This window comes from Cebidichthys violaceus, unplaced genomic scaffold (assembly GCF_023349555.1).
Source record: "Cebidichthys violaceus isolate CVI_PGR_0920_01 unplaced genomic scaffold, fCebVio1.0.p SCAF_22, whole genome shotgun sequence".
NCBI classification, from domain to species: Eukaryota; Metazoa; Chordata; class Actinopteri; order Perciformes; family Stichaeidae; genus Cebidichthys; species Cebidichthys violaceus.
This window is the reverse complement of record NW_027176395.1, coordinates 1,228,848-1,300,936: the sequence shown is the minus strand read 5'-3', so window position 1 is coordinate 1,300,936 and position 72,089 is coordinate 1,228,848. Positions and strand designations below refer to the sequence as shown.

Below are 72,089 nucleotides of genomic sequence, written 5' to 3'. Positions count from 1 at the left end.
GAAGGTACTTTTGGAAGCCAATTGTGTGCGTTTCACTCTACTTGTACATAGATTGGATGGAGACATGTGAAGCGAGCCACACAATATAATGTTGAGCACGGCTCTAGTAATCTAATAAGGTCCATCCATCTATCCACCATCCATATCTACCTACCCAAACAAACAAAGGACTTTCACCCAGGAGGCCTCTGTTCGTGTCTCGTGTGAAACCAAAACGTTACGTTACAACCTTGTAATTTTTATGCTTTTTCTCACCATAACCAAGTAGTTGTGATGCCTAAACCAATCATTTCACAGCATTAACCACACGCTATTGTGCGTTTCTGCAACCTTGATACGAGGCTGATGAGAAACGTATCCCGTACCCGGCCAACATTGTTTTTTCTGGCGACCGGGTCGTCCTGCAGCACGGTGGACACTGTCTATAATTACTACCTCAAAGGATGACTTCCTCAGCCGTCCTAGGACCAAAATACATAATAGATATCTCACCTGAGCCGCACAAAGCACAATAGAAATCCGTCCGGCGCTACCAGCTTCAGTACGACACAATACAGCATGTGCGGCCCCTGCTCATGCTAATTATTCAGTATTATTCTGGTTAAGCTGTCAGACCTTTACATGAACCTTTGATACTGTGGGATTGAGTTTCCCTCTTGTCAAAAAAAAAAATAAAAAGCTAATAGAATATTCCCGTCTGCTCCGAGTCGTCTTCTCCATAAAATATATGAAAGGGTTCTGCTGCCGGCTCCCTCGGTGACTGAGGCTTCCTCTAATAGCCTACAGGGGAAATAAATGAGGATTCCCGTGGCAGCAGTGATCGCGGGCTCCGCTCGCTCGCTGTGCCGTTTTATTGACATCCAAATCTACCTACGACCCATAATTTAATTATGAGCTTAGCAAGGTTATTCAGAGCCAAGACATTTATATGCATTGATCCGAGCCAGGCCGCCTGTGCATGCAAATGAAATATCTGTTGGAAAAATATTCTCAGCATTTATTTTACTTTCTTCTTTTTCTATTTGCTTTGTGGATTAAATGTATTATTCACTGAAAAGGTCCTTTATTTGGCCCCGAGACGAGAATTAGCGAGACGCTCGAGTAACCGGGTTATAGAAGTGAACGCCTGTCGACTGTAGCTGCTGTCTCCTGCGCTGTCAGCGTGTGATGGATGAGCTGAGAGGGAGATTAAACGCTCCTCAGTGTGCAGTGACAGGTGAGTCCGGCGGCTCTGTACTCCAGCGATTCCTATCCGTCTCCAGACGGCACGAGGCCCCTCTGTCAGGAGCAAAAGGGACTACAAAGACCCTTCAGGTCTCCATTGTTCTCCGCAATCAATAAGGAGCCACAGCGTCGGAGTAGCACCGCGAGCACTGTTCAATTAAAAACGGTGGGAAAATATAGTGTATCATGTTGGAGTGTATGTTACAGTGATGTGGTTCTACGTGGTGGTGGTGCAGCGGTAGATTGCCATCGTTTCTCCGTCGTGGTTCGTTGGTTTTATTCCCTCAAAGACCTGCAGTGATATTGTGATGATAGAGTATTTTGGGGGGGAAGTTTCACATACTCTCCCTTCCTCTTGTTTTCCTACGTTCTTGTCCATCAAAAGCCGAGCGGAATGAACTCAAAGTCTCTCCTTCATTGAGACATCAGTCAGAGGCGTCACCGTGTTTAGTGTGTTCGAAGGCCGCAGCTTGTTGTCGTTGCCTCGTGTTTTAAAGTGATTACGGTGCATGGACGTTTTCTGGAGCGCTATCCCTTTTTTTCTCTCCTTCTTAACATGACAAAGAAAGCAAAACCACACAATGGAATTTCGGGGTTTTTTTTGTTCATTCAATATCAGAGGCGTGCAGCTCATCTATGGCGTAAACATATCATTACATGCTAAACAGAGGCCGCAGGCACAGCTGTGGCAATATACAGGATATGCATATATACATTTATGCATATATGCATACAGCTATAACTCACACCTGCTGGGATGAGTTCATGGAAAATAGAACCAACAATATTTCAGTTTAACAACACAACTGGTGGGAGGATAACAACTTCCTGACTGTCACCAGTATTGTCTACGTATCCCTGAGCGAGCCACGACGGCTGACTCTAAATTTGAACGCCCCAATAATAAACGACTACCTGACCCACATCGTCTTCTATTGCTGTTGTGCCTTCAGAGATCCATAAAGGAACCATAAGGAACCTGCTAAACACGAGGAAGTAAAGTGACGAGTGTTGTGTCGCCTGAAGGGGTCGAATCATTTAAGATGCTCATATGGATATCATGTCAATACTCAATTTATATGAACAGATTTAGAATTATTTTATAGCCTATAATTCAAAAAATCGATACAATTGAGTATCGAGATAGAGTGTATAAAACACGGTATCGATATTTAATCAATAGTTAAAAGATATATAGTCTCTCTCTCTCTCTCTCATATATATATAAATATATATATTCATTTTCTTAATTTGTTAAGTTAAAGAATCCTGCGAGCGCTTTATTTTTACTGATATAATGCAAATGTTAATTCCTTTGCTCAGATCTGACAGAAAGTAGTGCTGTGATGTGGGACGTAACAGGGAATGTGATCAATGCAAAGATAGATTTCACTGCTCTGGTTGGAGTTCATAAATGACATATGCATTTGTTATATTATGACAGTCTTCATTGGATTTTTAAATAAATCTCAATATATATCGCCCCGTATTGAATCGTAGCCCCTGTATCACGATACGTATCATAGCGCCAGATTCTAGCCGCCGATACAAAGCACTAATAATTTAAACTCAGGATTGCTTCAAAGTAATGAAATACACAATCAATTAGTGAAAAACATCAGCTAAGATAGCAGCAGACTAATTGCACTTGACTCTCACCACAGGGCTGGAAGTTCTAAACAGGAGATAATTGGTGAAAGTGGTCAAGTTCTCCTTAAATCCCACTTAAGAAGGAAGCTCTTCGCTCCAGTGGTTCTCGCACGAGGCCCGACGTTGGAAAGGTTTTAAGCCGACTCGTTCCACTTTGGTGGTGAAGTTGTGTCTTCCCTTCACAGCTGCGTGTTGAGCTACAGCAGACTGCCCCATTTCTTTCTCAACAGCCGCCTCTCCTGTTGAAAGAAGCCGCTCGCTGTGGTTTATAGTATAATCACATGCTCTGCTATGTACATCGTGTGATTATAGTATCGCATGCAGCCGTACAGCTACCCTGTGTTTTCTGACATCGCGCCAAAGAAGGGCCGAATAGAATCCCAGAACTCTCCCTCGCTGTGGTTCCGAGCTTAGCTTCTCTACGGCGGAGCTGCAGTGGTGCGTGTGCTTTTATAGACTGCGTCTTTGTGGGCATTTAGAAGGAGAAGCAGAATTAAAGCACATATTTCTGTCTTTTTTTTTTTTTTTCCTCTCTCGCAGAAAACAGAGCCTGCGACTGATTACTATAATTACATAGTAGATCCATGCATCCATCCCTCTGTTTATCCCATTCAGGGTCACAGAGGGCCGAAGCCAGAAAGTACAAACATACATTCAGTGTGTAATTATGGTACAGTGCAGTCAGAAAGTGGTGGGACAGCGATATGTTTTCTTTTTGTACTCCAACTCACTGGATTTCAACAAAGAGGACTGAGATTAAAGCACTTTGTGTCAGCTTTAATGTAAGTGTGTCAGCATCTATAATGGGTGAACGGCGTGTGACACAAAGCTCTTTTCATACGCGAGATATAGAGCAGTGTCTTATGTTTGACTTTTTGTCTTTACCATCTGTAGTCGATTGTTTTTGTCCTTTTATAGTGTGTCTTTATGTGTTCAGCCTACTTGCACCATCAGGCAGTGTAGAAGGTATCTCATCATTTCACTCCATCTATGTATGATTGTGTTTATAACAAAGACATTTGATATTTTTACACTGAGCTCAGCCAGCCAACTAAACAGGCCTCACACACACACACACACACACACACACACACACATCCTCCACCAGCAGCACCACCTCTGTCTCTGGACCGGCTTGTTTGGGCCGGGTCGGGTCAAAGGAGCTCGGCAGGGAGGACGGCCGGCTCTGGCGGCTGCTGTCCCTCTCCAAGACAACTGTTGACGGGCCAGAGGAGCCCAACTGGGCCGCGGCCCGGGCGCGCTCAATAGTTCCCATTGACGAGGCACTTCCTGTCGGCAGCAGCGCACAGAGGAATGAGCAGAGAAGAAGAAGACGATGCAAGAAAAGGGGAGGAAGAGAAGATGGAGGGCGGAAGGAGAGCGGAGAGAGGGGGGGGGGGAGGATGTCAGCAAGGACAAAAGGAGGGCTGGAGGACAGAAGAGATGAAGAAGGAGAAGAGGAGTTAGGATCTATGAGGAGGACATGGACAAGAGAGGAGATGAGGATAGAAGAGGAGAGGAACTTGGTAGGATTTGAAAAAGAGGAGAGGTGAAGAGACAAAAAAAGGGGTGAGAGATGGAGACATGTCAGCTCCCCAAAGTTAAAACAATTCATCCTGACGGGAACACGAATGATCTGAACTCTTTGCAAGTCATTCAATAGCAGTCAGGATATTTCATTCAAAACCACAAATGTGAACCCCACAAGAGGACAAGTCAGAGGACCCCCAGAGTCATGAAGACACATCACCTGTTAATGAGCCAGAGTCAATTAGGATTCATCCTCTGGGAACCCTGAATGTCTGCACACACTTGTATAGAGATCCATAGAATAGCTGTTGGACCAAAGTGGTGCACAGACGATCACACCACTGGGCTTCAAATCACAAGAAGAGGAAGGAAAGAGGAAAGAGGACAAGAAAGGCTGAGCTGACAAAAGTGAAGATTGACAAGTAGGAGATGAAAGCAGACAGAAGGAAAGGACATGAGGAGAAGAAAAGGAAGCAATTTGAATGAATAAGATGAAGAGCGGTTGTGTGGATTCAATGTAACAGTGTAGACCACAGTGTAACACGGTGCCCAAAGGTTTCTTCTTCTCCCCCTCTTTCTCGTCACCTTCTCCACTTTCTTCTTCTTCTTCTTCTTCTTCTGCTTCTGTTTCTTCTTTTTCTTCTTTCATCTGTGAACAATTATCACATCTGGAACAATCTTCCTTCGCTGCCCGTATCAACAAACATCCACCACCTGCTCGACCTTTCATGTGACCAGAGAGCGCCGGGTCACCGCCGCCTCTCCATCTGGAACCTGGACTGGTTCACTTTAACCGATGCAGAAAAACATTTGGCGGTAATGAGAAAACATCTACAAACAAATTAAAAGTTTGTGTTCCTGGTTTCTGATGAAACGGAAGAGTTAACACCAAATGTTGAGTAGCTGTGTTTCTGTGTTTTATCCTACAAAACGTGTTTCCATTGGCAAATTCTTATTATTTGAAGAAAATAACTTTTCTTTTTTTTGTCTGGAATCCTGGCTATACAAACACTAAAGCATACTTTAAATCACATGATAAGGATTACAAACGCTGGCAGCTGGTAGAAAGTTATCAGGCTACAGACTACATTAGTCAAGTCAGACAAAAACATTTCTGGAGGCACACGTTTTGGCACAAAACCAGCGGGGATGAGGTTACAAAAACTGCAATTTGAGTTTATCTGCAGTTTGCAGACAGCCATTAAAACAAACCCAAACCCACAAGGATGAGATTAAATTCAAGGTTCAAGACGTGATTTGAAAGCATCTGAATAGCAAATCGCTGAGCGCTTCTAACCGTGTCTCTTCTTCTGTGGTGGTTTTTCTGTGTTTAAAAGTGAGCTTTGTAGGAAATGTGCAAACTAAAGACAGAACCATAGATAGACAGACAACGTAGACATGTCCAGACAACCAAATGGCGTAAGAATGACAGCCGTGAATCATTTAGATTTTTGCTTTTTGTGTCATTTTACGCCATGTAATTTGTACTGATTGCAAACATATACATTGTGAAAGTTGTGAGAGTTTGTAAACGGATGTTCTGATAACGTTCGGTTGATTTCCTTCAGTTCATGAGGACTTTTCTCCGTTTTTAGATTCTTCAACCTTAGAGGCAAAAAAAAAAAAGAAACGTGTTTTGGAGTATTTGACACAGAAACATTTCTGAGGGTGAAGTATCTGAAGAATTCCTTTAAAGCCCATCTGCCGTCCACAATGACGCACTGCGGGACATCACATGTGGCATACGAGCAATGTGTATTTTAGGCAGATGTATAAAACGTACAAAGTAGTTTGCAAATTGTTTGGCAGGTCTCCTGCTCCTGCACACACACACACACACACACACACACCTGCCTCTCATCAGCTGATCCTCCCTTTGACCTGCTCAGCTGTTCCTCGTTGGCTCATGGGGCTGAATGCATAAAGGCAGCTCTTTCCTCAGAGCTCTTCTTGCGTTGCCTGTTATGCATCTGCCCGTCTGCTGTTTAGCCCGAATGAGTTTAGACGCTTTTACTGTAGCTGCTATGTCAAATTTAGCCGCCGAGTTCTCTTTTGCTTTGAGTATTGAAGTGAAGGCCGGCCTCGCTGCCGAAAGGAAAAGCAGTGTGACAAAGCTGGAAGGTCTAAAAGTGGCGTTAAAGTGTCACCTGCCCGTCTTAGCTGGCGTGTGACGCTCAAGGCACAGAAACCACAGCAATCAGCACTTAGGAGACAAAAATAAAGCCATAAATAAAACACACAAAAAGCTGTTCAACTAGTGCTTAATGGTTCTACACAGCTGCATTCAATCAGTTTTTGAGCAAGGTCTTTTTTTCAAAATGGTGTCACTTCAAGCGAAAATGTGGCTTGAAGTTCAAATTAAAAACAGTGAAACTATGACTTAAGTTTTGTCAAAACCTTCTTTAAAGTCCATGTTTTTCTGCACATAATGATGACGGCTTGTTAAATGATGAATTGTGTGCCGAGGAGTCGCAGCCCGAGTGTTCAAGCTCCAGCGTTTAATCGCTCGCAGGGTGAAATGAAGAGGGGGTTTTTCTCTGGGTGCCTGCTCTCAGTGAAAGACCCGCTCCATATCTTCCCCACTGTTTAGACTGAATTGCTTTTCAGAATAAATTCCATGCCTGATTTCTTATGGCTGTTAGCGCCTTGCTGTTCATCTCTTATGAAAGGAGGGAGAGAGAGAAGAGAGAGAGAGAGAGAGAGAGAGACTCTGGTTCCAACCCTAGTTAGCAGCAGCGCTAAAACTGTCCGCGCCACAGCAGCCGACGCAGCTCCTTCCCTCTCGTCGTGGTAAAGCGATACCCATCCTCGAGGTCATAAAACCTCTTTGCTAAGCAGATCACCAGGTTAGTGTTTTTGGAGTGTGTGTGTGTGTGTGTGTGTGTGTGTGTGTGTGAGTGTGAGTGTGAGAGAGAGAGAGCGAGAGAGAGAGAGAGAGAGAATCAGAATATAGGGAAGTGGAGGAGAGATGTAAGAGGAGCTGTTTCCTAGCAACGGGCAGGCCTGACAGGTGCATTGTGGGGATGGGATGTTGAGTTCATCCAGTTGTTTTTCTTTTTTTTTTTCTTTTTCTTTTCCCGCCCTTAAATGTTTTGCTTCCTCTGGTGCTCACCAGTTGTGAAGGCACCTGCTGTTCTTAAATGCAGGTCTGTGACTCCCGCTCACACACACATCAAATGTACTTTAAAAGGAACACTTACTAATCAAAGTTTTACTAGATTATTTGTCGATACATTTGGTTTTGTTGCTGTATGCTGTCACACTCGTGGCTCTGCTGATGAGGTCTCACTGGAGAGCATTTATGCTTTTGTTCGTTTGCAGTTTCTTCGTGAACGTCACAATAGTTGTGCAAAATTAAATAAGCATTGATGAGAAAAGGAAGGTCTCCGTTTCGTGACCGTTGCCCTCCTCAAAGCCTCAAATGTTGACTCAACCGTGTTGAATTAACCCCTCGGGTAGTCAATCAATAATGAAGGCTGTTTCCTTCCAGCAGCGTCACGAATCGGGGAAGTGACGGCTAAGACGCCATTAAGTAGCGAGAGGCCTCCGTTTCCTCCTGTCCACAATACGAGTCAACCCCGGAGTTTTCAAAACTAACACGCAGTCGGTAGCGTTTTCAAACTTCTTCGTTTTTTGGGGGGTTAAAACTCTGCAGTGGTGTCGACGCTGGCTGTAAACGTAGAAAAACAAAGGCGTTGGAAAATGGAAAAGTATAGTGTGGATGTAGACAGTAGTTACACATAAACTTTGTTGTTTAAAACTTGGTATACCATTTAATTTCCTTTTTTTTATTATGATAAATATAGCACCTTCACTTCTAAAACTGCATTTTGTTGTTGTAGCCAACAGTTGCCTGTTTACACATCTAGATGCTGAGCAATATTCATTTTCACTTATGTTTCTGAATATAGCTTTAATATTCCCTCTCCTTCTGCCTCTTGTTTGGTCTCCACCAACTCGGGAGGGAAATATCTGGCTCTTTAGCAGCGAAACGCTTCACCGTGTTCTCCAGCTAACTGCTAACTTCATCCGCCTGCTGTCTGCTTCTGGGAAGTTCAGTCAGAGTCTGAAAACAACACTGGGATGTGAAGTTGCAGGCCGTTAAAAAACCCAAAAGCTGAAAGATTCTAACTAATCTGATTACAATGATCTATGCGGCAAAGTGTTTATGTTGCGTTTGCGCCAAGGACACAGCAGGCAGAACAATAATAGAAAAAGAAGAATATGAAATGATGCAGATGCTTTCCTCAAAACTTCAGGACAGGAGTTTAAACGTGACGGAGAGAGAAAGACCTTATTTGGGATTAAATATCCTGCGATCACCGGAAAGTTATGAATGATCACCAACTCAATGAAGACGCTAATAATGTCACTGCGTCTGGTCATCAGAGTTGATCTTTGCAAATCATTTTTTCAACGAGGTTCATTTGCATAGAAAGGGTCTGCATTCAAATACTTGCAAATGGCACAAGAGCACCGAGACCATATTGACTTGGCCGCGGAGCTCTCGTTTGCATTTCGCCCTTTTGCAGGTTTCTTTTGAGAATTACACGGTTTCTTTATTCCTATTTGTGCAGGTTTAGCCCCAGAAGCTGCACAATCCTTTTCATGAATTTGCCTTGTGAGTATGCTTGCACTGTAGCTCCACTTCTTTCATGGAAGTATGAATATTTGTATTTATATGGTGTGAAAAGAAGTACTCTGATCCTGGTAAAAAGCAATATCAACATGTGTACTGTGAGTGCACACATAATATACTAATAGGTCAGAAGTTCTTTTTCTAAAAGGCCTTTTTGTTATATTAGTCGCTGCATCATCTACTAAAAGCTCTCTCTGAATGAATGGTGGTATCGGGAAACGTATGGTTTCACATCGGCCGGAACCATATCTCATATCCATAACTCAGTTCTCCATCATTCACCTTTTTGATGACATTCTCACCTTCATAGTTCCTGCTTACTCTGCACACTGAGGCGCGTCCAAAGGAGGACTGCCTCCGATCAGCGGGTTTCATTCAACCGCTCACAGGCACCAAATCCCCCCCCCCCCCCCCCCCCCCTTCTATCCTCCTTCCTTATCAGCAAAGTGCTCAAATCAAACCAGCAGGACAGCTGTAACACTGTGATATGTCCTGTGTGATTAACACAATTGTGCTTTTTAACAATGAAATCAACCACTATGGGCAGAATTGAAGAGCCTCCCTCTGGTTGGAGTAACGGGATGATGGAGTCTTAATCACCCCGAACTTCTCAATCCCACCCACGGACGTGGAGGAGAGTTTTTTTTTTTGGGGGGGGGGGGGTTGTTGGCGGGGCAGACGGGCATTAGGAGGGAGAGGTGGAGGGCTTCACAGGTGGATAGGTGGGAGGGAGGCGGATTAAAAAACGCAGGAGAGGAGAAAGAGGAAAAAAAAAAAAGCCTGGAGGTCAACTCGGCTGCCAAGACGCTGCCTTTCATGCTCGCTCGGCCTCCCTTTCATCTGCCGCTCCTGCCTGAGGATGAGGAGGGTGAGGAAGAGGGGGGGGGGGGGGGGGAGTGACACAATGCATGCAGGGAGAGAAAGGCAGGGTGCTCTTCAATCAGTGTTCATCTTTCTGATATAGAAATGCATTTTTGTTTTTTATCTTCTGATTAACATTCATTACACATTGCATCACTTTTTTTTGTTGTTTTTTTTGGCAGCAGACAGAAAGTGTCAAAGTGTATTTTTTGTGAGACTGAGTCGGTTCCCTCACACAGACTGAAACTGACCCCGGCATCACCCTGAGAACCCAGAAACAGGCTCCTTTCATTACAGCCGTACAGTAGCTGCTGGCGCTGTTGTACGCATTTCTGCTGTGATGTCAAGGCTTTAGTGAGTGGTTGAAGGGTTGAAGGAGGAGGGGGGGGGGGACAAGGGGCACAGCTGGGCAGCTGTTGGGGAGAGCCAAGGGTCCCTCAGGTCCTTCTTTAAGTAGGCCTTTTCATACAACACCCACTCCAAGCACTCCAAGAAACAAAGAGGGGAGACGAGCGCGCCGTAAACAAAGGTCGACGCGTCGAAGCCGATACGCTTGTTTCAGGGACAGCAGACGTAAACTGCAGCTCCCTCTGTTGTGGAAAAAGTGAGCCGTCGGTCTCTTCTGTTACACGATTATTTCGTGCTGTCAACACTGTTGGTCAAGTGGCTTTCTGTGCAATGTGTATACGAAAGTGGATGGGAAGGGAGGGTGGTGCGCTCAACGGGACAGTTTTTTTGTTCGAAAGTTCAGTTTGATGCTTTGAGACCAACGTTTTTTGTTTTTTTTTGACAATCAACCGCTCAACAAAATGTTCTGTAAGGCAGAGACTTTGGGCTTTAAGGTCTGAAGCCCCACTAATGACCCCTAACGGCTTCTACGTTCATTACGTCCCACAATATGGAGACGTTGACAGAATAGAGAGGAGGGTGGAGGTTGATAAAACGCCATCCGGTCGTCAGAATAAGAAGAGGTTACCCCATCAGATCATTAACATTCATGACAACTGGATTTATCTGAATACTGAAGTACCAACCTCATCGAAGCGTTTCAATCCAGGGTGGTTCCATCCAGCATTCGTAACCACACCTATGAAAAATAATGTCGTTCCTAGATATCCTACAAGTTATTGTTGTATGTTAATGACCGTTAAAGCAAACAGGACGGCGGGAGAGACGACGTCAGCGTTGATGTTTTGTCACGTAACATGCTTCCTGTAGTAATGTGGTTATTTGAAGCCTGACATGGATCTTTTTCCCCAAACATAACTAAGTAGTTTTATTGCCTAAACCTAACTGAGCTTCCTGTGAAGACGGAAGTTTATTTTGAAAAGGCCGCATGCATGTAATGTAAATAGGATACGTTGTTCAATCCCTGGTTTACGATGTGAATAAGCAACAATCTTAAGCTAAAAAAATACTGTTGTTACAAAAGTGAAATATGTAGCTGATCTGCCTCTTCTAGAAAGTGAAAGTATTTGATTAGATGTGGTGGACGGATGCATATCCATCAAGCTGGCTAACAGCTGTGATCACAGTCCTATTGTTATGTGAATCCATTGCGATGAAGATGTATGTGTGACGTCATGTTGAAACGCGACTTTATTCGAACCGCTGTGACCCGGGTCAGAACCAGGCGGCAACCTCCGGTTCTGAAAAGTGAAGCCAAAAAAAGCCGTGCCTTCTCTCTGCTGACCAGCAGGGGGCGACTCCTCTGAGGTCTATGGGAAAAAAATGTACCCACTTGATTTATGATGCGATGACATCACACACACGGAAATTGCTTTTTGGGGCTCTGGGGAAGTTTTACAAATATATATATATATATATATATATATATATATATATATATATATATATATATATATATATATATATATATATATATATATTTCTTTTTTTTTTTTTTTTTTTTTAAATGCATCTTGAAAAGAGAAATAATTGACCTTCTTTGCAGCTGAACGTGTTCTGTCTGTCTCTATTAAAATGTAGTCTAGGGGGGGGAATGTTTTTTGGGCCACAGGAGGATTTTCTTTTGCTGCAATTTCCACAAATGGCAACTGGGACAAATTAGCAGCGAGGCTGAGTGACTGCCTCCATGGAAATGAGTTGTTGTTGTTGTTGTTGTTGGTCTGGTCGGGCCATGACAAACAAAACCAAATACAAATGGAGAAATCGTTTGTGGAATAACCACAATTGTTTCAACGTTGGCTGATGCCTGTTCATCTGGGACCCATTCGTTATAGTCAGAAGCTGAATACTTTTACGGCGGCACAAGGTTCAGCGGTTACATGCCGAGTCAAAGGTTCAGCGATCAGCAGTCGGCCTCGGAACATTATAGATATAGATATTCATGTCACGGTCCAGAGTGAGCTGCTGTCAGGGAGACTGGAATGAAAGAATAAAAAAAATAAAAAAAACACAACAATGTACATAAACAAAAAAATCCCAACTGCAATCAAACAACAGCTGTGTAAGCACGGCTGTGGACGTCCATATTCATAATGTGAAATATGTAAAAGTCAGCGGGGGGGGTGAGATGGTGACATCGAGGGAAGAGGAAAGGGGGGAAAAAAGGAAGCGGAGATTATGTTTATGAAGCGCCCTCATTATGTAACCTTATAGGCGCACATTACGATCACGGCCATTCCAGGGATTTCTCGCCGGGTTCACATGGAGTAAAATGGCGTCCGTTGTTTTTCTGGCCGGGCAGCTGTCGCCCCGCTCGGCCCTGCGGTCGCTGAGGATTGTGGCCCCGATGAGGCACGACATTGTTGAGGGAGCATAAGTGCAGCAAAATGCAATACCCCAAGAATGTAGACCCCCCCCCCCACCCCCCATATCCCCCAGAGTGCTGTTCTTACAATTATCACACCCCCATGTTCATCACATACATTTGTACTGGGGGGGGGGGGGGGGGGGTTCTTCAGCTGTACAGTGAGTTGACCTTTTTTTTGGAAGTATTGGGTCCTACAAATATATCTATATAAATATTAAACATTGACTCAAGTTATGTTTATAATCTTTCTTTCTCTTGCTTTTTGGGTGGATTCTTTTTTTTGCAGCATATTTGATCTGTCCTGTGTTAAAAAGTTAAATAATATGAAGAATATCATTTTAGGCACTTTTTCGTTTTCTATTTCGTTGGTACGCCCCACACATTTCTCCTCCCGTCTTGTTTTTGCGAGTTCTTTTTGATTCATAAAAAAATGTAAAATGTCCTTTTTGCATTTGGTTGAGATGTGTTCCTTACTTCATGAAATCTTGCAGAGATTTCCTTCCTTTTTCTGCTTAATTGGAAGTTTTTCTTCTTGGAGGATCAATGCAACATGTTTGAGGATCGTGCACTTTTACTTTTCATTGGTTTGTGCCACATGTTTTCCGGCCTTTCTTTCTTATGTGGAGTCCTCAAATACAGATGTTCTTTTTTTCATAACTTTCAGGATACATTATGATCTCGTTGAAGCGTCTCTCTGATTTAGGGAATATATCTGTTGCTTCTCGGAAGCAGCAGGTTGGATCTGTCCACTGTAGCCTGACTCACCGGATGAAGACTGTAGACTAGAAGTCTGACATCGGTCGCCTCCTTCAGCCAGGATTCTCTATCTGTCTTTGCAGCGCCGCCAAAGACGGTTGTGATTGATTAAAGAGCGTTCTGTCCCCTATTGCAGAATGCTAACGTGTTTCTTTAGCGATGACACAGCGCTGTGGAGACAGGTCTGCATTGACAGGCTGCTTCTTGTGTCTACAGAATATTAAAACGTCCCACCTTTTTTGTCTTATTCCCAGATCATAATGAAGATGTTCAAACAGTTGCATTCTTCTTCTAGCAGCTCGTAGTTAAACCTCCACACAGTCATTACAGCGAGCGTAGAGACGAGGGCTGAAATACGCTGAGATTGCAGATTGTGCAGACGGCGAAACAAACACTTAATTACTGACTTAATCACCATGACGGCTGCATGTGTTGACTTGTTTCAGTTCAATGCAAAAGGCATAACGAGTGTATTAAAGAGGATTTTCTATTTCATTCTAACTTTTCTGTCCTTCCATGTTTCTTTTTTGTCTTGGTGAGATTAATGAAGACATATTTAAAGCTGCCACACACACACACACACACCCTGGATCTCTCACATGTAGTAACACTATAACATCACTATAGTATATACAGTATAAATACAGCAAGGCTTTTATCCCTGTGGTTTGCAGCCAAAGTTGCAATGGAGTATATTTTTCATGGTCTAATGTGAAAACCATATTACGCTGTAAACGAATCAACAGTAGAAAAAAAAAACGGTGGCTTGCTCCGTCATTAGTTTCCCCATCGACTGCATGAGCAATGCGGGCCTATAGTTCAGCCATGAGTGATCCGGGGGGGGTCGATGCCGAGCGCATTAACGGGTGAAGTATTGAAACTTGTGTGGGAGCGAAGAGCCCGATCAACACGAGCCGCTGCAAGTTTACCCGGCCGGTTCATTCGTCACGCCGTACCGCTAACCGCCTAATCTCTCCATCGTGACTTCTCCAAACGGCGTTTTAGACGCCGGACGTGTACGTTCCATTACCGTAAAACCTCCGTCCTACTGCTACGCAGTCCTGTTGCTCCCGTGGTGCACCCTTGTTGTAACCGTTCTGCAAAACTGTGTTCTTCCAGCTTTTCTTATTTCTTTTAACATTACAAAAAGGCGAGAGGCTGTGAGTCACAAACGGAGGTCAAATTCTCAAAGACGCGCATATTCTGAATGTGCTGTATACATGTCTAAAGAATGCTCCTGAAACCTGAATAACATCGATCATAGAAGAGAAGTGGGTGATGCTGCTGAGAGGTTTGAGAGGCTTGGATGTTGTTAGGTCCTCGTTTGGTGTCTTGATACTTCTTATTCATGAATTGAATGTCCCACCGACAGTCAGTCAGGGAGCAAACACGTTGGTGGGGGTCATCTTTAAAGCTACTACATGGAACTTCAGTTCTGTGTTGATTTTGGCGACCCCTGTGGACAGAAGTGGTAGTGTTTCCGAGCACCGGAGTCCCTTTTTTAAAAAAAACCTCTCATTTTACTACAGCAGGGGTCTGACAGTCTGCCCCGCTCAGTCCTGGTTCTGGTTCTCCCGGGGCCTGGGTCTGTCCACTTTGGTCCCTGATGGAGTCTGAGCTGGAGTCAAAAAGTTAAATTTGACCCGATAAGCAATAAGAATAACTCTATAGAAATGCTGATGGTCTCGTTTACTTATGGAGGTCGTATAGAGGCATCAGAACTAACCAGTGAAAAGTTCCTCACAGTGACTTTATTAAGGAGCTCTTCTTCTCCCTCTGGCTCTGTGGGGTATCTATCACATGGACCCTAAAACACTGGACATGTGAATAAAGCCCCCACCCCTCCAAGAAGTCCCAGCTAATCCCGCCCCTGCAGCCCCGTGTCAGCTGTCTGCACCCCCTTCCAGCTGTCTCCCTAATGATATACCTAATGAGACATCTGGGGGGTCTCTCTCGCACACTGAAACAGTATGAGCTAACCGGGGGGGAGGGAGGGAGGGGGCACATCAACTTTCCCACGTGTCCCAGTATAGCAGTGTGACGAACTCTTTCTTGAAATTTCATCAACTGCTCCTGGAGGTTTTTGGACCAAATCCACACACAGAGAGAGAGAGAGAGAGAGAGAGAGAGAGAGAGAGTTGGGGGGGTTTATCCGTGAAATCGACCAGTATTTGAGATTCATATAGTGCCCACGCACTTGAAAGGATAAGCCCGAGTCAATCAATCACATCTATGCCGGTAGTCCTGCATAATGTCACGGCAAATAAGTTAAGCCTCCCGCTTTAATTCTTACTTCAGCTGAGATCTTTTGACACTTGAGTTCTGTACAAACGGAATGAATCTACCACCGTGCTCAAGATGTCTCGACGGTTGATTTGTACTTCATTGGCCTAATAATAGATACAAGTATCTGTTAGTCCAGTGTACACATGTGTTAACATGTTATACTCTTGTTTTTATCTTCTCTGTAAAGCCTTTTGTAACCTTAAGAACAAATACGTTTTTATTTATATTTAATCTGAAGGTTTCTCAGATGATCATCAAAAGGATATTTGACAAATATGAACGTCCGTATTCCTTTGGTGCCACTCAAAACAAAAAAAGTTAATTTTAGACAACTTAAAAGAAATTCTCTTTTGTCTGGTTTTTTGGGAACAGCATTCCTACAGTCGATCCACCTGTAATCCACCTCTGACTGTCACCGTCAGTCAGGTGTAAGTAGGGCCACACTGACACACACTGACACACACTGACACACACTGGCTCAACTGGAGGTTCGCCGCGTTTGGATTCACACGTGGTTTTGGAAACGCTCCGCTCAGCAGGTTTGCTCGATTCCAGTCAGGTTTGTTGGCAGCGGCGCCGTCTGGCAATCTGGGGGGGGGGGGCCAGATGTTTTTAACCTTCACTCATCGGGAGGAAGTTGCCAGAGCAAACTGCTGCTTCACATTCATGGCGGACCCAGGTCCCCAGGTAGTCCACAAACGAACCTCTACTGCTGAGTCAGCATCGACTTGTTGATTTTTGTAGATCGCACAGCTCCTGGAGCGTTTAGGAAAAAACTGTGAAAAGTCAGTTATTAGGTCATTATGGAATAAATTCATCTGTTGAAGTTATTGAAATTAGTTCATCGGAAGTATCTGAAACTCGCATAATAATAATGTTTTGTTTTGGGCCTTAAAACTCATATTAATCCAACTGGACCTCCTGGTTTATATGTCATCTTCTCAAAGGGCCGTTAGCAACACCGCCACACACTGATGGATGGATGACTGAAACGGGTCTGCAGGGCAGAGACTGTTTTAATGCTAATATTTCTTGTTGGAATGTCACAAAGAGACGCAAAACTACAAAAAAAAGAAACGCAAAACAAATGCAAAATGACCAAATGGAGACGCGAAACAAGAGCTGCAAAAAGAGATGCAAATGCATAAAAATAGATGCAAAACAACTACAAAGAAATGCAAAAGAACTAAAAGAAGAAGAAAAAAAAGATGCAGAAAGAGACACAAAAAGACCCAAAGGAGATGCAAAATGACCAAAAAGATGTCTCTTTGAATGAGGGCTCTTTGCATGTGTGGCTCGGTTTGTCGTGCTCTGAACGTTCCCGTACAGAAGCTCTCGATGCGGCTGAAACTGAAGCACCTCCGGGAGCGTCGTCTCGACGTGCAGCCGATAGCATTAAAAACATCTCGTGTTGTCCTGAGCCAAAAATAAAACAATTGTGCTTCGTGCTCCGAGTGTTTTTCCACTTGTGTTTAAGAGTCTGTCTGCCTCAGGATAAGAAAAGAAGATTCTCCCCCTGAGAATGCAGCTCTATCACAAAGCCTGTCCTCAGACAACAGAACGCATTACGGCGAGGAGAACGGGCTGCCGCTCACGCCGACCCTCGGGAAGCTGCTGATGGCGGGAAAATCACAGCGAGGCGGTCAAAAGGGACTCTCAGCTGCCTGCGTGTGAGGCGTCCCAGTTCAACCTGCAGGCCAGTGGTTCTTGCCTGAATCTATTTTTATATATAATATGCACTTAACTGGTCAGAAGTTTAGAAAGTGGGGGCCGAAACGTTTTTTGGTCTTCTGCCGCACTCTTCAACACGTGAACAATGACTCCTGGAAATCCATAGCGCGGTCGTCCACCGTCTCCATCTGGCGAGGTTGCTTCGGCTGCGTAATGAAAACAAATGGCGATGTAGCCGCGCCGCAGCAGCTCTGCACGCCGCCTCATCCATCCCCATCTGAAGGAGATCTATTCCTCCATCGGGGGCGGGAGGACGCAGAGCTCCCAAAGAGCCCCGTCGACTGCAGTTCCTCCTCCGGACTTTGGGCTCAGGCTCCTAGATGTGTTCGATTCAGAATCGATCTGACTACTTTATCACTGAACCCACGGCTTCTTAGTGGTAACAGACGCAAATACACCTGAGACCAGGTGGAGAGACAGAAGGTGTGACGCTTCTCTTAAAACAATATGTTCATACACATTTAAAGAGACTCTCCTCACCAGTAAAATGTCAGCATTGCTCACTTGATGATGCTGAAAACAAGCATTTTAGTGCAGCTTTAATACTACATAGTTAAAGGAGACACATCAAGCACATGTTCAGGCTCATATACTTGTATGTTGGGTTTCTATTAGAACATGTCTTCATGCTCTAATGTTAAAGAGAAACGTAGTTTTGGAGCCGAGCTGTCCGTTTCCCACTAAACGACGTGAGGCGAGAAGGATCTTGGCTCTCTGTCTGAACACACTTCTATTATTAGCTCCAGTTAAAGCAGCACCGGGCAGCTTTGCCTTCAGTGTCATCAAACAGAAGAATTTAGGCACATTTCACAAAAGCAGTTTGCAAGCTCGGTGGCTGACGCTCGCAAAAAAACTGCAGATTTGTTTGCAAATGTCCGGGGCTTGAGGCCGCAGATGGCAGGTCTGGCTCTGGTTTTTGATTAATTAATTAAACGAGTCAAAATGATCAAGAGGAAATGATCTCTTGTTGCCGATCGCAGCGTGTGAGATGAATAAACCTGCACACGAACACCTTCATCATTATATTAGTTATTTCTTTTAAAAAGGCATGACTTTTATTTGTATTTATTTTAATCTTGCATCACATTAAACCATCCCTGCATCATGCAGAACACACAACACCAGACAAGTTTTACTAATGAGGTGAACTGCATGAGGTGTTCTAGGAGAATGAGGCTCCCCGCTCATACAGTGTTCATCGGACTCCACTACAGCCGGAGGAGAGCTATAAATTGCTTCATTTGCTATACTCATACGCAGGACTTTTGCCTGCTGGGGCCTTAAAATTACCAATCAGCTGACTGGGGGGGGAGGGGGGGGTCGACCATGCAAAACAAAACATCAAGAAAAAAAAACTAAGAAGACCGTTTGCAAAAAAGGGGAAGTAATGAGAGATTCTGGACGCCATATAACTCTACTTGGCAGACTCACTAGAGGAGTACGAGAAACATAAAATAACTGCAATGTATTGTATCCTATCAAAGTACAAGTACATGGCACTATATTTACGTTATAATTACGCCGTACATGATGAGTTTAGCTGTTAACAGAGAGTCTTTCTGGGTGTTTTTCCACTTAGCGACGAGTGGCTGGATTACCATGAAATGTGCTCCAAATATTCAGAGTAACAAAGAGGATGAATTGTAACCAATGGGTTGGGTGACTTCCTGCCATGGTCCTCTTCTGCCCCCATAAGGTTAATATTTGCCATGAAATTGGCACAAAGTGCATTTTAATTATGAGCGTGTTAGCGCTCCGACGTTAGCATTCAGCCTCATGGAGCCGCTAGCATGGCTTAACAGAGACGCATCCTAGTTTGTTTACGATATTTCAGAATCATTTTATTGTACCGTTTGAAGTTATAATAAGAAATATGTACTTTTATTTGTATTATCTCCGCCAGCAGAAAGTTTGACCTTTCTAGTTTGGTCTTTGTTAAGTCAAGTTAGCCTCTTTTAGCATTGACATCTGAAATATCAACTGCAATGTTTTAGTAGGTTTATGCTGTTTAAACGTAGTTTTCATTGTTGCATTTGGCAGGAGTTAATGGATGAGATTGAACGCTGAGATGCTCACTTAAAGCGTCGATGGGCACAAGGAGCTTCCTGAACACCACTTCCTGTTACTCTGACTATTTCCTATTAGCTCACTTCCGCACTTCAGTTTCGGGGTCCTGTGGGAAGGAAGCGAGGGAGGAGCGGTACGCTCGCTTCAGTCAACAGTCCAAAACAACCTGCAGTAGTAGTAGGTTGCACTGGTGTGCATGTATTTCTGTGCTTTCAGGGAAGTGAAGAGGTTGTATAAAACGTGTACAAACGTGTCCAAGTGTGCAACACTTAACATGTCACAAGCCACACTGTGACTGTTTTTGTCCAACAATGTCAAGATAATAACAATATAACTTTTTCACACAAAACGTGCAACACTACGTGCTTCACAGCAGACTATGAATACACAAGAAGTAGGCTCCTCCTCTTCCTCCTCTGAATTAAAGGCAGACAACACAGTGCGGCGCTGCCGTCGGTGTCGGTAGCCGTGGATGAGAGCTGGCTCAGGACTGCATCAGTCACTATAAAGGCTCCTCTCCCTCTCATCAACAGCAGCAGCAACCTGGCAGCCTTCCTGTGTGTGTGTGTGTGTGTGTGTGTGTGTGTGTGTGTGTGTGTGTGTGTGTGTGTGTGTGTGTGTGTGTGTGTGTGTGTGTGTGTGTGTGTGTGTGTGTGTGTGTGTGGACGCCCTTCAAACACACCGGACTTGGCGGTATAAATGAAAAATGCAGCTACACGGAGAGAACCAGGGAGAAGGAGGGAGCTCCACCTGTCTTCCCTCCTGCCAGACTGTGGGTGTGTTGGTGGAGGTGAGGGATGGGATGGAGGGGAGTGAGGGTGAGGGATGGAGGGAGTCTCCTTCTAAACAAGGCGAGCCTCACCAATCTCCATCCCGTCTTCCCCTTTCTACCTCCCCCTCCCCCCTTTTCATTCCTGTCCTCCGTCATGCCAGAGTCTTAAATTGGAGGCTGAATTGGTGGGTCCTGGGAGGGTGAGGAGGGGTGGGCGGAGGGTTGAGGATCCCCATCACCCCCATCACCCCCCAGCCCCATTTCCCTCCCCATTTGCAGTGAAGGTGGTTGACTCAGAAGGGACTGGATCGCCACCTCTCTCCTCTTTCATCACAATCCTCCACCATCTTTCTGATCACCTTGCCAAACTGGGTGTGGGGGAGCGAGGGGGAGGGGGAGCCTCCACCTCTGTGTCCCCCGCCCCTCCTCCTCCTCCACCCCCTAAATCTCAGAATGTCCCGCCTGTTTGAATGCCAAGGTGGCGGCAGGTCTTCCAGCTGAAGCTCTGCCAGGCCCTTAGCCGTCCAAAACACTGTGAAGTCTTTTTTTAAAAGTGTGTGTGTGTGTGTGTGTGTGTGTGTGTGTGTGTGTGTGTGTGTGTGTGTCCTTTGGTCATCTGCCTGCAGGGAGGGGAGGGGAGGGGGGGGGGCAGCTTCTGGAAAAGGTGTTGCAACAGTTGGGGAGGGCGGAGTGTCATGCACACACACACACACACACACACACACACACACACACACACACAGGCCTGTCAGAGTAACTAAGAACCAACGTTCATAACGCTGGTGACACGTTATTTCATTTCATTCCAACGTGTAAATATAAAGTCCTTGCACATTTACAACAACAAATAAGGTAAAAGGGGTCGCGTGCAAAAGGAATAACCGTGTGCATCTATATCTCCCAGGTGGGCACATTACCCATCCCGACCTGAAAGCTTGTGACTTTGACGTGAGACGGCGGTTCACATCCCGCCTGCTACCAACAATCAACGCAAATAATGCTCCTTACGAGGTTCTTGTTTGTTTTAACATGGTGATTTATGCTCTTGTGTTAAATGGGTTGAAGTTTTGGAAAACACTAAGGAAGAGGACCTGGTGCGTAGATCTTCTTCACCAAACTCAAGCTCCTTTTTGTTTTAGCTGACGAAACAACCAAAGCTTTAAAAATGGAAGCAGCAAGTTGGAACAGTAACAAGACACTTTCATAGTATTCTGTTTATTTTTGTTGCACTTTCCACATATTTTTGACAAGTTTGTTTTGTTTTTCAAATCAGAAGTTCGACAGTTAATCCTAAGAAATGACTGACGGAACAAGTTCAGTGGCCGGACCTGTTGGTTTGTATGAAAGGAGCCGTTGTAGGAAGAATAATCCGTTCATCCTCTTTTGGCAACAGGGTGTGATTTATGGTTCACCTCTGCCAGAAAGGTGTCATTTTTCACTCTTATTAGTGAGTTTGTCCGACTGCCAACCCGGAACCAAACGCCTCGATGCCCCGATCGACACACCGCCGTGACATTTTGACGGACGCACTCGGGGCCGGAATACAATTTTCTGCTGGTAATCAGGAATTTCCGAGAGACGATTATTGTTTTTTTTTTGGCCGTAACTATGCGGCTAATGAAAACACAGGCTGGGGTCCAAATCCAGAGGGTAGAGAAGTCGTGTTTAAGTGACAGCTGAGATTCCTGTGACAGTGGCAGGAAGTTAATGATTTCTTTTGGCGTTGGTAATTTGAGTTCTCCAGCCAAGTGTTTCATTTCAGTGGAATCAAGACCCTGACGTCTCCATGAAGTCTTTTACGTTCCATCAGGGTCCATTTGTTTATTTTGGGGTTTCAAAGTGCGTCTTCCTTTAAGTCGTCTCACTTTCACACCTTTTTTTTTTTTTTTTATTCACGTCTGTGTGTTTTGATCACGAGCTCGAGAGAAGATCTGTGCGTTCGTTCACCATGAAAGCGACCTCGCGTACTTCTGACGCCGCCGACGCTTCGTGTAACTTTTCACCCCTCGCTTTCCTCTCTCCTCCCATTTCAAAGCGGACGTTTTTAGGGATGGCGTCTCTTCTCCTTTGTCCGTCGTCATCGCCAAAGTCGAACACATCAATCACACATTTGTTTTCCGTTCGACGGAGACGCTTTTAAGGAAAGATGGAAATATCCTCCTGGCAGCGCGTCAGTAGGCTCTTCCTCTTTCAAGCCGTCTTATTTAGCTGGTCTTATTTCTCCCCCCAACCCACACACACACACACACACACACACACACACACACACACACACACACACACACACACACACACACACACACACACACACACAGCAGAGCTAACACCACATCTGTAGTGTGGTTTGGTTTGGAAAGGAGGGAGGGAGGGAGGGAGGAGGTGTAAGAGAGAGTTAGACTTTCTGTGCTGTAGAGAAAGCGACCTCCAGATCTGCACACGTCTCCCCTGATTAGCTTGAGAGGAAGTCTTCGAGTCGCACGCAGGTGTGCGCTGAGCAAAGCTCTCTTTGGAGATGATGAAACCGCATTAGCATGAAGATGCAGAGCATCTTATCGCACTGGGAAGCTGCTGGAGGGAGTCCCGGATTTGGTCTTTAGGGGAATGTGGTTCCAAATAAGAGGGGGGGGGGAAAGAGTCATGGCACGTTTCCTGGCCGGCTGGATGCCACTTTAAAGCACCATGCTGGTGGTTTTGCACATTTTAGCTCATTATCCACAAATCTCATGCGACCTACAGGAAATTCTACCCGTCGGAGACGGAGACTCGAGAACTCAACTCGAGACGTATTTCTGTCACAAAAACGGTGTTTTGATTCTCTTCACCTCTTCTCCGAAGTCTCGAGCAGACACTTGAAAAGCAAATACTCCTTCAGTTGTACCTTGAAAAGAAGTGTGTGTGTGTGTGTGGTGGGGGTGGGGGGGGGGCACTTCAAATACTTGTTTGGTACAGAGTCACTCTAGTTCACTTCATGAAACCCACTCTTTTGCAGTAAACATGTAGTTAGGCTACCTTATCATTGCAGCCTAGTGCAAACATGCAAAGACATTTCCAGTTAGTTTTTACTTATTCATGCATTTCAAGGAACTGCCAACTATTTCACATAATAATACTTTTGCTCTGGTATTTTCTTGGACCCGTGGATTTGCTTGTAAACCTCTCTGTGCAGTAGAAACAAAAGGGACAACAGCTGAAAGACACTTGGACAGGTTTGAGTTCATCACTGGGTCATCATCTCAAATCGAGAACAGACCGAAGTATTCAAATATTCACATTCAAAGGCGAGATTATAAAAGGAAATATAGACACTGAATCTACAGCCAACTAGCCCTCTGCACTCTCACGAGAGGAAACAACTCTTATCGTCTGCATTCATCATTCTAAAAGACGTAGGACTGCAGACATACAAGCCGCTGTTGTGATGCTCAAGTGCCCATAATATACGATTATGACAAATACGTGTTGGTGCTTCGGGGAGTTTTAAAGTCCGGACTAACGATGTGCTCGTTAAGCAAACGTGACTTGGTGGTTTCAGAACGGGATACGAATTCTGTCGCTCCGCTTCCGTCGACTGCAGAGGACATTTATACGAAGCCAGACTTTCTCTTTTCAGTGTTTACACGAGACGTGTAAGAGCGTCTCATTGAGTGTGAATTAACCATAATGGTGATAAAATGCTGATGATGGTCCTTTATAAAAAGCCCTCGGTGAGAGAGAGCTGCCAATTAGAGGGAAGATGGTGATTAAATGGGAACAATAAAGCTTTATCTGCTCTGCCGCACACACACACACACACACACACACACACACACACACACACACACACACACACACACACACACACACACACACACACACACACACACACACACGTTTAAGACAGGTACAGCGTACAGAGAATTACACACCATCACGGCGATACACATCACCTCACACACGTGCATTTGCAGACACACACAAACAGGTGTTTGTACTACTTGGGGGGGGGGCATAATGAAGCCTCATTTTTTCAATACAGCATTTCTTGTCCCTTAATCCTAAATCTCAAACGTTAACCTTCAGACAGACATTTCAAATACCTTCAAAACCCTCCTGTTACAAGTCTGTCCTCACTGTCTTGCTTTAATGACTTTCGGATGTTAGCGTCAGTCCGTCCGCGACTTTGGTCCAGGCTGAAATATGACATAAACGGAGCATGTTTGCATGCTGATGTTAGGGTCATGGCACCACTGTAGCGCAATACATAGAGACTGTTTATAAGAAGTGGACGTAGTCGTCGCCATCTTGGTTTATTGCAACCGGTCAATTGAAGTGACCGTATTTGGACCGTGGAAGAGTGACGTAGAGACGGCGTACACGTCTCTGGTAGAGACCATCACTGTAAGCCCCGCCCCTAAAGCATCCCCTGCTTTATGGTCTGTTTGACTCTAAATGGAGCATAATGTACTAAATGAACATCATGCTGTATTGAAGAAGACTGTAAACTAGAGATTGAGACCATAAACTCATGTTTACAATGTTTACTGAGGGAATAAATCAAGAGAGAAGTAGAGTCATTTTAGACTAGACTTCTATACAACCAGAGGAGTCGCCCCCTGGTGGACACTAGAGAGAATGCAGGTCTAAAGGTCTTCTTTATTGGATTCACTTTTCAGAACCGGAGGTTTTCCGTCTTGTAATTCCTCACAGACCCACTGGCAGAGTTGTAGACTCTCTTTTTACACAATTTCCTGACTCGCGCCGAAAAATAACATCATAGATAAGTTGAGACCTTTATTGATCCCCACGGGAGGAAACGTTTGACGAAATGTCCTCGCTCTCCCGAATGTGAGGGGCTGAAGCTCCTTCGTGCGCAGATATTATTCTCAGTGCACGACACGATCCCCCCACATACAAACTCTGTCAAACAGAGCAGCCCTGCTGCCAGGGAAGCAGCAGTCACGGGTCGCGCTTTGTTTTCTCTGGTGTTTGTCAGTTGAACTCGGCGATGCCACCAGACATCAGCACCCGATGCGACTCTTAATGAGTCTCTGAGGAGCGGCCAGCTGTGCAGCGGCCAGGAAACAGCCCTGTTTAAAAAACGATCATCTCATCCCCCCCCCAGACATCCCAGCGCTGAGATTGGACCTAACCGTCAGCCAGACAACGCCTCAGTCTCTCTGCACCGAACTGTGAACCCGAACGGCCGGCCAAACGCTTGGCCTCCAGGCACTTGAAAGCGTCATCTGCATTTGAATTTAAAAATAACAAAAACCACTTTGGTGACTCGTTCTCAACCCAGAGGTCCGGTGGTGTTTCATTAAGGGGATTTGCAGGCAGAAGAGTGTGACGTAAACACGGTGCAGTCATCGTGACTTCATGCTGATGTCCGTGGCTTTCTCTCTGAGAATTGATGAGAGGGATTCGAAGGTAGAAATAGATAATATAGAGAGAGACTCATTCCTCTTACATGTAAATGCTGACATGCAGAAATATGAGATGAGAGTGAATAGCGGTAAAATGAATACCTAAACGTGTATTTTAGATGTTTTGTGTCCATTGGCCTGAAAGAAGACGTGTTATGGAAGAAAAATAGAGCAAAATCTGTAAATTGATCAGTGCGTGAAAAACCATATATTTGCCTGTTGTGTCTCCTTAGGTTCCTATGGGCCACATATTGGTCACATACAGCATATGCAGTGTGTGGAGAACACAGCAGTCTCTTTCTCTGCTAGTTGCAGTCCCATAAAACTGGAATCAAAAATGGCCGCCCTGTTCATTAAGCTCAAGCGGAGCAAAGAAACGCCACCGCTGTGAGACGTTTTATTACCTCTTTAAAACACTTCTGTGTGTACTCTCGGTGACTGCGAGGCCCCTCCAAGGCGTTCATCATCACCCCCCCCCCCCTCGTTTTTTAATACTGACTCCCCGGGAGCGACCACGGAGGCTGGGTGGCCCCTCCGGTGACGAGCCAGAGTGAAGGTTAAGTCGACGCCAGATAGCAGAGGTATCAGAGGGAGACGGAGATGGATGTGTGTTTGGTCTGGAAGGGAGACGGGCCTGGAGACGCTCGCTCTCCCCTACAGAGGGGCCTCAGTGCAGCTAAATCACACACAAAGACTTAGTGAGCAGGAACACACCATCTACCTTCACTCCTGTACTGCATCTAGGAATCATGTCGCCGTATTACTTGACTGGTATTTCCTGCTGCCTCTACGTCAAGGCTGCACAGTCACATTTATCCGTTTGATAAAACACCAAGTGACCAAAAACTGTGGACACAAGGCGACCTCCGCTTCTGACGAGTGAAGCCGGTGTCTTAAACCTGCATTCTCTCTAGTGTCCATCAGGGGGCGACTCCTGTGTTTGTATAGAAGTCTATGAGAAAATGACTCTACTTCTCTCTTGATTTGTTACCTCGCTGTCTCTACCGTCACTCCTCCGAAGTCCAAAATATGGTCATTTCTGTTCACTGGCTGCAAAAAGCAAAGATGGTGACGGCCATAGGGCTGAAACGACTCCTCGATTTGATTTACCAAAACAAATCATCCATGCAAAGCTTCGTTTCACTTATTTTTGTGACGGTGGTGAAAAACGTTTGCCTGGAGCCTTGAAGCCCAGAATATAATATGGAAGTGAAACGCACTAAGTGGGTTTAGTTTTTAAATATAATATTATTGGACGCAATTTAATTTGCATTTCTAAAAATGAAACCAATCGATTTGTTCCGTCTCATTTTCTCTTTTGTACATTTACTTTTTCTCATTCACAAAGCAAAAGATGGGTAAAAATCGTCACAATTTGAGACATTTTACAGGGAGGTAAACATGCCGTCTTTTCATTATGATGTCATTTTATATGTACATTGTTTGGATTGTTGATTTATTATCACAATTAGTTCCTCAAATTTCGGACACAGCTTCGGCGCTGCTGTTTAACTTTCTTGCAAAGAAACATTTTCGTTTCAAGATTAGTTTTTTTACCATTGTGGTGTTTTTAAAGTAAAGAAGTTCTTCTTCCAGACCACAACTTCTTCAGCATATTCTGAATCATTGTGATATTTTGAAAACAAGCAAAACAATGTGCATTTTTGCCAAGTTAACTCTTTCATTGATTCAGCCCAGTTTCATGAAGAAACACTTTTCTTCTGGTTTCCCATGAAGGCGGAGTTTCCCTACAAGGAAGCATCATGAGCAGAGAGATTACACAATCACAGAAAAGTGTCTGAGAGCCGATTAGCTGTTCTTCTTCTGTAGAAACTCCTCAGACCTGACGCAAAACTCCAACCGTGTGAAGAATCCGCTTTCCTTTCCTGTCTTCACTTCAGACTTTGGTCTGTGCTCATCCATCCCTCACCAGTGAGACAATTCTTTCATCTGGACTGTCAAGACACTGTCACACGCTGCCATCTGGTGGCCACACTGCAAACACCACTTCACTGATTGACGTGACCGGAGCTTGTTGCAGGCTGACAGCTGACATTTGGTCCCTGAAGTTGCTTTAATTTCAGTATTTAGGGGCCGACGGTCCCTGGCACTTAAAACAAGGAACCTGTGTTTTTTATACAGGTTATTATTGAAGGGCTTGAGATGTTCGAACGCACGGAAATTGGCACAAACACTTCAGAAACTGGCGAAAATGACAATTCTCTGCAGTGATCGGGCTCCGTGGCGCCCCAGAATGCACGCTGTTCCTGAATGAAATATACAATAATGAACTTCTGTCAACGTGTATTCAACAGACAAGGGATTTCTAGAATAATACACTACAGCATTAATAAAGGACGATATAATAACCATCAGAGCTTACAGGGAGGACTCTAACGCCACCAGCCCAAAGCATCAGTGCAGCTCTCCTTCATATATAGTCATAAACCGATAGAACAGACAGCTGCTAGAAAAGACAAACACACAGAGAAGCTGTTTGAGAGATTTATTTCAGTTTGTTTCTAGCGATGTGAATATCAGCGTGATCACAGCAGCTTCTGAACAATCCAGATGTGTCAGATGTGTTCGGTTGTCCTTCGTTTAGGAGCAGAGCAGTTTCTACATCTTCAGACTAGTAAGCAGAGCAGACAGACAGCAGTGTGTGCGGTTTATGTTTCACTATCACTGGAACTTTTTTTTTTACAGATTTACATCTACTTCTTCTCACATCTAGTTACTATGAGCACATTTTCAATCAGGCTGAGTTAAGTCCCAAACTTTCCCAGCTTCCTGTCATGTGACGCAGCACATCGTTCAGATGCGAGTGATTATAAATCTGAACTGAGGAGCAACAGAATAATGTAGAAAACATCATAAAATCTTCAACTGAACATAACATGTCATTAAAGAGTATGATGAAAATAATGATTATATGTACATTCCTTACACCTTTATCGGTGTTTACATTATTCATTCATATCATTATTGCAAAGCCCTTCAGATGTAATTAAGGGGGGTTTCTTAAATCAACAGTTACATTATCAGTTAGCACCACTGTGATTGGGTTTGTTTGGATGCTGTATTACAAACTCAAATTTGGGCCGATTCTTCCTCTTTAACGTCTGTTTATCTGTAGGTGTTTCCACGGCAGAGTGACTAACACACAGAGAATTATCACCCGACTGTACAGTCTCCTGTCAGTCTAGTTTGGATGAGAGTCAAACTGGATCAGGCAGCTGATTTCACCAAATAAGCTCCAATAAACCCAGACGTAGCTGTAGCGACTGGCAGGTGAATAAAGTGGAGCATCTGACTGACCAAAAAAAGGAGGTGGGGACCAAAAACGGAGCTAAAAGAAGAGTAAACATTGGACTTTAAATTCATCAGGGGATAAAAACACAACTGTGTTAACGAGCAACATGTACTTCACAATAACAACTTCATAATATCATAATAAGACATCTATTAATGCAGCTTTACATAAGGTAATACAGTCTGATACCTGACTGAAATTAAACAAAATAAATGGAGACAGAGTTGGTGGTGAATGGATGTGCAGATGGAGAGGCACTGAAGGCAGCAGAGTGAGTAGTGAAACTGTTTCCAGTTCTAAGGCGCTCCACACACCGCGAGGTTTAGACCCAACGCTCACCCACACAAGAACCGGTCCAGCTAACGGCCACAGGGAGGACTGCAACTTCAATTAAGAGTTTAATTAAAGTTCTGTTCTGCAGATTTCACCCTCCTGCTTCTTTACTGGATAGTGTTCTTGTCTCTCATTCTTTAAATCGTCTTCTTTATTTCACTTTAAATCCTTTATTGTTTTCCTTTTGATTGTGTTGTTTTATATACAACGGTTTGAATTGCCTCTGTGTATGAAAGGTGCTTTACAAAACGCTTTGTTTCCAACAAACTTGAGTGGAAAGAAATCATAACTTTCCTTTGTTAAACCGGCTTCAGTCTAATCAGAAGTTTTTTTCAGGCCTGACAGACATAATGCTGATGCTGAAATCATATTTTATGGTGATAAATGCCTTCATTTTTTTGTTGTGTAATCATAACTTCTAAAATTCTAAAAACGTCTCCCCTCACAACACACAAAGAGCATCGTTCTCTGCTCTGGAAGAATTGAGAAATAAACACAACAGTTCACTGGAACCACAAGTTCCTTTTTGGGACCAAAACAAGATGCTAAAATGAATGTTTACAAAAACAAAATGTCCAAAGAACAACTTGTTTTAAAGATCAGTAACTGGGGAACAGACGTGGAGCCAGAATAAAAAGGATCTCCAGGCACCGACGTTCCAGAAGATCCGAGAGGAAACACTGGACCTCCAGAGGAAACGAGAAGAACGACGTTACGGCACATGAGCATGAAGCACCTGTGGTGAGATGATAGTTCAGCTGAGAGGACATCAGCTGCGTGTCAAAACGAGACACTTCTTCTTCTTCTTCTTCTTCTTGAGTTTGAACAGGAGGAGTCTCAGAGTGAAGCAGTCCAGTCAACACTGTACAGGATGACAGTCTGCAGCTGTTGCTTCTCAGCAGCATCAGGAAAACTCCCCCAAAAATGTGAGATTAAACAACGTTACACACTGAGATACACCGATACGACATGTGGCTCTGTAAACCGGCATGCGACCCAGTGAAAGGGTTCTTCTCCAGCGATGGAGCTCACTGCTGCGCAAGGAGACGTCTAGTGAGCTCCTTCACTTATTTACATGAGCGTTGTACTTTAAAAAGGCGGCCTTCACACAGTTTATACAGCAGCTAAGATCTAAAGCTGCTGCTTCAAGTGTCCACTTAATGGAACCGAGTCCCGGGGAGGGGGGGGAGACTCATGTGGATTGAGAAACACTTCACTACTTTTTTGGACTAAATCAGAATATCTCCGTTAGGTTTTATTCATGTAAACATCTCATCCAGAGCCCATGTTTATCAGACTTCTAAGATCTACACTTAATCATGTTCTAACCTGCCAACTTAAGAGTCAAAAAGCCAATTATTTATTGGATCTTTAGAACATTTCATTTGTATAAAATCTTTAAAGCTACTGTGAGGAACTTGCAGGTAGCGGTAGTGTTTCAGAGCACCAGAGTCCCTTGAGAAAACCTCTCATTTTACTGCAGCAGGGTCTGACAGTCTGGCCCCGCTCAGTCCTGGTTCTGGCTCTCCCGTTGCCTCCCTTCCCTCCAGCTGGCCCAGCATTACGTCCTGGGTCTCCAGCAGCGTGGCGTCTTTGGCTTCCGACCCGGTGGAGGAACCAATGACAAGAACAACCGACAAAGAAACGGCCAATCTCCTCGCTGATCTCGTTTACGTATGGAGGTCCTGTAGGGGCATCGGTTCTAAACTGACACTGTTTCATAACCAGTGGAAAGTTCCTCACAGCAACTTTAATACCTCCAGTAGAACAAGAATTGATTTATATTCATGAAATATGAACGTGGGGAAAAAACAACAGGGATGGAAAAGTAGGAGATAAGAGTGGAGTGAACATGTGTTTGGAACATTTACATTAAGAAAGCTAAATGAATAGCGTATAAAAGTAATTTCTTAGAGAGACTTAATTAGATTGAATTAATTTTAGGCTCGTCTCAACATCATGTAGACTTCATGTCTGGAACAAAAGGCCCCTCAGACTCATCACCTGTTCTTAAAGTCCTATACAGCGCTGATTGTCAACACATTTTCACTTCTCAATTTCTAACATTAGAAATGTTTCATCTTGTATACAATAATACCTCTTTACTTTCTATTTCAATATATATATATATATATATATATATATATATATATATATATATAGTGTGCAAACATCATACATTCATGACATCCACGTCATCTTTAGCCGAGTACTTCTGAACCTTCCTACAAATATTATAATAATCTACAAAAACCTTTTTTCTGCAGCACCAGAATAATTCAGGTTCAGGGTAAAGACTTGTACTGCGTTTCATCTCCCACATCCACACATAACCATCTAATCTCTGGCATCATAATCTCAAAAATAAAGGATTCGGGACGTCGCATGAACCCAACTACAGACAGAACATCTTCTCTTTGTGCTTTTTGAAGCCACTCAAAAGTCCCTGTTTTCTTCCTCCCTCTGTAATCACCTCCTCCTCATCATCATCATCATCATCATCATCATCATCATCATCATCATCAGACATGCCGTACCTCTAAAACTCCCTGAAGCAGACGCCACACGTCCTGACATCAACGTTCCTCTAGGTTCAAAGGCTGCAGGCCTGAAACGCCACCGTGAGCCGGTAACCGACGCACTTCACCGCTCAGACGGAGCTTTTGCTGCGACAGAAATTAGAAACGTTTGTGTACGCCTGCACACAAGACGTTCAAATTGTCGCTGGAAAAATAAGTGTGGTTGCATTCCAGCGGCTCTGTGAGGAGGAGGAGGAGTGTGGTGAGGAGGAGGAGGAGGAGGAGGAGGAGAGGAAGGTTCGGGATGAGGAATGACTGCATGGAAGGCTTCAGAGACGACACACACACACACACACACACACACACACACACACACACACACACACACACACACACACTCTCAAAGGCTGTGTGGAAGTGATGAAAGATGAGATGTAAAACAGGACAAAAAGAAAAGAATCCAGGATCATCCGTAATTTATTCAACACTCATGATTTCATTTTGTAAAAGATGTTTTCTTTACATGAACGTGTTATTAAAAAAAAAAAAATAAAAGTGATGCTCCTCATACATTCCAGAGTCAAGTTAAACTAGAATCAAGTCCAATCCGGTCTTAAAGAAGATCTTTTGGATGAAAAACCACCAAAAAAAAGAAAAAGACTTTTTGGAAAATTTGATTTAATAAATAAATAACATGATCTCAAAGCAAAAACTGCAGTAGGCTATACCTTATATTGATTCAATGACTAATAATGTTTGTATTTGCATAAACATACTATAGTTATACTGCGACATGTTTCACCTCTCAGACTGAGATTCATCCAGATTTCTGTCTCTGAAGTTGTCCTTGTTTCGGCCTGAACACCCTTTAGAACAACAAGTGTCCTGCTTTTAAAGATGGTGGCTGCACTAATGTCTGAAACGGCAGCTAAACGCCGTTTTCTACACCCGTTGTATTGTCAGCTTCCAGACCTGACAGAGGTCTGAGCTGCTGCTTTAGACTCCGCCTCCTGATCCTGATCCTGCACTGAATTCTCCAGCTGCCCCGTTTCTTTCTCTCCTCTTCGACCACAAGAGAAAACTTGTATTCATACATCCTACAGCATTGTTTTTGTGATGAGTGCAAAAAGAGTGGAAAAAGTGGGTTCATCTGTCCTAAAAAAGTTCCTTACAATAATCAACTACAAGGGCATCGAGTCCCACGTAAAAAAGGAAAATGAGCCCAACGTCAGGAAGAGAAACTGAATCCAGTTTGGTTTTTTTGCTGGCAGCATGAAGACATCGCTTCTCTTTTGAGAAATCAAAAAAAAAAAAAAAAAGATGCATGAAATGACTTATTGCTTTAAATATTTATTCTTCTACCACACGACTCCGCAGGAATCTTTAAGGACGGTTTTATATCGTAGATCGCGACACGCTTCTTCTGTCAACACGCGCGCACACACACACACACACACACACACACACACACACACACACACACACACACACACACACACACACACACACACACACACACACACACACACACACACACACGCCTACTGTATCAAAAATGAATAGTGCATTTTACACAGTGTCAATGCTCAGCAGTCCGAGCCACTTCTTCCTCTCACGAGCCTAAAGCGTCAAATTAAAGGAAAACGACTGATTTAAGCTCGCTGACTAAATGCTTCTGCTGCCTCCTTTCCTCCTTTCCTCCTCTCCTCCTCTCTTAGGTCGACTTCTTTTAAACATGGTGCAACACTGCTGCCAGCGGTGAACTCCGCTTCACTCCTCACACCGCAGCCAAAGACACAATCAAACACTACCGCGCACAAGTCTTTTGTCGTGTTCGTAAATAAGCAAACTCTCTTAGTTTTAAGTCCGTATTCAGTGATTAGCGTGTGGCGTTGTGATAATATTCATATCTGGGCTCCTTCATTTTTTGCAGGGTTTCTTGAGTGCATGCGACATTTTTCATGAGTCATAATATACGCATCACTGACCGACTGTATGGCTGTAATAATGAATATATATATATATCAGAGCATGGAGTGACGGCACCGCAGCCTGCAGGAGCACAAAGAGGCCGAGATTATGAAAAGTGATCATTAGTAAAGTGTTTTAAAAAGAAATTTATAAATTAAAAATGTCTGTTTGTATCAACACCTTCAGATTTTGTACTTCGTGGAACAACAGAAGCACTTTGAAGACGCTAAGAGAGAGTAAACTGATGATTTAGTCTTTTCAATTAAGGTTTTATTTAATAGTAAACTAAGTTCCTTTGGGTTTTTGATTGTTAGTTGGATAAAACTCAGGTTTTTGGGTGCTGACAGGTTTTGATCAGCCTTTTTTTTAACAATCTTCTCACATTTTACAGACTAAATTAACAGATTAATGCTGTTTTTTCCTCATGAAGCGTTCTGCATCAACACAGCGACCTTTTTAAATGCGGTTTCAAACCCTCCTGGACCGGCACTGGCACCACTTTTAATCTCCATCAGCCTCACGTACTCTGGCCTACGTCACTGTCACGCACACGTTGACCCCTCGGTGCCCAGAAACGGTGGCAGCGCCGCTTAACGTACACAGCGCTGCCCCGTCGCACCGCTCTCTCCTGCCGAGTGTAACCGAGACGTTGTCACAACGCCGCCGCGACGTGTTTACACCCACCGCTGATTAATGCGGGCCGAGAGCGTGCCACGTCCCAGCCGGATCGTCTCTAACCCAAACACAACCCTCCAGCGGAGCTGGCTGTGGCCCATGTATGGGGCGAGTGTTTACCCGGCGCCCATCAGTCTGACCGGGTCCCAGCGCTGGGTGCCTGGCGGCGGACGAACGAAGCTCTTAAATCATCCGGGGCGGGCGCGCGACGGCGGATTCCGGGAACGGATTAAACGGAGCGGCGTTATCTCAAAGCACCACTTCGTCTCGTAACGTTTCCACCTGAGCGCCTCTCTCCGGTTCCCCTGGAGAAAGAAGCACAGACTGCCCAACGTTCAAGTCCACAGAGAAGCTCACGCTGCAAGCGACACGACCAGCGGCTCAGCAGGACGTTTACTTCCAGCAAAGACGAGCGACAAGGAATTCAAAAACATCCGATCGGTGCTCAATAAAGCTGCAAAACATGAATCTGTGTTTGATTATTTCCATATAAACGACTTTACCAAGTCGTAATTTAATCATCACATTACAAATGTCAACAAAAAAACGTCACGTTAAAGGAAATCGCGATAAGTCGATGGTGGTGAATTTACATTATCGGGATAAATAATATACATAATCGTCACGCGAGTGGCTTTAAAAAGCTTTCGAGCTCGCGATGAAGAAAGAGAAATTAAAAAGGAGAGCAGATTGAAAAGAAAGAACAGACTCGCACTGTTGCTATTTAAAAAAATAAAATCTATTTATCCTTTATTTGTGGAGAAGAGGCTTATGATTTATGATTACCTTATTTAAGAGAGTAAAAACATTTGTGTAACTAAATATAAGGTTACGTAGTTTTCGCTTACGTGACATTTTCGTCCCATTCCCAGGCTCCTGCGATGCTCATCTTTTTATATATTTTATATATATATATATATATATATATATATATATATATATATATATATATATATATATATATTTATATATATATATATATTTATATATATATATATATTTATATATATATATATATTTATATATATATATATATATATATATATTTATATATATATATATATTTATATATATATATATATATATATATATATATATATATATTTATATATATATATATATTTATATATATATATATTTATATATATATATATATTTATATATATATATTTATATATATATATATATATATAATCAAAATAAACATGCGTTGCTGGCCGGGCTGCTTGCAGTGGGAACACGGTAGAATAAATGAAGGTAAAGGTCCGTATCTGACTGGAGTATTATCTGAACCACACACAGTCCATCGCTGCAGTGCAGATAGAAACAAACGAACCACCTGATCTACAGCTGAACTCATCCATAACTAAGTGACATCAGAGTAAATCCTCAGTGAGAAAAGCACATCAGAGCTTATAACTCTCAAAAATAAATACACAGCGGTGTGTAGTCCATCACGTCTGCGTCACAGGAAGGCCACTTTGCATTAAAAACTATGGAGGTCGAGATCACAAAAAACGGGTCATCGCTCTACTCGTGTGCACAAAATGAACCAGCTGTTACTAAATGTGCCACAGTGCAACTTTGGCATATTACAGAGATCTAGTGAACGCAACAGGAATATATCTGAAGATATGTGCAACAATAACACAAAAGACGATTACGTAACAAGAAGAAAATTAAAAGAAATTACAGTAGTTATTCTTAATATTGATATAAATGTTGCTAACTTCAGTCCTTTGCTTTGGGGACAAACGCTTCTACGGCACAAAGCCTCCATTTATTTACGTTTTAAACTATGATTTTTATTGAATAGTCAGAATAAACTGACATTCTAAGATATTTTTCTATGTTTGTGTGTAAATATATATTTGGTTGCAGCCACCATTCTATCCTCCTTTAGCCATCGATAAGCTACCCTGTCCGAGTGCAATGGAGAAACAATGACGGGTTACTGTACAATGAGGGAGTACACAAGTACACAAAAAACATAAAGTGAGTTTATGAGCTGATGGTAATGACGATGAGTTGTACTGTGCAAAGTCCAGAAACGATTTCTCATTTCTGTGAGATGATGACATGAAATGAAAGGCAAGACGGTTCACCTCAAGCTCTAAACAATAATTCTCCTAATATATATCTATATATCTATAGATATATAGATATATATATTTTTCTGATCAATTTGCCATCTCTTAAGTTGGGAGAACAACCACTGCTTCATGTCATTTTGTTCCCTCTGTCAATAAAAGAGTAAAATTACACAAAACCAAATATCAGCATACAGTACATGAACAGTCCAGAAGAGTTTAACATCATGGCAATTTGAGTTTCTTTTTGATTTTGTGCGTTTTTAAAAGGCAATGTGCCTTTTTTAAAAATATTTTATAACAATAGATTTTTTGGGGCTCAAATGTATGTTGGAATGACATTTTGAGAAGGCAGCTGTTACCTCTCTCTGTCTGTCTCTCTCTGTCGCGTTGTCCACAACGATCCAGAGCTTCTGAGACCGGACTCACAAACTTCTCCGGGGTCTGTTGTTGTTGTTGTTGTTGTTGTTGTTGTTGTCAAGTGTCTTTTGTTAGTTGTTGAGCGTGGCTGCCTGTTCCTTCTCCGCCTTCTCTTTGGCCTTCTCCTTCTCGATCAGCTTCTCCTCCTTCTGCAGCATCACCATGATGTCGGCCACCTGCGTGGTGGAGATGTCGATGTCCTCCTTGTCGATCAGTTCCACCACCTGTGACGACAACAGAGGGAGTTCATCGAAGCCCTCCAGAACATGGGTTCACACTTGACAGACTTGATCTCTCATGAAACGACGTCAGTCTGCAGAGACGTCCAGGTCAACACATTGTATTATACAAGTTCAGAACACATCTTTGTTTGGTACGGATCCACGTAGAAATCCCACCATCGTCATTTTAATATGGTTTTTTAAATTAAAATGAGGATAATGATGTAAGAATTATCATTATTATTTTACCAAATCGTATTGCAATTGTAAAAATCAGTCAAAAACGATTACAATTCCATATTTTCTAAAATGGTTCGGCCCTAATTTGGAATATGAAACCAGACGTTTGCTGCAGCTGGAAGATCAAAACCCCATAAATATTGTTCATATTTGTATTTTACATACCTTTGACTTGAAGCAGGCTCTAAATACAATAACTAAGTATAAAATGAATCCTATTAATCAATCAACGTATGACTTATCATTACTAACAACCACATGTAAAATCCTGATCTTGATTACTTCAAATATTCTAACATAAAGTCGACATGCACCGACAAATAAATGTGTTCAAACCAAACTGTACTTGTGCTCATTAAAGCACTGATCTATAACATATTTCTTTAACCTTTTTCTCTCGTAATGTATAAAATGACAACGTGAATCGTTTCCACGTACTTTGATGACGTCGTCGATGTCGATCTTGCCGTCCTTGTTGTCGTCGAGCGCCTCGGCGATGCTCTGCAGCTTGTGCTCTGGAATGTTCTGGATCTGCCGCATGACGCCGATCAGCTCGCCGATGCTGATGAGGTTCTCCCTGAAGGTGTAGAACAGACTGCATACAGGAAACGGCGTGGGTGTAACCAAGTGCCAACGGGAAAAAAAAAACGCGGTGGAGAAAGTCCGGAGGCCGACATGCTGCATCTCAAGGTCCCCGGATCACACCAATCAAACCCATTTCTGCTTATTTAAAGCTTCATTTCTAAACATTTTTGGTCAAAGCTGCCTCAACGTTAATTCATGCTGAAAAAAATGCTCCTCAAAATGATTAGTAGTGATGCACCGATACCAATACTGGGCCGATCCATTCAAATCTAAGTGTATATGCGCTTATTGATTATTGAATCGGTTCTGGGGGGTCGGACCGGTGCATCCTTAATTAATAGATGGGTTTAAAATGATTTGTTTTTAAAAGCAGGTAAATATCGTTTAATGCTCAGAAATGGCAGCAAAAAAAAGAATCACTTCTTATTTTAGTTATTAAATCAGACATCTGATATTTGTTCATTCATCCCTGACAAAAAACGCTCTTAAATCGTTCAAATTGAGCAGCTTGAGTTTAATCTTCTGTATTCAAAGTGATTTAATTTATTAGGGAACGTTAACATTTATTAAAGTGGCAGCACAACAACCATCGGGGGGAGGGGGGGGGGGGGGACCTTAGGGTGTTGGGAGCAAAAATGGAAGCTGATTGATTTTTTATTTTTTTTTCAGCAGCTGACGCTTCACAAAACCCCACAATGCATTGTTAGCATCTAGCAAGCAAGCAGATGGCGGTTTACCACAGTTCAGCTTACCTTTTGGCATCATAATGTTTAGTAAAGAATAATCTGGAAAGTTTTAAATAAATACAAATTTGGTTTTTCATTTTGTAAACTTAAAAACTGTCACGATCACCGACGGTGTCGTCTGTTGTCCCTCGTTTCATCTCCACCAGCATTTTACAATGAAAGTGATGAAAATGAGGATGATGATGACAGTTCCAGTATAAAAAAACAGACATATAAGACATATAACAACATTTTAAATAAAGTGTTGGACCAGTGTTAGGCGGGACCAGCTACAGTTGTTGTGTAGTAAACAAACACAAACTGCTGCAAAGCCACGGAGACGACAAAGCTTCTTCTTAGAGACACAGTTCAACATTTTGGGAAATGTGCTGATTTATTGTCTTTCCGAGAGTGAGATTAATATTAACTCTGAACAGAGTTATCGGCTGCTTTCTCCCTGCTTCCTGTCTTTATGCTAAGCTACACGCTAAACACTTCCTGACTCCAAACCAGGTCTTACAATAGAGTTGTTCTATAAACTACAGAGTGCTGCTGGACTTTTGAGTTCTTCAGCTTCAAACTGAGGCCGATTTTGACTCTTTTTTTTTTTTTTTTGACGCTCAGAGAGAAAGCAAATGAGCATATTTCCTAAAAAGGTTCAAATGGAAAACAAAAAAACATTTTAAAGCTTCCCATACTGAGGAGAAGCTATGTCTTCAACAACACTGAGAAGCATGGCTTCATGGAGCATAATTATCCTTTTTAAGCATTGATATTTACTGTTGGAAGTTATATTATAGTTGTGTGTACGATTGTGTAAAAGTGTTTTATGCCTTCAAAAGTCTAAAACGTCAAATACATGAATTAAAAACAGATGCTTTTACCTCTATATAGTCTATGGATTTCAGCATGTTTAACATGACTAGTGCTATGAGCTTTGACAGACATCAGTACGTCATTGTTGTTTAATTATTAAGTATTATGTGTGTATCAAAGTCTGATATATTGAATATTTCGAACATGTCACCTGTAAACATTTGTGTCAAAACGTCTGTGCGTGAAGAACCCGGTAGACAGACGGCAGTGTGGCGTTTGAAACGTCGTAGTCAGCTCTTACCCGACGGGGGGGGTGGCCCCGCTGTCCACCTGGCCGTCCAGGATGATCTTGTCCTTCTCCAGCTCCCCGATGATCTTGCCGATGCGACCGATCATGCGGTTCACTCTCTTGGACAGACGCTGGCTCGCCTTCGACTCCTCCAGCGCCTTTTCTTGCCCGGTCTTGGAGAGCTCCTTCTTGATCTCCTCCAGATCCTGGAAGCCAAAAAAACCCCACAGAAGACTCTTGAAACCTCTATAACATTGGATTTGAAGGGCAATACATGTGGTCTCTCTCTGTAGCAGCTGCTAGTCGGGCACCTCGTTGTATTCCTGGACGTCGTCCTTCAGCTCCTCGAGCTCCTCCTTCTCCAGAGTCAGCAGCCTCTTCTGGTCCTTCAGCTTTGAGCACGCGTCGCTCAACAGGTCAATCTCCTCTTTGGTGATCTCCTCACCCTGGAACACAAACGTCCGGTTAAAGCCCCTAAATGTCAGAGACAACATCCACTAAAACTTCTATGAAAATGTCCTTTAAAACATACGATATGTTCTTAGACTAAATTAAAACTGCTTCACAGACTACTATCTACAAACCGAATGATAAACATATCAACTTATGGTCATATTTTCCCTCCAAAATGGATACAAAGTCACCTCACGAGCACCACATGTGCATTTAATACAAACCCAAATGAGAGAGCGACCTAAAACACAGGAAAAAGGGTGAAAGAGGGGAAGCTCTAGAGGACACTGGGATACTCCCCATAACCCCCAAAAAGCACATGACCACACGGTGAAGAGAGCTCTGTGGAGCTCCGAAGGCTGTTAGTCACAGAGGGGGAAGGTTCAACTCTTCTCAGTGACATCGCCAAGGAAAGGATGGAGAAGGAAAAGAGGACGAGGAGGAGTCCTGATAGATGTGGTCCAAACAGAATTTGCAGATCAATACTTAGCATTTCTTCAACGTATTCAGAGCAACGAACGAGATGCTGGCAAGTGTTCATCCCACTTAAGAACACACAAAGCTGAATTTGAGCATTTGTGGTTCGCCCTCAACGTCTGTCAACATTCATCTCATCAAGCCATTTCAGAGTTACTTCAGAGGACGTTCTCTTTTTTTAAAGAAATGCCAGAATCATATATGCAAGTGCTGTTTCGCCCTCATCTGGGTGGGTCCGCTCAGAGGAAGACACAGTGTGCGTGCGGGGGATGAACTGGCAGAGATGTGAGGGTCAGTCGGGAGGAAGACGTCGTTAGAGCTAACCTGTAAGCGCAGGAATCTCTGCCACTGCTCATACTGCGTCGCGCAGAAGTGATCAAATGGAGAAAAGTGGCAACAAGTGAGTGACAAATGAACAAGAAACAGAACGGCAAACATGAACGCTTTGTGCTGGTCCAGGGTTAGAGGTCTGTATGAAACATGGTACGTATTACCAGAAACTTTAATGTACAAATTGCAATAAAATGTAAATTAAATTGTAAGCAGCATTTAAAATCAGAGTATAGATAAGGTGCCGGATCGTAAGAAGCACTCACGCGAGAGAAAGCTTCGAAAATGGACAACACAGCGCCGGGAAAATCCAAATATAGAGAGGCAAAAAGCCAAAGCTCATTAGGAAACATGAGGGAATCTAAGGTTGGCTGCTTTCATCCACTGGAGAGCACACTAAGACGCCAACTTCTGACTGTTGTGCTTACACAACCGACAAATCCTCCTGGTTGAGACTTTAAACGCAGATCGACCGGTATCACACGCGGCGTGTTTGGAGACGTTACCTTGATCGCTTCGATGACCGGTGCCGTGTCCCTCAGCGTCTCCGGGTGAGCGGCCATGTCGGCTTTAACCAGCTCTGCTTCAAACTCCTTCTCACCCTCCTGCAGAGGACAGAGATCGGAGGCGAGTGATTAAAGAAAGACGTGAAGTGCGGCTTTTTAATCTGTAGGATAACATAGACATACTAAACGTTGGTGTTATCTCTATTATTTCATCAAATTGTCACAGTAACTCAAATGTTGTCTTGGGCAGTAAAAGCTAAGTTTCACTGTATTGTTACCCTGGCTGCCTTCTCTGCAGCGTCCGCCAGCCTCTCCATCTCCCTGTCCTTGTTGTCCTGGCGTATGACCGCCTCCTCCCGCAGCGTGTTCTCCAGCTTGGCCTTATTGTCCACTTTGGAGAGCGCCATCTCTGCCACCATCAACTGGGCCTCCTTCGTCTGGGAAAGAGTCGGAACAGAGCAGAGTACTAAAAAAACATGACCACAAAACTAGGCTAGTGAATCTACTGAATGTAATGAACCCGTCTATGGATGAGTACGTCACACCACCCCGCTTCAAAACCTCCAGACTCTCCCTTTAACGTACCACCATCTCGGGCAGCGTCTGCAGCGTGGTCTGCAGCTGGTCGGCGGGGGACAGGGTGTCGGGGAGGAACATGGCTCGAGACAGCAGCAGCAGGGACGTGGGGATCTGCTGCTTCAGATGAAGCTCGAGCCACTGCAAGAGCCCGACACGACAGAGTATGTGATCGAACATGGACAACAAGAACCTGATTGTTTGAGTCTGTATAACCTCTGTGAACGAGAGAATAGCGCTAAGACTAGAACATTGAAGTTCTGTATCTTGAGGAAAGAGGAATGCACGCGTGTCAAAGAGTTGAATCCTGAAAGCATCCTCCGTCCCGGTCTGCTGTCGTTACCTGGATGAGTTGCTCTCTCAGTCGGTCTTCTGTGACTCCTAGAGACCTCATCCCTCGGGCGCGACAGGCCGCCTGCACCTCGTTCACGCTCAGACTCTCCACGCCTTCCTCCGCGATCAGCTGGAAACCAACAACAGTGCACAGAGAGAGCTCATAACGATCAACCGCCTCCCATTTCAGACGGCGTCAAACATTTTCAAAATGAAAAGTAAAAAAGATTCGTACCTTGTCGTCCGCCCGGATGGTCCTCAGCTTCATGATGAGCTGGAAGCGGAGGAAGTTGTTGGTCCCGATGGACTGGAGCTCCAGGAGACGGCAGAGAGCCACCAGCTGAGGCCGGGTCAGGTTGTCCAGAGTCAGCTCGTCCTCGAACAGCTTGGAGAACCTCATGATCTGCTCGTTACTGGGACGTTCCCCGGAGTCCCGGATCTACGAAGATGATAAGGTGACGACTTGTAACTCATTCTGGACGAGCGGAGTCGTCTTCAAAAAACCCTAAACCACGAGTCCAGACTACAACTAAGAGTTATCAGAATGAACGCTGAACTGTCCTGTTTTTACATTTATGACCCATTCTACTTTCATGGAATAAACTCTTCATTGTTTCCACCACCAGAGGGCAGCACTGAGCCCGTCTTCACCCCCCCCCCCCCCCCCGCCTCAGCGAGCAAGAGACGCCCACCTTCTGGAAGAAGGTGGAGAACTCCTCCGTCACGTTCCCCTGGGCCGCCTTGTTCCGCAGAGCAATCTCCTCGATGGTGTCCTGCAAGAACTTGGCCATCTCCAGTTTGACCCTCAGCTCTGTTTTCAACCTCTCCTCCTAAAAAAAACAACCCACAATGAATAACTCTTCATGATAACTATGACAGAAGGACATTTTGCTGAGCATTCTGTTTTAGAGAATGTTGTTAACTAGTGTTGCAGTTTTGTTTTACGACATATGTGAGGTCAATGTGTCTGCAAGAATACCGGATACTGGTTCCAGCTTCTCAAATATGAGGATTAGATTCTTTTCTTTGTGTTATATGATCGGAAACTGAAGATCTTTGGGGTTTTTGGACTAAATAAAACCATTAATGGAGAACATAATCAGCAGATTAATGAATTATGGAAATGATTGATAGTTGCAGCCTTATGTGAGCTTCTGTGTCCTAAAACTGGGCCACAACTTTTAATTGCTGCAAAAAGCATCGACTTCACGCGTCTCGTGTGCGTCGTGCGGCTTCGGTCCAAACTAAAAACGGCCCGGCTTTCCGCTACCTTCTTTGACTTTGTCTCGAAGGTGGACGGCAGCATGTTGGGGAAGAGTTTCAGAGCTACGGGGAGCAGGAACTCCATGAAGGGGACGATGATGAACACCAGGAAGGGAAGAAGTCTGAAGACGTCGGCACACGTTCTGAGGAACTGGGGAGAAAATGGAAAAGAGATTTGATTTAGAACTCGTGATATTCTAACCGCCCCGTGGTTGGCACTGATGCACTGATGCCGTTGGGGTGCTTGTGTTTGGATTAGCGTCGCAGATTAAAGAGGAGTTTGTTTCCTGCTGAAGTTCGTCTCTGCCTCCAGCAGAGAGCGGCAGCGAGAGGAAAAAGCCACCATGTGAAAACGTTTACCTCACCTCCCTTTTGTCTCTCGGTACAATCGGCCCGGCTCAATCCCTCTGGTTTCAACAGTCAGCACTTTTAACCCCGTCCCCATACATCTCCACGGCAACAGAAACCTCCTAATTCACGGGCGCGTTGTTCGGCGTGGAGCCGCGGACCAAAGTGAACATTCTGCCTCAGAAGCGGTCCTCTTGAGGCCCGAGGGGAAGCGCGTCTGTTCCGCCCCGAACCTGAACAATCCTCAGAGGACAGAGGCGCCGGGCAAACACTGGTCTGCTTCATTGTGCAGCTGTCCAGCCGCCGTCCAGCGGCACAATCCCAACCAGCACATCTACAGAAACATCCCCGAGGGGGAGAAGGCCGGAACACGGGTCCTCCTTTCTGCACCCTTTCCACCTGCGTGTCACAGGACCGGTAGGGTGAAGGATTTAGGCCAGCCCGAGTGAAAAGGCCTTTGTCCGCAGCCCCATTGACATGTATATCATCTCCCAGAATTCCACATGAAAGGAGGGAGGAGAGAGGAGGGAGGCAGATTAAAATAGAAGAAGCCTTAAAACGGAGGCCTGAGTATCGTAAGTGAATATGAAAGGAGGAGATTAAGGAGGCAAATGCAGTCCAGGTTAGATGAATGGGGCGTAGATGGAGTCAGCTGCATTTGAAAAGGTGCAGATGGGTCGGTGGGGTGGGTTTAATGGGGGGGGGGGGCTGTGCTAATCATCAGCACTGGCCAGCAGCTATTAACACCTAAGGCTTCATTTCCTACTGTGCCTTTAACACAATCAGAGAGCATGATGAATGTGTTTACTGTGGAGGGTTTTAAGCTTTTGTTTTCCATGTTTGTGGAGTTTTATCTAATGTGATGCTGCTACTGTGACGTTTACACGTTGTTAAATTATGATTTTGCATTAATTTCCAAATTGTGATATCTATACTGATATTGTAAATGTACCTATGCTGAGATTGACGTCATGATTGCATCTGTCAGATAAAGGGGATGCAAACTCTCAATCTGACTGGAAGTAATTTTCAGATAAACGTAAATGTTGTGAGTTTACATTCAAGCATTTGCAGCGAAGGCTGGTGAGTGAATTCTGCTTCTTTAGTTTCACTTTCATCTGGTGAAATAGCAAAAGCAGCAGTTTGGGCAGCAGCAGTGCTACGTTTGTCCACTACGTCTGCACCACCCTGCAGCATTGAGAGACTTGTCGACGGTAAGCGTGTCCCGAGCTGCCCCCCCCCCCCCGCTCGTCTTCCCTGAAATGACCTCGGTGCCAGAACCTGCAGCAGAGTGCTGCAGAGCACACCGGACCTCAATGCAAACACTCTCTCTGAGCGTCAGACTGCAGGCGGACTCAGGGCAACGAGTGCAGAACACGTGTTTGTTTTTTAATCCTGTTTCTACAGTATTTGACTGTAAATCCTAAATACATTTTAACATAACAATGTGGATTCTGCGTCTGCTTTGATTTTAAAACTGTGTTATTAAATTAGGTTATCCACATGAGTAAATAATCCACAATAATGGTGATAAAAGCACCAATAGAATTCACATTATAACCCTTTTAACGTAATCAATCTGTAAAAAAACGCCAAAGAAAAGGCCAAAAATGACATGTTTGTCTATGTGTTAACATTGGGTGAAGTTAATGTAAATGTAGTCTATTGGAACAATAACTGCCGGCAGTGCCTACATGTACCAAGATGCATTGGGGCCCCCGCCGGCCGAATGCTCGTGCATTTTGCAGCTGTGATCTGAGCTTTCTGGGTGAATCACTGAGGCCTTCATTGCTTCTATCGACTACATGCACCATCAACATAGAAGGAGGTGATTTTTTTTTTTTTTCCCTTTAGCCCGAGGAGAAGATTCTCCACATGAAGCCTCTTCCTGAAGAGCTTTACTCGGGCAGCGCTGTCTGCTGAGCGAGTAAACACTTCTATAATTGATCCCATTACGTTGGAGAAGCCGTGGATTAAACATTACAGAACAAGATGTCTGGGCTGTCGGACTTAAACCACGCACAGTCATCTCTGATGTCTAAACGCATGCTGGTTACCCACTGTGAGTCAGACTGGAAAAAAAACACAACACTGGAAACGCTGGCTGGACACGACGTTTAACCACTTCTGTTTATGTTCAAATAGATGTTCTGTGATTGGACAGACCGTTGAATGGATTCTGCTGAACATGACAAACCCCAGATGGGATCAAAACGTACCAGTAATTTAAGCACCACTTGAAATACTTAAGTTATTTCAAAAGAAATGGATCCTTGATTTCAGACAGAGGTAGACTAAAGCAGGCTTCTCATTTCTATTTATGCTAGCTGGCTTATTGAGCTACCATTAGCTACATGAAATGCTTGAAAGCGCCGTCTTTGGCTGTCTTTTAAATCTTAAAACCCTGCTAGAGAGTCTCCCGTGTGACCTTGATGACAACATGCATGACGCTGACAGACTAAAAGGCTTAAAGCTGCGCGTCCAAAAGCCCAAAAACAAAAATCGGAGAACAGAGAATCAAAGAACATATTTGCGCTCCAGAGAAAGGATTTCTATATTTCTTCCCCTCACCTGTCTCCTCTCGCGGCGGGACAGCGGGTGTCCGTTCAACACCGTCCACAGCATCCGCCCTGCGATGGTGGTGTCGATCCACAGCAGCCTGAAGCCGTGGTAGTAGTGCTTGACCTCATCGACGACCCACTGTCGGAGCGTCCGTCTCACGGGCGCCGCGTCCAGCGTGGGGCTGTACACCGGCCCCCCTTCCTCCAGCTTCTTCTTATTGTCCTTTAAGGAGCGCAGGGACTTCTCCACCTTGGAGTCGTCCCACCTCCTCCTCGAGGTGTGTATCCACCGGACGCCGGGGACGTCCTGCGGTCTCGCTATCGTCCAGCGGGTCCCCGTTGTGACCGCGGTGTACGCCGAAGAAGAGGGCCCCGACACAAAGGCGCAGTAGAGGCGCTGCGGGTCCGGGTTCTGGCAGGGGCCCGCATATCCGTCTGATGAGGGGGCCGAGGGGCCGAGGGAGGACACCTGGGAAAAGCTGCCAAGTCGCCTGAGGGAAAAAACAAAACATTGAAATGCAATATCGAAAGAGAATCGAAAATAAAGCAGCATCCAAGACAGCACAACGCTTTGAAAGACCTCTAAAACCGATTCAAGCCATTTAATATCGTTCCGCACGCTTTTTAAAGTCTTAGGCTTTCATATAATATAAGCTACTTTCACACGTTTGGAGGAAATATAGACGGTGAAGATGATTGGCTCACGTTTGACTGGAGAGTCTGAGAGCTGTGCAGTTGAAACAGGCTCCATCTTGTACTTTCCCTGAAAAGAAAAAACACAACGTGAGCAGCTGTGTTCTGACAATCAGCCATTACACGCACGCACACACACACACACACACACACACACACACACACACACACACACACACACACACACACACACACACACACACACACACACACAGAGCATTAACAGGGATTTCGTCAACTGCCGTTGGTGGGAAAATGAGCAAATTCAGCAACTTCCCACGAGTTGTGACAGGTCTGACACATCAACGCAGCTTTATTTCTGAATTAACTGACCCAGATATGAAAAGGAGCAAAGAAAACGCACAGAGCTGTTATCTGGTTATGCATTAACATGATATGAAGTGAAGCCTCCTGATAGTGTTTCTAAGAATCGGTCGTAATCTGGCCTGAGGCTTCACTCATGTAACACCTTCATGGAAGACGGCCTGAAGCAGATGGATTCATTCAGTCATCCAAAACACTCAAAGAACCACTTTCAGGTGTTTGCATTGAACTATTTTCTCTTGCGGTTACATTTGCCATTTTCATTTTCGTCCGGATTATCTTTGCTACACTTCATATATATATATAGATATATATATATATATATATATATATATATATATATATATATATATAGATATATATATATATATATATATATATATATATATATATATATATATATAGATATAATTCTTCTGCTTATGTCTCTACACTGGTCTGGATGTTCAGCCACCGTGAGGCCCACCGTGAGGCTCCCACACCCCAAGAGGCCGCTGTCAGCGCGACACACACACACACACACACACACACACACACACACACACACACACACACACACACACACACACACACACACACACACACACACACACACACACACACACACACCACGACGAGCGCAGGCGGAGTGGTGAGACGCTTCCGACCAATCGCGTCAGAGCACATGGCCTAACCACGCCCCTCCTCCGGCTCTCACATGGCCGGCTGGAGTAAATCCAGCAGGGCCTGGTTGAACATGGCAGGCCGTGGGCTGGTAGGCCAGAGGACACCGACTTTACTGGAACAGTGTCACTTTTGTGGCTGAAAGGCGGCCTACTGTAGCAGAGAAAGAACGGCCTGGAAATACAGTAGATTACCGTAAACCCTACAGCATTCACCTGAGCTGTACGGTCCAGCCTCAGGCCTCTGTCTCTGAGCCTCTCAGGGTTTTTTTTACACTTTTGGTTTCACATTCACGTCTCCTTCAGTCCAACATTTGTCACAGTGGGTGGAAATTTTTTTAATTCTGGTTGCACAACTATTAGATATCACAATGGCCATACTTTGGAGGATTTTTTTACTTTACTAAGATATTTGAAGCTACATTTAAAAACATGAATAGGAGCTCTGAGGGTAGGTTTACTAAACATAAAGTAATAAACATGGTAGCAACATAGTATCTTATACGTGTCCTGACACTACCACATTCTGTCATCTAGATCAATGGCATCTGGTATTTGATGAAGCCTTGTCTGCTGAACCTGATCCAATCTATATGACAATATTTAAGATTCTGCAGCAATCTGTATTGACTTTTCAAAGCAGCACTATTGCATTTGTAAAGTATTTTGTATGAATTGGTCATTTGTTGCTGATCTGGTCCTGATCCTCTTTGGATCTAGTCCTGATCCCACTTTGCATCTGGTCCCGACTCAAACCACACGAGGTCTGGCCTTGGAGGGTCATGACTGGGTCACGACCTGCAGGACTTCTACCTGCTGCAAACCAGTAACTCATGTGTGTGACCTGCAGCCTGCAGCCGTTTCCTGCTGAAACACTTCCTTGTGCACGGTGTGTGTGTGTGTGTGTGTGTGTGTGTGTGTGTGTGTGTGTGTGGCCCGGAGCCAGTTCAACACACATCCGTTGTTACTTCATAGGTCTCAGCTACTTCAACACAAATACAGCCATTCTCCACAAAAAACAACCCACACATGCTGGTTCTTTTTACAAAGCTATTACCGGAACATCAAACAACATGTTGGATCTGATGTAAAATATCTGTTTTACAGAAAGTGAGAGCCAGAGATGCGTTAACTTCCCCGGTGAAGACAAACCATAGCTTGGAGACTGAAGCGTGTTTATCGGACAGTATGTCGGGAAGCTCACGTCCAGACTGCGGTTGGTCTGGATGCTTGCCTGACTTTCTGAGTATGTAGCTTTAACGGCTCTCGGATATCAAGCGTCTCCTTCCACGGTTGCCATAAAACACGATGTCTCTGGGTCTTGTCCCCTTGGACGACACACTGTGTCCCACTAATGGTGTGCGAGCTGCGCTGAAACGAGCTGGATGAACCACACGCAACGAGTGAACGCTTCGAATGAGTAAATACGCCGCTTCACATGGGACACAGCCACTGATAGGACAGCCGTCACTTCAACACAACCGAACCGTCATTGTTTCTGCAGTAGTTTATTGCCTCTGTGTTGGGTAATGCCTTAATCTTTACTACTTCTGACCATGCAACCGTTGTGTGACGACTGCTACTAATCAACTTGGGTCAATGTTCAGCAGTCAACGCCACATTATACCGCTACGTCACAGAATAGCGCTCGGGTCGGCAGAATTGGTTTGAGCTCGTCCGAGTCTCAGGTAGAGTTATAAGAGGCGCTGACCTTTTCTCCAGCGCCGCAATTTGTCTGATGGTCCGGGCCTAAAGCCAAGAGCTCAGTCCGGCCGGTGCAGACTGACAAACTGACCCTGTCGTCTATTTATAAGCACGGCGTTAATGCACCGGCTAGAGACGTGCAGACGTGAACTATTTCTTCTGTGGCTTGTCCTCTTAATATCTTCAACTCCACTCACTGACACAGGAGTAACGTTAATGTAGTGTCATCCAGTGTTTTAGTCCGTTAAAGTGGTGTAGATTACTAATATATTCGTCTTAAGAGTGAGTTTTTTATTCTAAGGAACTGTAAAGACGGCAGCGCCTGCAGATGTGGCGGCTAGTAGCTCACTCAAGCGTCGCTAAATTAGATTTTTTTTATATTCTTTTCGCCTTTATTACCAAAAGCACCAACGTTTCACATCAAAACACTGACATGCAGTGTTTTGTCATTTTCTAAAAATGTAATTGGGGAAACCATTAATGGATATAAACCACACCTGTCAGTGCTGTAGAATACCTGACAAATAAAAAAAAAAAAAGGCGCCGCATTAAAGCAACGACGAGATTAATACCATTCTCCACCCAGAGACACTGAAAGGACGGCAAAATCTACATCCTATCTACAAATATTACACAAAAATTGGTCAATACTCATTTTTGATTTCCCACAAAATATGTGCTGGTTAGAGCATCACAAATCACATCATAAAATAAATAACCTACTTAGTGTTTATTTTGACTATTGGTCAGACAAAGAGCTCAGATAACAATACAAAGGTAGCAAAGACACCTTGTGTCACATGCCAGGTATGGAACAAAGCCCCTACTCCCTATGTTTGTTGTGTGTGTGTGTGTGTGTGTGTGTGTGTGTGTGTGTGTGTGTGTGTGTGTGTGTGTGGTCCCTGACATAGAAGTGTGATTAAACCTGTGACAGCATCATTTGAATGCTGAGGCGTGATGTGTATCTTAAAAACAGCACAACACCCCCCACTGGGCTCTCTGCATCTGCAACATCCAACATGGCCGTGGCTCACATTTCACATCAACAACAGACCAGACGACCCAGATAAAACTGTGCTCCATGGTCGCCACACACAACAATAATAAAGCCTACGTCTTGCTTTACATACGGGTATCTTGTGGATGCTGAATGAGCAGATGGAGGAGGCCCCCTGCTTGCCACAACAACAGCGAGCGTGCTCACAGACTGCAGAGGAAGGGAGGGGGCGCGCGACGTTGTCCTCAAATAACCTGAATCCCAAATCATGTTTCTGCCCTTTTCTTTTGAATCCTCACCAGTAAAAAGAAGGCGCGGTGCCTCTCGAGAGCCGCGCGGCGATAACGCAAAACCTCACCACGCAACGCGGCTTTTTAGTGCACAGAACCCGGTGTGTAGCTTAGAATAATGAAAGATTTAAAAAATGTGATGCTCAGTTCTGCTGTCAACCTTGAGTCACCCACCATCTTCCATCCAAGCTGCTTCAGTGCTGCAGCGTTAAAATACACGACTCCTCTTCATGCTAATGTGATTAACGTCAAGAGGTATTTCTTCTAGGCTCCGCAGACACAACAAACAGGCGTATTAGTGAACTAGAAAGTCACAAAGTAACACTTACCTTTACCTTTCCTGAATTCGTTCTTCAGCGACCTGGAGGTTTTCATTAAAGGTGCTCGAGACCTCGTAAACAGGATTAACGCCATGAGGCTTTCTCTTTGAACTTCCCTTAAACAGTCAACGCTATATACAAGTAAGTTACACTATTGTTCCAAGATGTCGAAGCCAAATGAGCTGCTAAACGTGGTACATAGAAATACCCCCCAAAAATATATATATATATATGTATATATATACGTATATATCCTTGTGTACTTTTAAGAAGCTACGACGCATGTATAACTGAAGTTAGGATAATGTAGCTCCATGTCATGCCCTTCCCTTCTACGTAGATGACAACTAACCCGGACCAGGCCGCCACGTGACGTCAAACTGGTGTTGTGTGTTTTGTTAAGCAGCATGTGATCGTGTGATGGGGAGAGACTTCCGGTGCGCTTAGAAAATAAAAGCACCTTTTTTTCTGAATCAGAATCGGAACCGTTTATTTTTGCCGGAGTATGTTGCACGTGCAAGGAATTTGACATGGTGGATGGTGCGTAACGTTAAACAATCAACACAGTGCAAAAGAATAGAAACATATTAGAGTCTACAGTAAAATATAAAATATAGTGCACAGACAAACAGATAAGAGCACTTCAAGAGTAATTTAAAAGTGTCAAGTGTGTTTAAATAAGAACATAGAAGGGATGTGCAGGGGAGTGTGTCAGTGGGGGGGAAGAACTGTTGATGTGGTGTGAGGTCTTGTGAGGTCTTGGTCCTGATGGACCACAGATGGAAGGGGTTTGATCAGTTGAGGTGAGGGTGAGAGGGGTCTACAATCTTTCTTGTTAGCTTCAGGGTCCTTGCAGCGAACAGGTCTTGGAGGGACGGCAGATTGCAGCCAATCAAAACCCTTTCCGAGTTGCAACGTGGTTGTTTTTAACACATATGTCCACGGTTTAAGGCGACGAGGGAACATTCATTTTCCATCCTCAAAAAGTTTTTTTTTTCCAATGCAATTCATAATTTATTTAATGAAAAAGAGAAGTACAGCACGGAATTGTGCCGAGACCTAATACAAAATCCAATCACAACATTGCTACATTTTGTGATGCTGTGAATTTTCTAAAATACATTTTGGGAAACTGTTAATGGATAAAGTAAAGATACAGGAATGCCGCCTGTTTGTGTCTGATCCAGTGTGTAACATATCTTACAAATGAAAGTGTTTTAGTGATACAAAAACATATTTATATCCAACATTGCTACAGAAAATAAATCCATATCATGTCAATATTTATTTTTAAAAAGAGCTTCACAAACAGGAGGTGCTTGTTGGTTTCCTCTGTATCATAATCATAAAATGAATACATTGTGTGTAAATGATCCCAGTTATCATTTTAAGTTGAGAGGGTGAGATGATCCATCTACCCCTACTGCTGAAGAAAAGATTTTTTTTTTTGTGGACATAGGGGTGTTCCGATCAATTCTAGTTTTAATTCCCATCTACAGCCTAAAGATGACCATAAATATTCAATTTAATTCACCTTCGATCCGGCTACTGCTCCAGCAAACCTTATGTTGGGTGAGGGGGTAAAAATCAAAATACACTGGGGCAATGCTTAAATAGACCTAACAATGGTGCAGTATATGCGCAACCTAAACCCATCACTATTCGCCCCTTCCTCATTACCACGACTGAGGCCCTTGAAACCCAACTGAGCCGGTGGAGCTCCTCAGCGGCCGACAGATAAAGACTGTGGACATCAACACTGAAAGCTATTGTGCCGGCAGGAGGCAGCTTCCAACTGTGATTGCAGCGTAGGCAGGAGGCAAAACAATACTTAAGACTTCCTTAGATAGATAAAGGAACTGTGCATACAAATGGGTCTCCAACCACTTTTTCATTTGTCATTCAGGGCAGTGACGTTGTATCAGGGATGGTGGCTTTTATTTTGAAAGGCAAACGTATGCAGGAAGTGGCTGATAATATTTCAGATGGTTTCTGGTCTCACTCCCTTGAGCTTCCTCTGGTGGCGCTGCAGCTTGAATTTACTGTACTTCAGTGTCATTCAGTGTCTTATATGCATTGGATTTACTTTGGATCAATGCTGACACTGATCTTTAGATTAAAACGTAATTATAGGACCTCAACTCACGTTAGGCCTCTGGTTTAAATAAGACCAGTGTCACCATATCCTCCAGAGGAATACACCAGAATGTGAAATACACAACCACCACTATTGTATAGATATTGCATTATCAAGGTCCCAGATTCAGAGTCGTCACTGTTTCATCTGATCAACTGGAAACCCTTTAATAAGTTGCCTAACATGAGACTGCTTGGACTGACCTGTGGTTTAGGGTAGGTTAGGTTATAGTTACAGACTTTTTTCATGTAAATACTTCATGTACTTACTGTACTGTACCAGCCTACTATTGTTTTATGTAAAGACAACAAAGTAGAACAGAGAAACTAAGCATAAACATTTAACTACAATATATAAATACAAATAAAAAAAAATATATATATATATATATATATATATATATATAAATATAAATATAAATATAAATATATAAATAATACGTTTGATGACATATCAGCTCGTTTACATTTTTGTTTTAAGAAACAAATAAACATGCATAGTGTCTGTAAGTTGTGAGCACTAACTATGTGAAATGATGTCAAAACAGACGGAGACACCGAGGTCAGAGGTCAGCTACTTCCTACGGTTGGATTTTTTTTTCTTCTTCTTCTTTGAGGTTTATTGGCGGTTGGCTAAACAATGAATTGGCGCATTAGCGCCACCAACTGGTGTGGAGTGTGGATCGCGATGTCTCGTACTTGTGGGTTTTTTGAAAGGACCGGTTGGAGCCTCTCTGAAGCTCTCGACCAATCGGAAGTGAGTATTTTTCGCGCTGGTTGGCCGAAGAGTTTGAGTTTCCCGCAAGCTTTTGATTCGGCTTGAATGAAATCCTTCGCTTTTTACATGATGAATACGGACATATTCCCACTTTAACGACCGAGAGGAGACCCAACAGGTAACTACAGAAGAAACGGTCTTTCATGTTGTTGTCATCCCGGAGGATATTTAGCCGGCGCGAGCAACCATTTTAGCGAGAGAAGACAGCTAGCTAGCAAGAGAGGACCTGCTAACGTAAGCTAGCCAGCAAGCAAGCTAGCTGACTGTGCTAACGGTAGTGCAGCTTGACTGGTTAGCTTTGGCTAGCTAGCATGGTTAGCTTTTTTTTTTTTTTTTTTAAACGAGCTGTCATGGCGCCTACAAATCGAGTATATATCAGCGAAAACAACAGCACAACAATTTGAACACACGACTGCAACAGTCATCAAGCTGTTTCGCACATTCGTTTATTTATTTAGTCACGTCTTTGGTTTTTAATCGGTTGGTGTAAAATAACTATCTGCAACTATCCAGCCAATAGTCCAAGCCTTTTGGGTGGCGACTTTGACTATTTGCTGGAGTGCGACGTAATGGCTGCCTGTAGCAATGACAGAGATGCGATTGCACGTAATAAACAGTAACATTCTATATCAAATGCACACTATATACAATACGAATAACAGAGTAAACATATTAGATACAAAAAACACAATATATACAATGAAATAGAATAATATTAAATTAACTAACGAAACAGTAGTGCAAAGATTTAACCACACAAACAAACAGTGTAACGGTGTTATAGTTGTGTGATTTGATTTGGCCAGAAAAATAGCCAATGTAACCTGTTAAATTTTTTTGTTGCTTTTTAACTGAAATGGTTCAATTCCATAGACTACTCGCACCCCAATAGCATTACTCCGACTTGTCAGCTGCTTCCATTTCCGCGGCTTTTACGCAGCACACTTAGCCTCCCACTCATTGGACATTCGCTGCATGCGGTGGAGCTTGCTTTGCAGCACAGCCTCCTGCATTCTCCATACCGCTTTGCACACAGACGGCAGCTAACTAGTCCTTCTTTTTTCTTCTTTTTTTTTGCAGGCGAAAGCAAACTTACAAATTGTCCCGGTAAGAGGTTTCCACCCGTGGCTTTTGTTCGTATGCATTGGATTTAATCAAGATTTGACTTGATCTCGTTCTCATTAGTTGTGATTTTTAGAGTGTGTGTGTGTTGTCTGTATTTCATTGAGGCGTTTGTATTCTGTTAGTACACAGAGAGGGATTGTCGCTTCAGACTTTTGGTCGATCGAGACACTCGACTTTGTTATCTAAAGCATCCAAAGCTTCGGGGGCTAGAACATTCCGTGACAGGTGCAGTTTTCTCTGTCGCCTCCAAAGCTCACTGTTCATGCTCCGCTGGGGCAAGTGAGTGAGTGAGTGCCATTTTGTAGAATGTGTAACGTTATGCTCCTAGGATTCATGTCCCCAGAATGCCATTTTTTTTACAAAGAGCAGCAACACATGTATTGCATGCCGTGTTGATGTTGTCTGATGGAACCTGTGGAATAAGAAGTTTCTGTTTCTGTGCTGTAGCTCGGTGAGCCTGGAGGGGGTTAAATGGGATGGACAGCAAAGGTAGCTCCCTGCCTTCGATGCCCGAACCAGCCAACCCGATCAGCATGAAGCAGCCACCGGAGTCCCTCAGTGTACGGAAGGGTGGGGGGGACATGAGCAGTGACCCTGCTCTACTAATAATGGACAAAGCTGCCGCCCAGCTGGCCGCCACACTACAAGACGGTGTCCTTCAGAAGATGGCCGGCCACAGTCATAACAACCACAGCCACGAGAGGCTCAAAGACCTCACCTCCCTGGTGCTGAATGGGGACCAAGACGCGCTGCCTAAGCTCTGTGCTCCAGAGCCGCCCATGTTTAAGGCTGCGGAAGCCCCTGCTACGAATGGCACCCATCAGCACAGTTGCACTCCTCACGCCGAACATGAACTGAAAGCGACGGTGCCCTCGGTGGCGAAGCAGCCGCTGTTCGAGCCGTGCTGCGCCAATGGGACCGGTTTGTCCACGGCCACCGAAGATGCTATACCTGCACCAGAGAAGAGGCAGGACCCGAAGAAAAGGAGGGGGGGGCCTCACAAACCGAACCTCGGTTCTTCTGCCGCTCCTGTGGAGCCACTTGACCGCACCAATGCCGGAGATGGACCTGGAGCAGCTGATGAGGTTTTGCTTTTATTCCTACTTTTAAGAAACAGGATCCACGTTTCTTTTTAAGCCAGAACTTCTGTTTGCAATAATTCTAGCTCATACTGGTTTGAAGACTAACAAGAACCCAATAATTATGCTGCCAGATGGTATTCAGACAAAAGGACCATACATGTACATTTGACCAAACGGTACCCGGCCTCCTATGGACAGCTGAATACACAGTGGATGTTTTCTAACACAGATATTTATATCTTTAAACTTAAACGGACAGCTGCAGAGACTCGATGTATTGTATGTAAAATACTGGTAGAGAAGCCTATGTGTATGTGTGTGTGTGTGGGAACATAATTGATTTTAGGAAGGAAGTTGATCCTTGATGAGTTTCTGTTTTTATCATTTGATTTAACTGACTCTTCTTTCTCTTCTCCAGCCTGATCTCGCCCCACAGCTGACGGAGGAGGACACAGAGGAGTCCCCTGTGCTGATCAGCTTTTCTGTTGGTGATTTGGTTTGGACCAAGGTGTCGGGGTACCCCTGGTGGCCTTGCATGGTGACCACAGACCCAGAATTTAACAATCACATCAAACCGAAACAGAAAGGTGAGCAACGGTCTCCTCCACCTGCATCACGTGACGTGTTGAAGTAAAGGAGTCTGTGTTTTTATTCCATTATTCATTCTATTGTGTTTGCTCGTTTCTTGTTCTTAGCAGTCAACAGTAGGTTGGGTCCCCTTTACCATGTGCAGTATTTTGGAGACGCCCCAGAGAGAGGCTACATCTTTGAGAAGAACATGGTGTCCTTCACCGGGGAGGATCAATACCAGGAGCTTAGCCAGCGCAACAAACAGCCAGCCTCTCGCGTCATACACAAAAAGGTGAATTGTCTTCTCCTAATGAGATGTCCCTGTCTGCTGAGGATGTGGTCCGCTGCTGTTTAGAAAGACTTGCAACATCAAAACATTGCACTTCCTTAAAACGTTTTATACAAAGTTCTCTCGTCATTAAATTTCTAGGAAGTTGCGTTCCGAATGAAAATACGTTTGTTATCAAGTCCTCTTCTGCACAGCTGTCACATGCTGTGAATCACGTGTGTAATGTAGTTTTTAAATATTGCCCACAGTGTATTTGTTCATGGCGTTCTCTCGTTAGCAGCATGTGTTCCCCAGTTGAACACAATGATTAAACATTCCGACTCTGTGACTTGTAGTAAAACGCTGGTATTTTCTCCCTGTTGCCGTGCAGACGGCTCCCTCTGTGCCCCGTAAACTCCAGGCTCAGTGGAACATGGGCGTCATTCAGGCCAAGGAGGCCTTCGGCATGTCACTGGATGAGCGCATGGTGAACTTCGCGTTCCTGTACGACGACGACGGGCCTCACCTGAACCCCTGCATCCTGGAGAAGTTGAGGCCCAAGCAGAGCAACGAGACGGACCAGCAGGAAACGGAGTCCAGAGTCGGCCCGGATCTCCCCTCGCTGCCGGCGGCGGGCCCGGCCGACGACCCCACGGCCGCCTCTCGGTCCCGAGACAGCACTTCAACAAAGAAAAAGACACAAGCACCCAGAACAAAACTCGGCTCGGGAGAATATCGAAGAAGGGGCAAAGGCCATCTGAATAACGTTCTGTCGAAAAAGCAGTTGAAAGACAAAGTTTCTTCCAAAGAAATGCTTCATCCGCAGCCGGCCTCACAGGTCCGTTCAGATAACTCACCAAAATGATTCATCAGCTTGTGTTGTTGTTTTGTTTTTTTCATGCAGACACCTGTTCAGAGAGCAGGATGTATGAAATGATAAATATTGGACTTAAAAGTTTGGAAACGTTCTGAAATCAGACTAAATGTAAACACAGGAAACAGCTTTTCAGCTCAGTATAACTGGTACAAACACATGAATGGTTCATCTCATCGTTGACCCACCCAGAACTCTGATTTTATAGCTGCATATTCTAACCTTTCAATGTTAACTCCAATGAAAACATTCTGAAACGGTTGTGGAACCCCGATAGGCTAACCGTATGATCATGTTTCATGTTTTCTTTTTAGGATGAAGCCTTTTGATACATTTGCTTGTTGTTTTTTATAGGATCCCGCCGCCTGTGCACCAGATCTACAAACTGAAACCGTCGTACCTCAGAGGAAGAAGAGGAGACCCAGACAGGCTCAGTCTCCCACCAAGACGGTTCAGAGAAGGAAAACGTCTGCGACGGACGACTCGTCTGACCCCGTGAAGAAAAGGAAATCAAAGCCGCTTTCTTCCACGGACGATATAACGGAGCCGGTCTCACTTCCAGTTTCAGCTCCAGGTCGGTTGAAAGTTGAAACCCGGGCCTGTGTGTTGAATCTGGGCTGGTGTGTGTTTACCAGAGCTGCTGCTTAAAATGCCACATGTGGCTAGTAAAATAGTGAGGTGGTTGGTTATTGTGGATCAACCACTAGGGTACTCTTAAAAGCATGTTGTGTTCTAACCGTTAACAGCAGACATAAATGTCTAAATCAGAACCAAATGAGGAAGTTTGACCTTTTTTTTTTTTTTTTAAACGTTTTTTTATTAGTGAAGCGGCAGAGAAAGAAGAGGTCGCCAACGGACGCTACGGCGGACTCGGTTCAGCAGCCGAAAAAGAGACGCAAAGCTGCAGAAAAGCAGGTGAGGTTTCCCTCTGGTGCAGCGTTGCTTCAGAGTCAAAACGACGACTGGTTTTGTAAAGTAATAGCTGAGAAGGAACCTCGCTGTGGAGACTCATCCAGCAGAAAGCTATGTTCAAAATGCTGCAGCAAGATGTTTTTTTACTGCTCAACGTCGATGCTAAAAAGGATCGTAAGCACTTTGTTTTAAAAGTGTTGATTTTGTTGTTTTGTCAGAAACCTTCCCAGGACTCCGCCTCAGAAGCAACGGACAAAAAGCAGAGGAGGAGGAGGAGGAAGAAAACCGACAAAGACGTCACGGAAACCAAGAAGAGACCGGACAAGTCTAACGCGCCCCTCACCGGTAAACCATCCTCCTGTTGTCATCTGTAGTGAATGTGAAACCTCTACGTTCTTCACTCCTCAACGTCTCTTCATGTCGTCATCGTCCAAACACTTTGTCTCCCCAGAAGAAGACACAGAGAAACCAAAGCGCAGGAGGAAAAGGAAGCAGGACGGAGAGACTGAGGTCACACCCTCCAAGGCAAAGAGACGGCGGATCACGCCGTGTCCTGATCCCGAGGTGAGGGGGGGGGGGTGACCCCAGACCAGAACCACGTGTTCTCAGAAACCTAGGGGAGGTTTAAAGTGCTCAATTATTTAAAAGGAAAGCCTGTGAGACGTCTGATTGTTAATTATGTTGCAGATTTATGGATCAGCATTGTCTCATTTATTCCAAACCCACCCTGTGTCGTTTGCTGCAGGGTTCTGGAAGTGAAGGACGTCCCGATTCTCCGAGTGACAGCTTAGACGGGACGAAAAAGGGCGAACGGAAGAAAGAGTTTGTCTGCCAGGTAACAAGACTCTTTGTTTAAATGTAGGACATTTATTGGGAGAATGCTGCTTCCCTTGTTTCTACATACAGAGTGGTTTTATACAAACATGCTGAATCCCACTAGTCTTAATTCCTTTAAGATCTTCTTTTGTTCACATGCACCGATTCGTCTGGATCACTTCACGTGTTTTGATATCTGTGTTTATTTGCTTTCTCGCCTACAGACGTGTGAGCAGGCCGGTGAGGACTTGGTGCCCTGTGAAGGCCAATGTTACGGGATGTTTCACCTCCAGTGTCTGGGTCTGTCGTCTGTCAAAGCTGACGAGAAGCTGCTGTGTCAGGAGTGCAGCACAGGTGAGGAGCTCACAACCACTGATCTCATTTCATTCTCTTTTTCTGACCGATAGCGGACGCTTGTTAACGGATCACCAACCGCCAAGAATAGAGCCTCGGAGGACTGAGACTTGGTTCTAGTTGTACCTGTGAGGTTTCTGTGATTATAGCAATTATTATAAACATTCTCCCCGTTTCTCCTCTCAGGGATTCACTCGTGTTTCGCCTGTAAGCAGCCGGACGGCGCCGTGCGTCGCTGCCACGTTCCGCACTGCGGCAAGTTCTACCACGAGGCGTGCATCCGCCTCAACCCGCTCACCGTGTTCGACAACAAGGGCTTCCGCTGCCCGCTTCACGCCTGCCTGAGCTGCCACTACGGCTGCCGCACCAAGCAGAAGTCCACCAAAGGTGAGGCTCCGAGACTCTTGTTGCGCCTCTCTTTGTAAAGCTGTGTAGGAAGGATAAGCGTAAAGAAAACACCTCATCATAGTCTTCATCAGCCAACAACGTGCCGACGATTGGAGGGAATAACATAGAGACTGGATCTGTTAAGCGTACGACGTAGTGAGGTTACATCATTTGGGACAGACGTGACCCTAAAACGGCGTTTTTCCCCAGCAGACGTTTCTTTTCACTCGTACTCCTCCGTCTGACCCGGCGTCTCTTCCTCTCTCCGTCTCACAGGGAGGCTGATGCGTTGCCTGCGCTGCCCCGTGGCGTACCACGTCGCCGACCTGTGCGTTGCCGCTGGCAGCGAGATGATCACCAACACCGCCATCATCTGCACCAACCACTTCAACGCCAAGAAGGGCTACAGCCACCACAGCCACGTCAACGTCAGCTGGTGCTTCGTCTGCTCCAAAGGTCCGCCTCTTCTGCCGTTCCATCGCCGAAGAGTAGACCTCTAATGATATCGGTTTAACAGCTTTGGTGGCGCTCCATAAAGATTATGACAATATGCTATATTAACCAGAGGAAAGGCTGACCTCCAGCTGTTCCTGAGCTTCAGTTTTCAGTTAAAAATCAGAGTCGCAGAGTTTGTCGAGCGAGATTTAAAGTCCCAGAGAAACTAAAGTAAGAGTGTCTTTAGCTGCGGTGACGTATTCCCTTATTTGATTGGTGAAGAAGTACGAGTTCTAAATCAAAGCCTTGTTGGATCCTTGAGCTACAGAGGACTCGTCTCTCAAAAGTTGCAGATTAATTAATGAACGATGTCATGATGTTATTGGCTTAAACTGGTCGGTAGTGGTGGGTGGGTTAACGGGTGGGAGTGTTTCTGTACGCTGGTCTTGACTTTTATTGTGCTGGTTCTATCACCCTCGCCTCGGTCGGATGACTCGTCTGTAGACCGGCGCTCCGGTACCGGCTCGGATGCTTGCGCCTCGTGTCTGAACCTTTCCGTTTGTCCTGTGCTGCAGGAGGACAGCTGCTGTGCTGCGAGTCTTGTCCTGCAGCTTTCCACCCCGACTGCTTGAACATCGCCATGCCCGACGGGAGCTGGTTCTGCAACGACTGCCGGGCCGGAAAGAAACCCAAATACAGAGACATCATATGGGTCAAACTGGGAACATACAGGTCAGAGAATCGGATCCCCGAGTCAGTACCGTGTTCTCTATTGGGTCCTAGACTCACACGCCTCTCCTTGTCCTCCCCAGATGGTGGCCTGCAGAGATCCACCACCCCAGAAGCATCCCCACCAACATCCAGCACCTTCGCCACGAGATCGGAGAGTTCCCCGTCTTCTTCTTCGGCTCCAAGGACTACTTCTGGACTCACCAGGGCCGGGTGTTTCCGTACATGGAGGGAGACCGGGGCAGCAAGCACCAAAGGACCGGCATCGGCAAAGTCTTCAAGAACGGTGACGATCTAGAAAAACTGTTCTTCGGCCATTTCTGTACTCCATCGATTAGCCGTGAAGAGTCTCTTCTTTGATTTCATGTACACTTAAAGGAAACTTTAGTTATGTTTGAGGACTCTCCGCTGTCGTTGTTTCCTCAGCTCTGCTGGAGGCTGAAGTTCGATTCAAGGAGATCAAAATAAAACGCGAGGCCAAAGAAGCCCAAGAGAACAGCCGAAAGCCTCCGCCGTACAAGTTCATCAAGGTGTGACGTCTAAACGTTTGCTTCTGTCTCTTTGTTTAATACCTTTTATATCCTCCAGAGTAGAGGAACGATGTCACCTGTGACTAATGTGTCATGATGTTTGTTTCTTCTTTCCTTCCTTTTCAGGTGAACAAACCCTTCGGTAAGGTTCAGGTCTACACCGCCGACGTGTCCGAGATCCCCAAGTGTAACTGTAAGCCGGCGGACGAGAGGCCGTGCGGGTTTGAGTCGGAGTGTCTGAACCGCATGCTGCAGTACGAGTGCCACCCTCAGGTGTGTCCCAGCGGGGAGCGCTGCTGTAACCAGGACTTCACCAAGCGCCTCTACCCGGAGACCAAGATCATCAAGACGCCCGGCAAGGGCTGGGGCCTGATCTCCCTCCGGGACGTCAAGAAGGTGAGGGGGGGGGGGGAGGATTCACCGCACTGTAGCGGCTTACGGCTGTTAGACGGTTTCTGACACCGACACGCCGCCGGTTTGCTTCTCTAAACAGGGCGAGTTCGTGAACGAGTACATCGGGGAGCTGATAGACGAGGAGGAGTGCCGGGCGAGGATCAAGTACGCCCACGAGAACAACATCACCGACTTCTACATGCTCACCATCGACAAGGTCAGTGACCCCATGGGAGCACTTTTGGTCTAGTTTAGGTTTTGCTCCTCGGTGTGTCGGGGTGCTGTTTACTCATCAGCAGTGCCATTTCCACCGGGAGCGAGAGCAACACGATGGTATTGCATTGGGAATGTTACACGATGAGCAGCGGTAGCGTTACAGGAGTCAATACCACAAATGCCTCCTCAGAATCTGTTAAATAATAGAGTGACGATGTTGGAAGCTAATCTACAGATTGTAGGAGCTCTAAAATAACTTTGAGGCTCCTCCTCTTCCTGGTTTTTAAGGACCGGATCATCGACGCCGGTCCGAAGGGAAACTACTCTCGCTTCATGAACCACAGCTGTCAGCCCAACTGCGACACGCAGAAGTGGACGGTGAACGGAGACACGCGGGTCGGACTGTTCGCCGTCCGCGACATCCCACAAGGTGAGCGGAGCGAGAAGCCGCACCGACGAGGGCTTCTGTCTCCACGAGGAGACGGTTACAACAATCCCGACGGACGCCACATGTGTCGTTTTTGTTCTGCGTTTCAGGGACGGAGCTGACCTTTAATTACAACCTCGACTGCCTCGGGAACGAGAAGACCGTCTGTCGCTGCGACGCTCCCAACTGCAGCGGGTTTCTAGGCGATCGGCCTAAGGTGAGCTGATCGACATATTCAACACATCAGCTGTACTCGTGGGACATTCATACAAACTGTAATCCGTTTTCTTTCTTGCGTTAGAAGATGAACTTTTGATCAAATTTATCCCAACCTGGCGTCTCCTCCGCAGAACTCGAACGGCCCGACGGCCGAGCCGAAAGCCAAGCGGTTGAAGAGGAAGTACAAGAGGAGGAAACCGGAGGGAAAGAAGAAGTCCGATGACGACTGTTTCCGCTGCGGAGACGGAGGACAGCTGGTGCTCTGTGGCAAGAAGACCTGCACCAAAGCTTACCACCTGTCCTGCCTGAACCTCACCAAGAGACCCTTCGGTAAGAAACACCGGAGATACGACGCCGCCAAGACGTTCTTTTGAATTTCAATGTGTCTCTGTCTGTCTCTTGAGTTTATTCCACGGCGGTTCTGAACTCCGTGTCCTTCGTCCTCGTCCCCGCAGGCCGCTGGGACTGCCCCTGGCACCACTGTGACGTCTGCGGCAAGAACTCCGAGGCGTTCTGCCAGCTGTGCCCCAACTCCTTCTGCAAGGCTCACCAGGAGGGGGCGCTGCGCTCCTGGCCCCCCACCGGACAGCTGTGCTGTCTGGAGCACGAGGAGCCGGAGGGAACCAACAACCAGGATCAGGGCGTCGCCTCTCAGACCAACGTTACGACGCCGACGCCCCCCAACACCAACACCAACACCGCCACCGCCACCGTCAGCCGTCCACCCAAAGGCTCCAGGAAGGCAGAGGGAGCCGAGGCCAAAACGAAGCGCTCCAAGAGGAAAGCAGCAGAGGCCTGAAAGTAGAACTAGACTCTTTGACACCTGCTTCCACGTTCATGAACAGAGCTAAAGTAATCATGTCTCCACAATCAAGGCACTGTACACCTTCATCAGGGAAAGCTCTCTCTCTCTCTCTCTCTCTCTCTCTCTCTCTCTCTCTCTCTCTCTCTCTCTCTCTCTCTCTCTCTCTCTCTCTCTCTCTCAGTCTCTGTCTCTCTCTCTCTCTCAGTCTCCCAGTCTCTCTGTCTCTCTCTCCCCCCCCCCCTCCTGCTCGCCGCTCAAACCGTTTTCATTTCTTAGAACGTTTCTTCTTCTCTTGTCTGCACTGAGGCGACGGTCGGGAGACTTCTGGATTCCTCCTCTTCTTCTTCCACCAACCAAACTACCCCTTTTCTTTTTAGTCTTTTTTTTTTTTTCTGATTCTAGATTAACAAAAGTAACCAGTTTGATATCTGCAGAAAAAGAAACGGAGTGATCATCAGCTCACGCCGGTCGCCCCTCACTCAACTCAAAGGAGCGCAGACAGCAGAGTTTTATAGCTATATCTATATATGTGTATATCAAAGACCAAAACTATGATTACTGGAACAGTGTAAGACAAACAGGTTGCCAAATGTTTTTATTTTTATATATATAGTATATATATATATATATATATATATATGTCAGATTTAATATCAAAACACTATGGGTAGGCCTCTTCTGTTGTGTAGCCATAGGTTACGTTTAGCTGTAGACTATTTGTACAGCCTGTTGTTTTTGTTGCCGTTTAGGTTGATTTCTCTTTCGTTTTGGCGTCGGGATGCTGAACGACCGGCGCCTCACCCTGTTTATCGGCCCGCCTGTCCAGAGAGCGAGGTGAAAACACTACTGGGAGGTTTCTAGGCGCTGAACCAGACACATGAAGGAATGAGTGGAGCGCTTTTTAAAGTTGAGTTTTGAGTCCTGACCTTTTTGTTCTTTTAACACTGAAGTATCATAAATCTGAGGGACAAAGATGAATAGATAAACACATTTTTTTTTTTTTTTTTTTTGAAGGTCTCTGTGTCGACCGGCCGAGCTTTTTATTGATGATAAAAAAATCATTGAGGAATTCATCCGCAGCTGACGGACCTCATCCTCAAACTGCACCCTGCTTGTTGTTCACTACTCAGGCCAGCAGCACGTTCTTCTCATACTTGTACTTGAATCACAAAGACGGTCAAGACACCCGGAACACTTAAGTCCGACTTTGACTTGAACCACGGGGCGATCCGTGAGCTCCGGCTGCACTTAACGCGTCGCGCTGGTGCTGCTCGTTTAGTCCATAATCACCCGCTTTTTGATGAATACCAAGTCAAAATAACAACTCAAACACGCGTCTTTATTTTAAAGGTCTTCGCTTTACAATCGGCACATATTATTATTTTATTTTATTTTGAAAGAGAAGAGCCCGAAGTCCATCAGACTGGAGCTAGAAACTAAGTCTTATTTGTCCTCAAAGGGCCACCGTAGGAGGAGCTTTGAAGCCGTTTCAGAGGAAAGAATCACTAAAGCTCTGCCTCTGTTCCGTGATCATCGTCTCAAGTTTCATATTTAAATCTGCGTTAAGCAAACAGAACGGTTCGTCATCAGTGAGTCTCTCTTTTTGGGGATCGCTAAATGTTTAAATTTCATATCTGACGTTCATTTAAAAAAAAAAAAAAAACAACAACATCTGGACTGTTTTCATCTCAGAATCTGACTCTCTCCAAACAGGCAGCCATTTTATTTTAAAGCCACTATCTGTGCTTTTTTTTTTTTTTCTTTCTTCCTCTCAAACGTCTCCAAAAACCTAAATTTGAGTTGTACAGACGTCAACGGGAGGAAGGTCATTTCTATATGTATATCTGCACCTTTCTTCATTTTCTTTTGTTTTCGTGTTCGCAGGGCGTGTGAATGGGACATGTCCAGAGGTGCAGCGAGTGTGTGTGTGTGTGTGTGTGTGTGTGTGTGTGTGTGTGTGTGTGTGTGTGTGTGTGTGTGTGTGTGTGTGTGTGTGTGTGTGTGTGTGTGTGTGTGTGTGTGTGTGTGTGTGTGTGTGTGTGTGTGTGTGTGTGTCCTAACCGTGACTTGTGTTGAGTGAATGTAGTCCAGCCAGTTATTTTTGTAAGCACTGTAATTCCCTGTAGAGCTGAAGTGTTGTGTGTGAGTAGAGGTTTCATTCTGTAACTACTGTCATAGTAAAAACCAGAGACTAATATGTACATAATGTATAAGTGGTAATAGTGATGCATCTATTGTAAATATCATACAGTTTCTCTGATGTTTGTTTTTTTTGTTTTTTTTCTTTGATGCAGTGCTGAAAAACTTTTCTGCAGGATCTCACATCTGTTGAATCGTGCAATAAAAAGTGAACAAACAGGAGATTTGTTTCTATTTACCACTTTAATATCACTTCGTATCAAAGCTGCCTTGACTTCAGCGTTGAACCCTTTAAAAAAAAAAAATTGTTTCAGATATTTTAAAGGCACTAAAATTTCATAATGGGGGCATTTAAATATAGCAGCAAACAACCATTTGCTCTGTAAAGATCCAGTGGGGGAGTGTTTGAGCTCAGGCAGGGTAAACACAGGTGTGACTGTTGGAATTAACTATGGTTCCATTCTATTTAGTGCGTCAGCATCAACACCACCAGGGCCCTGGACCACCGAAATGGAACGGGGCCAGAATTAACGTTATTAATCACACCTGTGTTTACCATATAGAGACACATATACAGGCTGAACACACAGGTAATGTCCTTTTTTGTTTGCCTTCTTTGACGTGGCCGTGCTTCCACTGCTAGTGGTGAATGGACTTGTACTTGTGTAGCGCTTTTCTAGTCTTTTCCGACCACTCGAAGCGCTTCCACACTAGTCGTCGTTCACCCATTCACACACACTGATGGCTAAGTGCCTATCAGAGTCTATCGCATTCATACGCCGTAGGCACGGCTACGGGAGCAGTTTTGGGGTTGAGTGTTTTGCTCAAGGACGCGTCGACATGAGACCGAACCCTCTGATTGAAGGACGACTCTGCTTTCCACTCGCCACAGTCGCCCTGTGTTTAACGTGTCGTTGCTCAGGATTGTGGATAATTCCCTTGGGCAGAGTCTGCAGAAAGTCATACTATGACGTTTTTATAACTTTTTTCGACATGCTATACTATGTCTTTTTATGACTTTTTATGACTTCATCACATGCTATACTATGTCTTTTTATGACTTTTTATGACTTCATGACATGCTATACTATGACTTTTTATGACTTTTTTCAACATGCTATACTATGACTTTTTATGACTTTTTTCGACATGCTATACTATGACTTTTTATGACTTTTTTCGACATGCTATACTATGACTTTTTATGACTTTTTTCAACATGCTATACTATGACTTTTTATGACTTTTTTCAACATGCTATACTATGACTTTTTTATGACTTTTTATGACTTTTTTTGACATGCTATACTATGACTTTTTTATGACTTTATGACATGCTATACTATGACTTTATGACTTTTTATGACATGCTATACTATGACTTTTTATGACTTTTTATGACATGCTATACTATGACTTTTTATGACTTTTTATGACATGCTATACTATGACTTTTTATGACTTTATATGACATGCTATACTATGACTTTTTATGACTTTATGACATGCTATACTATGACACTATGACTTTTTATGACATGCTATACTATGACTTTTTATGACATGCTATACTATGACTTTTTATGACTTTTTATGACATGCTATACTATGACTTTTTATGACTTTATGACATGCTATACTATGACTTTATGACTTTTTATGACATGCTATACTATGACTTTTTATGACTTTTTATGACTTTATGACATGCTATACTATGACTTTATGACTTTTTATGACATGCTATACTATGACTTTTTATGACTTTTTATGACTTTATGACATGCTATACTATGACTTTTTATGACTTTATGACATGCTATACTATGACACTATGACTTTTTATGACATGCTATACTATGACTTTTTATGACATGCTATACTATGACTTTTTATGACTTTTTATGACATGCTATACTATGACTTTTTATGACTTTATGACATGCTATACTATGACTTTATGACTTTTTATGACATGCTATACTATGACTTTTTATGACTTTTTATGACTTTATGACATGCTATACTATGACTTTTTATGACTTTTTTCGACATGCTATACTATGACTTTTTATGACTTTTTATGACTTCATGACATGCTATACTATGACTTTTTATGACTTCATGACATGCTATACTATGACTTTTTATGACTTTTTATGACTTCATGACATGCTATACTATGACTTTTTATGACTTTTTATGACTTCATGACATGCTATACTATGACTTTTTATGATTTTTTTCGACATGCTATACTATGACTTTTTATGACATGCTATACTATGACTTTTTATGACTTTTTATGACATGCTATACTATGACTTTTTATGATTTTTTTCGACATGCTATACTATGACTTTTTATGACTTTTTATGACTTCATGACATGCTATACTATGACTTTTTATGACTTCATGACATGCTATACTATGACTTTTTATGACTTTTTATGACTTCATGACATGCTATACTATGACTTTTTATGACTTTTTTCGACATGCTATACTATGACTTTTTTATGACTTTTTTCAACATGCTATACTATGACTTTTTATGACTTTATGACATGCTATACTATGACTTTATGACTTTTTATGACATGCTATACTATGACTTTTTATGACTTTTTATGACATGCTATACTATGACTTTTTATGACTTTTTATGACATGCTATACTATGACTTTTTATGACTTTATGACATGCTATACTATGACTTTATGACTTTTTATGACATGCTATACTATGACTTTTTATGACTTTTTATGACTTTATGACATGCTATACTATGACTTTATGACTTTTTATGACATGCTATACTATGACTTTTTATGACTTTTTATGACTTTATGACATGCTATACTATGACTTTTTATGACTTTTTATGACTTTATGACATGCTATACTATGACTTTATGACTTTTTATGACTTCATGACATGCTATATTATGACTTTTTATGACTTTTTTCGACATGCTATACTATGACTTTTTTATGACTTTTTATGACTTTATGACATGCTATACTATGACTTTATGACTTTTTATGACTTCATGACATGCTATACTATGACTTTTTATGACTTCATGACATGCTATACTATGACTTTTTATGACTTTTTATGACTTCATGACATGCTATACTATGACTTTTTATGACTTTTTTCGACATGCTATACTATGACTTTTTATGACTTTTTTCAACATGCTATACTATGACTTTTTTATGACTTTTTATGACTTCATGACATGCTATACTATGACTTTTTATGACTTTTTATGACTTCATGACATGCTATACTATGACTTTTTATGACTTTTTTTCGACATGCTATACTATGACTTTTTTATGACTTTTTATGACTTTTTTCGACATGCTATACTATGACTTTTTTATGACTTTATGACATGCTATACTATGACTTTATGACTTTTTATGACATGCTATACTATGACTTTTTATGACTTTTTATGACATGCTATACTATGACTTTTTATGACTTTTTATGACATGCTATACTATGACTTTTTATGACTTTTTATGACATGCTATACTATGACTTTTTATGACTTTATGACATGCTATACTATGACTTTTTATGACTTTTTATGACATGCTATACTATGACTTTTTATGATTTTTTTCGACATGCTATACTATGACTTTTTTATGACTTTTTATGACTTTATGACATGCTATACTATGACTTTTTTATGACTTTTTTCAACACGCTATACTATGACTTTTTTATGACTTTTTATGACTTTATGACATGCTATACTATGACTTTTTATGACTTTTTTCAACATGCTATACTATGACTTTTTTATGACTTTTTATGACTTCATGACATGCTATACTATGACTTTTTATGACTTTTTATGACTTCATGACATGCTATACTATGACTTTTTATGACTTTTTTTCGACATGCTATACTATGACTTTTTTATGACTTTTTATGACTTTTTTCGACATGCTATACTATGACTTTTTTATGACTTTATGACATGCTATACTATGACTTTATGACTTTTTATGACATGCTATACTATGACTTTATGACTTTTTATGACATGCTATACTATGACTTTTTATGACTTTTTATGACATGCTATACTATGACTTTTTATGACTTTTTATGACATGCTATACTATGACTTTTTATGACTTTTTATGACTTTATGACATGCTATACTATGACTTTTTATGACTTTTTATGACTTTTTTCGACATGCTATACTATGACTTTTTTATGACTTTATGACATGCTATACTATGACTTTATGACTTTTTATGACATGCTATACTATGACTTTTTATGACTTTTTATGACATGCTATACTATGACTTTTTATGACTTTTTATGACATGCTATACTATGACTTTTTATGACTTTTTATGACATGCTATACTATGACTTTTTATGACTTTATGACATGCTATACTATGACTTTTTATGACTTTTTATGACATGCTATACTATGACTTTTTATGATTTTTTTCGACATACTATACTATGACTTTTTTATGACTTTTTATGACTTTATGACATGCTATACTATGACTTTTTTATGACTTTTTTCAACACGCTATACTATGACTTTTTTATGACTTTTTATGACTTTATGACATGCTATACTATGACTTTTTATGACTTTTTTCAACATGCTATACTATGACTTTTTTATGACTTTTTATGACTTCATGACATGCTATACTATGACTTTTTATGACTTTTTATGACTTCATGACATGCTATACTATGACTTTTTATGACTTTTTTTCGACATGCTATACTATGACTTTTTTATGACTTTTTATGACTTTTTTCGACATGCTATACTATGACTTTTTTATGACTTTATGACATGCTATACTATGACTTTATGACTTTTTATGACATGCTATACTATGACTTTATGACTTTTTATGACATGCTATACTATGACTTTTTATGACTTTTTATGACATGCTATACTATGACTTTTTATGACTTTTTATGACATGCTATACTATGACTTTTTATGACTTTTTATGACATGCTATACTATGACTTTTTATGACTTTTTATGACTTTATGACATGCTATACTATGACTTTTTATGACTTTTTATGACATGCTATACTATGACTTTTTATGACTTTATGACATGCTATACTA

The 72,089-nt window shown here is 43.6% G+C and overlaps 2 protein-coding genes across 13 annotated transcripts; one reads left to right on the top strand and one right to left on the bottom strand.

Annotated features, from left to right (window-relative positions):
* Positions 1-35,715: 35,715 nt before the first annotated feature.
* letm1 (leucine zipper-EF-hand containing transmembrane protein 1) lies at positions 35,716-52,075 on the bottom strand. 8 transcript variants are annotated; one of them, XM_068717851.1, is made up of 16 exons: positions 51,738-52,075; positions 47,444-47,501; positions 46,749-47,229; positions 43,837-43,980; positions 43,259-43,396; positions 42,802-43,005; positions 42,577-42,696; positions 42,243-42,374; positions 41,936-42,094; positions 41,658-41,756; positions 41,146-41,178; positions 40,203-40,337; positions 39,904-40,097; positions 38,814-38,846; positions 37,915-38,071; positions 35,716-37,239 (listed from the first exon to the last, which is right to left on the bottom strand). In XM_068717851.1, the coding sequence occupies exons 1-16, from the start codon at positions 51,820-51,822 to the stop codon at positions 37,087-37,089; spliced, it is 2,325 nt and encodes a 774-aa protein (XP_068573952.1). In that variant the 5' UTR covers positions 51,823-52,075; the 3' UTR covers positions 35,716-37,086. The 8 variants fall into 8 exon arrangements, with proteins under 8 accessions (XP_068573952.1, XP_068573954.1, XP_068573953.1 ...); XM_068717853.1 differs by having other exon boundaries at positions 37,915-38,053; XM_068717852.1 differs by having other exon boundaries at positions 51,744-52,075.
* Positions 52,076-54,602: 2,527 nt separating this feature from the next.
* nsd2 (nuclear receptor binding SET domain protein 2) lies at positions 54,603-67,145 on the top strand. 5 transcript variants are annotated; one of them, XM_068717969.1, is made up of 23 exons: positions 54,604-54,760; positions 55,723-55,749; positions 56,215-56,852; positions 57,268-57,436; positions 57,545-57,711; positions 58,079-58,525; positions 58,916-59,135; positions 59,385-59,476; positions 59,692-59,818; positions 59,925-60,037; positions 60,219-60,308; positions 60,514-60,643; positions 60,830-61,030; positions 61,307-61,486; positions 62,041-62,197; positions 62,278-62,480; positions 62,621-62,724; positions 62,851-63,120; positions 63,218-63,334; positions 63,622-63,763; positions 63,871-63,977; positions 64,111-64,309; positions 64,435-67,145. In XM_068717969.1, exons 3-23 carry the CDS (start codon positions 56,244-56,246, stop codon positions 64,776-64,778), a joined length of 4,188 nt encoding a protein of 1,395 aa, XP_068574070.1. In that variant the 5' UTR covers positions 54,604-54,760; positions 55,723-55,749; positions 56,215-56,243; the 3' UTR covers positions 64,779-67,145. The 5 variants fall into 5 exon arrangements, with proteins under 5 accessions (XP_068574072.1, XP_068574070.1, XP_068574071.1 ...); XM_068717971.1 differs by lacking the exon at positions 55,723-55,749 and having other exon boundaries at positions 54,603-54,760; positions 57,548-57,711; XM_068717970.1 differs by lacking the exon at positions 55,723-55,749 and having other exon boundaries at positions 59,928-60,037.
* The last annotated feature ends 4,944 nt before the right edge of the window (positions 67,146-72,089 follow it).

Excerpts from the sequence above, each read along its gene's own strand:
- letm1 (XM_068717851.1), bottom strand. The coding sequence starts at position 51,822 with ATGGCGTTAATCCTGTTTACGAGGTCTCGAGCACCTTTAATGAAAACC. Across the intron at positions 40,098-40,202 it reads ACGTCCAGGAATACAACGAG|GATCTGGAGGAGATCAAGAA; the intron begins GTGCCCGACTAG and ends TTTGGCTTCCAG. Across the intron at positions 38,072-38,813 it reads AAACATTATGATGCCAAAAG|TCTGTTCTACACCTTCAGGG; the intron begins GTAAGCTGAACT and ends TCCTGTATGCAG.
- nsd2 (XM_068717967.1), top strand. The coding sequence starts at position 56,244 with ATGGACAGCAAAGGTAGCTCCCTGCCTTCGATGCCCGAACCAGCCAAC. Across the intron at positions 61,487-62,040 it reads GTGCTTCGTCTGCTCCAAAG|GAGGACAGCTGCTGTGCTGC; the intron begins GTCCGCCTCTTC and ends CCTGTGCTGCAG. Across the intron at positions 63,335-63,621 it reads ACATGCTCACCATCGACAAG|GACCGGATCATCGACGCCGG; the intron begins GTCAGTGACCCC and ends CTGGTTTTTAAG.